Below are 54,944 nucleotides of genomic sequence, written 5' to 3'. Positions count from 1 at the left end.
TCTGCAGCAGCTAGTTACTGATTAGTCATTTGCCTGCTTTCTTCCCAATGAAGTTCATTCTCTCTGACACTCGTTTTGTTGCTGTTTTTTGGTTAATTAGGCAGGGAGAGGTAAAAAAAGAAGTCTTGAAGGTTTTCTGAAAGCATCATAAGCACCAGAGCTCTGGAGAGCTGCTACTCGAGTAAGAAGAGGATGTGCTAATAGCAACCCGAAAAGAGCAGATTTCTCAGAGCCAGCTGGGATTCTAGCAGGGGAAAAAAAAAAAATACAACTAAACGGTCACCAGATCCCATGACTAACGCTTATCATAAAGCGGGAGAAAGGTCAAGGCTTTGGTCTTGCCAGGAAGCAGTAAGAAGAGCCAAGGCCATGGCGCTCTCCTCCAGGAGGCATCGCAGAGAAGAGTCTTCTGGAGTTAGAGAGGAAGGTTGTGGGAAATTGGTGCAACTCAAAGGCAGTCTCTGTGAGAAGGGGAGGGGATAACTGTTTTACAAACTCCCCAGGCTGGTTTTTACCCACTCACCCTCCCTCTCTCATGGCTTTCTTTAGTCACAGTCTGATAACCTGAGCACAGACAAGCCGTGAGACATGAGCATCCCAAGAAGTCTGGGCAGGACCACTTGTGTGTGACCCGGGGGATGAGAGGTGCTGGCTTTTCTGTGCTCCCAGCAGCTCTTTAGTTCTTGGCTGACAACAACAGACTAGGTTTGGAGCAGATCTTTTAGGTCTCTTAGGAGTCAGCAGCTATTACGGTGTGGTTCTTCCCTGCAGCCGCTTGTCGTGCTGCGCTAACAGGAAGAGTAGCGGCGTACGTGATGTGATGCAGCCTTGCTGCCATCCTCTTGTTGCTGGAGGGGGTTTTCCACTGAGTGGTGAGTTACGTGGGCTGTAGCCGTAGCAGAGCAGAGGCTTTCTAGAGTGGATGGAAATAGCGTGGACCTCAACTGGATCAGCAGTGTCCTTAGGGATGGATGCAGGCCTTTTTTTTTTTTTTTACTAACCCTAGTTCTGCTGGTTTTTTTCTGATGTTTATGCACAGATGTTCTCATTCCTATGAATCTTAGCATTAACAAATCTCCTCAGAATGGGATGACATTTTCTACTTGGCAAGTACCTCAAGCCGTTGTGCAAAACGGGCGGCGGCAAAGAGAGCTGCTTCAAACGGAGCTTGTTTTTGCTGACTGGTAATGAAAGTGGTTCCTGGCCTGTGTACAGGGCAACTTGAAAGGTAACCTGTAAGCAGCAGGCTTAACCTTGCCACCCTCTTGACTTTTCTCTTTACCCTGTTTCTGGATATGGTATGAATTGTAAAGAAAATTTGTAATTTTATATTCAGGTCTAGCCTTTCAGGCTTGTAATTTGAACACTCAAGTGCTTGAGCTGCTGGAATGTGAGCCTTTAATCCAATCACAGTGGGAAAGCTTTAGGATATATTAACAAAGATGTCTTTCCCTGGTTACTTAAAATTTTTGACAGTTGGGTCATTAGAACCAGGAAATATATTAAAGTGTAAAGTAAGACGAGCTGAATTCTTGCAGCACCCGTGTGACTAATCCTCCATTAGGAGGGGTCTGAATTGCCTTGCCCCAGGTCATTTTTTATGTCTATCCTGTAGGTTCTGTGTACTGGAATAAAAATTATGCTGAATTGATTGGGGCAGCTCCTCGACTGTGTGTATGCTTAAACAGGAATGTATTTGGTGTGCTGAATGTAAGCTGTGCTTGGGTCGTGGTTTAACCCCAGCCAGCAGCTAAGCAGCACACAGCTGCTTGCACACCCCTCCTCTGGTGGGATGGGGGAGAGAATCAGAAGGGTAAAAGTGAGAAAACTTGTGGTTTCAGATAAAGACAGTTTAATCAGGAAAGCAAAAGCTGTGCACGCAAGCAAAGCAAAATCAGGAATTCATCCACCACTCCCCCTCGCAGGCAGGTGCTCGGCCATCCCCAGGACAGCAGGGCTCCGTCACACATAGCGGTGACTTGGGAGGACAAACGCCATCACTCCCAACATCCCCCCCTTCCTCCACCTTCCCCCAGCTTTACGTGCTGAGCACAATGTCCTGTGGTCTGGGATGTCCCTGGGGTCAGTTGGGGTCAGCTGTCCCGGCTGTGTCCCCTCCCAGCTCCTTGTGCCCCCCCAGCCACTCGCTGGCGGGTGCTGTGAGGAGCAGAAAAGGCCTTGGCTCTGTGTAAGCGCTGCCCAGCGATAACCAAAACATCCCCGTGTTACCAACGCTGTTCCCAGCACAAATCCAAAATATAGTCCCATACAATCTAATATGGAAAAAAATTAACTGCATCCCAGTCAAAACCAGCAGAACTTGAGAAGCTGTATTACAGTCTTAGAGTCTGTGATGGGTGCGGTATCAGAACGCTGAATGGAGAGTGATTAGGAGAAATAAACCCAAATGTTATTAAAAAGATCTGAATAGGTTGCCAAGGGAAGCACCTCAGCTTGTGAGATGACAGTCTTTGTGGCCATCCTGGGGGCGGGGAGAAGCCTGCAAGCAACTAGAGGTGCCGTGCCCTTTTGCTGTAGACGCCCACATGAATAAATTAAGCATTTTGAAATAGGCATTGTTTTTTTTCATTTTGTTGCCCGAGTTATTTAAGAGGGCAGTCGCAAAGGCAACCATGAGCCTGGGTGCTGTAGCTGCTGCAGCTTAACTCCACCATTAAGTAAACTGCACATCTGCCTCATGAACTCTTCTCACTCTCCAGCAGCTAGCCAGGAGATGTAGCACCTCAGTCAGTGTTACGTAGCTTCTTAAGAAACCACGGCAGCCTGATTGTGGTTTGCATTTCAGCTTTATCAAATGCCCATGTTCTTCCTTTTTGTAAGGCTTGTGTACAAGCCTGTGGTCCAAATTCTTTGTTGGCTTAACTCCAGCGACTTGGTGGATTTGCTCTGCCAGGCTGTTTGGCCTGCAAGTTACTTAAGGTATTGATTTCACTTATAAAAAACCCAGGGTTTTATTTTACCATGTCTCTCATGTGGTGTGTCTGCAGCAGAGGGACTAAGCCCAAAGATGAGTTGTAATGAATTAAGAATGGGTCTCTCATTATGAGACGCGTAACCCATCAGGATCTTCTGTATACGCTTTGTAAGTTTTGCTTCTTTATTCCCACTGCTAACCCCAACTAATCGAGTCTTCAGAGGTACCTACAACTGCACAAAGGGTTTGTGTGTCTGCTGACATTGTCCTTCCAGCCTTTTTTTTTTTTTAAAAAAAATTACAGTTGATGAAAATATCAGAACACCATCAGTTTGAAAATCTGTTGGCACAGTTTGGAAAGCGAGTGTAAAATGAACGGGTTTGTATTTGTTTGTCTTGCAGGCCTGGCGGGATGCTGGACTTGTCCTGTCCACGACTAGCAATGAAGCCTGTAAACTATTTGACGCTGTGCTGACCCAGGTATGAGCGAAAAGCGTAAGAAAACGTGATTTGAAGGAACTCACGCGTGAAACAGTCTTTGCTGTAGTTGGTGTTTAAATTTCTTACCAGCTGGGAGAGCCTCACAATCAGGGGTTCAGCCGTTAGCGGCAGCAGAAAACCCTGGTAGCAGAGGGTGATGCCGGATGCTGCAGCGGTGGGGAAAACCTCAGGCGGTGTGCTCATCCTACTTGACACTGGAAAATCAACCAATTGACATAAACCACATAGAAATCCATGGTTATTAGTTCTGCTGGTGGCCAAACTACCTTAAAGAAAACAGTTTTTCTGTTTTCCTACTACGCTAACTCTCTCTGCATGTAAAGTTTGTGTTTTAGCCGTTTGCCTTGCTTACTTTTTGAGTTTTAAACGCCTGGGAGCATGAAGAGAAGCCCAATGTCATCAGGGATTCTCAATCCTCTGTCTCTCTTACAGTATGCACCCTGGGCCAATGATGAGAGCCTTGGAGGCATTGAGGGAAGTCTCTCCAAGTTAAAAGCAGCGGATCCAAATTTTAGTGAGTATAACCTTTAATTCTTAGCATGGAAAGTGCTGGACAGTACCTGGTGTTTAACTCACTTAAGGGGAAGGTGGTGGCTTACACAATTCTGTAGAACTTCTCCAGAACCTAGAGCAGGCTGCGATGGTTTTGTGGGGGGTTTTTCTTTTCATTTCTTTTTAAATGGCTGTCGTGAAAAGCCTCTAAGCACTTTTGGCTTATGAGAGTCCTGGACCGCTGTGACTACAAGTTGGTCTTGTTTAAAATAAACAACCCCTCCTCGTGTTTATGTAGAGAGGGATGTCGTGCTGTACAGCTGAGCTTGTAACATGCTGTTTTCCGTAGCAGTGGGACACGTCATTGCTAATGGTTTGGAGCTGATTGGCACTGGAAGTTCAGTGCGGCTCAACAAGGAGCTGGATGGTGCGATGAGGACGATGATGACGCTTTCAAAAGCTCAGCCACTGACTGAGCGGGAGAAGCTTCACGTAGCAGCGTTGGACACGTTCGCCAGGGGGTAAGTCCACTGTCATCCCATTTAAAGGAGTGTGAAGAGGTTTAGCTACCACAGGTGGAAGTGACAGTTGGCAGTAGTGTTGGCTGACATTGCAGAATCACAGAATCATCTTGGTTGGAAAAGACCTTGAAGATCATCCAGTCCAACCATTAACCAGCATCCTGGCTTGTATCAGCACTAGCGTGGCCAGCAGGGACAGGGAAGGGATCTTACCCCTGGACTTGGCACTGGTGAGGCCGCACCTCGATGACTGGGTCCAGTTTTGGGCCCCTCACTCCAAAAAGGCCATTGAATGACTCGAGCGTGTCCAGAGAAGGGCAATGGAGCTGGTGCAGGGTCTGGAGCACAGGTGTGATGGGGAGCGGCTGAGGGAACTGGGGGGGTTTAGTCTGGAGAAGAGGAGGCTGAGGGGAGACCTCGTGGCCCTCTACAACTCCCTGAAAGGAGGGTGCAGAGAGGGGGGATGAGTCTCTTGAGCAAAGGAACAAGCGCCAGGACAAGAGGGAATGGCCTCAAGCTGCGCCAAGGCAGGCTTAGACTGGAGAATAGTCTGGAGAAAATCTGAGCACAATCGCTACTAAGGGGTTGAATGTTAAAAAAGTCTTAGAGGTAAATAATTTATTTATTTGCAATTTATTTGCAATTTATTTGAAAAGTATTACAGAGTAAAGGTGGTCTTGAACACAAAAATCTTTCCTTGCTCATATGACAAGATGAACCTTTTTTCTTCCATTTATTTTGCTGGTTTTGAGCCCTAAATGTGCTGATGTCTTTTCTCAGGCTGCCCTTAAAGTACACTGTAAAATAGATCAGTCTCACTGGGTTTGGTTGTTTTACAGATCAGAAGGTAAAAAAGGCTCCTTCTGAGCCTTTGCAATACAAAAGTAGCCACTTGCGCTTCTTCAGATGGTTGTTCATATACGGGTTGTTTCACCTCTCCATAGGTAGACATAATAACAGCTTGGAAGAGCTCGATCAAGACACAGATCATCACAAACATGAAAGAAGCCAGGAACAGGCCACCCAACAACCTGTCGGATGGAAATGCGGTATCTCTGAACGCTGAGACACAGTAAGAAAATATGGTCTGAGCTGAGTGAATCATGTTATTGTAATTCCATTCATGCTGCCCGAACACGAGGTAGCCAAAAGCTGTAAATGCAAAAAAGTACACCGCCGCCACGAGGGCCATTGAGGAGAGCCTGGGAAGGGCTGCCAGGATGGATCTGTGTGCCAGGCGCACATCATAAAAGAACTGAGCGTATTTCAGAGTTTTCAAAACTACAAGAAATGCTAAAAAGCCTGTCGTATTCCTTAAAATCTGATCTAAATGAGAAATTGCATGAAAATTAATGAAAGTATTTGGGTGAAGTAAGTAAAACTTCACTATATCGTCTCCCACCTTAAACTTTATGATCTGTAAAAAAACAGAGAGGAGGAATGCTGATTTTAAGCCAAAGTTGATTATGTTGGAAAATTTTTTGATGTAATCTTTTTTTTCTCGGCCTATGGTGAGAAGCTCATCTGCAATGTAAACGAACAGGAAGGCAAGAACAATTCCAGCCACAAACATCTGAGCTTTAGTTTGCTGATGAAAGATGGGGAGTGCAAAGGAGTGCACAGACAAACTTGGCTTTATCATCCCAAAAGGAGACATTTCAAATATGACTGAGAGGGTGCAAAAGAGGCCTGCATCTGAGTTAAATGTAGTCAGTTCAATGATCACAGCCCACGTGTTCTCATCAAGCCAGTTGCTCTGTTGGAGAGTGTCCAGCCTTGTCGTAGAATTAGGTCTTCCTTCTTCAGGGAAAAAGTAAAACACGTATCCTTCTGGGCCATATGTGTGCAAATCTCCATGTAAATAATATGTCCACGGAGTTCTGTTTTGGTGGTAGGTGAACCCTCCGTAACTGCTGGCCTCCTTGGAAAGAGACTGGTTGGCAACCTTTGTCCAGGTGCCAGCATAGTCACCTTTCTCTGGGATGTCCCTGCCGTATTTGTGAAGACAGTGGCTTTTACTGATCACAAAGTTATTGACGAAGCTGTGAGGATGGAAACATTTTTTCTCAGTGTTTTTAGCCCGCACTTGCCTCATCCTAGGCAAACCAATGATTTTGGAGCGGCTCTCGGGAAGGAAGGCTGGCTGCATTTCGTTGTGGACCAAAGGCAAGAATAAGTCTTTCACCCACACGTAGATATGTTCCGGCTTAAGTACCCCGGAGAGTCGTGGAGAGAATTGGTTGTGGATGAATCGGTTGTAGTGGAAACTGTTGGCGTTCTCAGTGGAATAGGCAAAATTTAATAGCAGTATCAAAAAGACAAGGTGGCTGATGAAACCTTTTGTGAAAGTAAATGCCTTGGCTTTAATTTTTGCCCTTTTCAAGATGTTTGCAATTTCATCAGCTTCTAAAGGCTTATACTGCTTGCTGCCCCTGACTTCAGCAAGTTTTGAGCGCACCTCTCTTATTTCATCTTCGCTCATCATTTCTTTATCCAACTTAGTCTCAGAATACTCTTCCAGAGTTAACCATGGGATGTTTTCACAGGTTTTTGGATGAATTGTACGCATAGCTGAGAACAAAATGGCTTTTAGAATTGAAAAGAGAAACACTTTCTCAATAAAGGAGGTTGCAGATGCTAAAAGCCACTCTCTTGAAGTCTGATAGCCATAAGACAAACCATATGACACAATGAAAAATGATGATAGCCCCGTGACAGCTGGAACTAGTGCCCATGCGATATAGAAGCACCACCTCCGAAAAACTACGTGCAGTCTCTTGGGAAAGGGCGCGGAGCCAATGCTTAGTGGTTTCCTTTTTTCCTGAAAGTTGCCCCTTTCTTCTGCGTAATTATTACGGATATTGGCATTTGATTGCAGCCTTCTCTGGCAGGCCTTAGCCACTGGAGGGGAATTCACGGCTGTCGTCTGCGCCTCTGTTCCTATTACATTCGCATCGCTTTCAGAAATGGCGCAATTACTCCAGTTTTGGGGAGCTCCCTTGCTCGTTGTCTTTCTGGAACATGGCGGGCTCTGTGAGCTGCTGGGACCAGGAAGGTTCTCCAAGGGAGTAATATTCCTTGGTTGCGCTGAAGTTTCTGAAAGGTACAATTTTTGCAGACGTTCCTTCAAGTTCTTAAGATTTCCAGCCTGGAGAGGTGCATTTACCTTTGGGTCTGTCTGAGCCACGTCACGAGGAGAAGGCTTCTTCTGGGAGTACTTAAATAAGGCAGTTAGAATTATTTCCACAGGCATGGTAATCAAAGCACATTCAATTCCTAGTGCTATTGATCTCAGATACCTCAAGTGTACTGGAGATTCTTCATCCTTGTCAGTGTTAAAGAACATAATGTTAACAAGCAAGTCTATTAATAATACTGCTAAATACAGAGACAACCTTTGGAGCCTGCTGGAAGTGCCAGTGAGAACGTGAGCATAAATTGAGAACCACGGATGGCTCTCTGTCAGGCTGTTGGCAAGTTTAATCAAAAAACAGTCGATTGTGGGCAGAGGTGTCTTGGGGTTTGTGACGGAAAATGTCCTTTCTAGTAGGTGATCGCCCTTGTCGAGAGAAAGCCATTTCCTGCAGATGAAGAACCAGGTCGTCCTGGTGGTCACGTTCTCAACTTTGGCTCTGCTTAAGAACCAGCTTGGAGATGGGCCCTTGTTATTGTGCCAGACCCTGAAGGAACAAATGTCTCCCAAGTCCTTCTTAGTAGTTAACAGAAAGCAATTGACGCTTCCTTGCTGGAAAGGTGAAAAATGCGGGTGCCGTAAACAATGGACGTCACTCGTGCCGTTCTGGCCGATGAGCTGAAGAAAGACATCTGCTTTGGTCCCAGCTCCCCAGCGACTGCCTGTGTGTAAAGTGACCAAAAAGCTCACTTTATCAAAGGGGTCGTTGTCTGGCAGAACTATAATGTTTTTCCTGCTTCTGTCAGCCCTGTCTTTTCTCACGGCCCAGAAGGACAAAAGAAAGTAGGCGGCAAAAATAAAGAGCACTGTTAAGAGGGTCACTGGGTTTCTAGGTATTTCTGCTATCAGGGTTTCTCCCAGGTCTAATGTGTTGGGGGGAACTAGTACTTTGGCTGCCAGGAACTTGATGTTGAACGTGGACGCACTTGACGCGGCGTGGACGGACAGACGCCTGCGACTCCGCTTCACATTGCAGACACAGTGGACCCTCTGCCAGTTGGTCAAGGAGCCAAGCCTGCACGTGTCTTCTCTCCACAGGCTTCGAATCCCATCCAGAAATAAGCACTGATCGCTAAAAATGTGTATTCTCACGAGTCTCTGGGTTTGGTACCTTACGACGTAGGGCGTCAGCAAGACAACGGAGATGTTGTGAGTGTCTGTGCCACTTCCTTGAGCTGTGGCTGTCAGCAGTGACTCTGGGAGACAGATAATATAGGGGCCCTCAATGTTACAGTCAGCGCTAGCTGTCTCATTTTTGCTTGCAGCTGTTGGCATGTTGTGAAAAGCAGAAAATGAGGCTATGGGAGGAGCATGCGTGACATTGGCGCCTGTGAATACTAGCACCTTGAAAGTAGCTTTTAATTTTGTCAGGATCTGGATGTAGATGCTCCTGCTGTTTCTGTTGACTTCAAAACTAAATCCTCCAGTTGTGTAAGCTTGCGTTTTATCGGGTCCCATTGCTAGCTGAAAAGTTGAAGATTCCTTATCTTTCCTAGCAACAGTAATCTCTGCTCCTTCAGGCACGATCCCTAGTAGATGTCCGTTAGCCTTGGTCTCTGCCATTTTGAACCCCAAGACCGTTGTTGCAATTTCTGATGCGTAACCTAACCAAGGGAAGGGGTTCTCCTCAAACTCAAAAACGGCAGTGGAAATCACAGCATCCTGGGGCAATCCAGGATAATTTCGTTTTTTCAGTGAGGGATAAAAGCAATTTCTGCAGGTGTTTCTGGTAGAGAAAGCATTTGCAATGTTCCAGGCTTCATCTTTCGTCAGAGTGATATTCCAGTGTTTTGTTTCCATTAGAGTTTCTGTTTCGCCAGGGACTTTGCCCTGGAAAACGATCTCCATTAAATTTTCCATGATGGAGAAGACTTGTTGAACTCCGTTGACGTTGACATTCCTGTGGCGCAGAAGAGCAGCTCTCAGGATGTTGGACAAGCCTCTTAGTATTCCACTGCTTTGAATTTCTGCTTCCTCAGACCAGTGGCTCTCATTCCTCTGTACCTTCAGCGTTCCCGTTACTTCTGACAGTTTCCTAATGGCGAGGTCTTGCGATCTGACGGTCACTTCGTCAGCTTCCTCTGTGACTTGAGAAAGAGAAGCGACTACTTGGTTGATGTCCATTGTGCTCTCAACTGAAATATTCAGGACTGTTTCAATGAGGCTTTCCCGAAACTGAGCCTTCGGGAGCTGGAGAGTTGGTGTGACTTTAATATGGTTTAAGACTGAGGCCGCCACATAAGCCAAATAACCCGCGCTAAAATAATTTCCGGTCTGGATATAAGATGTCATCGGCGCGCTTAAGCCGCTCACTGAGGCCAGCAGTTCGTGAAACACAACAGCTGGTGGCCGGCTGTTAACTGGGTTCTGCACGCGGGCGTATAAATTCACTTGGGTAAACGCCCCAAGGGAATTATGGACTTGGACGTAAAGCTTCAAGGTGTACTTCTGAGAGGGCACTCCGACTGGGAGAAAAGACGGAGGAGTTCTGGGCTCATAACCAAAGTACAGAATCGTGCCAAACGTGTTTTCCTCCACAGAAGTTATTTTGGTCGTTTGGGGTACGTTGGAAGCTACGATCACTTTATACGTCAGAGGTAAATTGCTGTCAGAAAATCCACTGCAGTGAACAACAAATTTTGTCAGAAAGGCTGTACCCCAGCGTGGGTTGATGGCACACTTGCCAGCCCTAGGAGGAGAATTCACCTTAAACGCGTGTCTGTAGACCGAGGACCTCCCGTCCCAGGTAGTTACTTTTAACAGGAGAACGTAGGATCGATGTTCAGTCTTTGTAAATGTCAGAGCATTTATAGACAGGTAAGCCCCAGACCTCCCCGTTGAGGTTCTGGAAGACCAGTCAAAGCTAACTTCTGTAGAGTTTTCTGAAAAAAGAGACCAGTAGTAGACTGGCTGGCTGGTTGTTCTACAGTTTAGGCACTTTCCAGACAAGATAAATCTCTCTGTTGGAATTAGAGTGCTACCACAGTTTTCAAGGCATACCACGTTCAGGAGGAGTGGGGAGCCAGGCCGCACATCTACAGTTTGGTCAGCGTAGCTCCTCCTTGTATCCTTTTGAATCTCTAGACGAAAGTAGTATACGCTGTTTCCTGGGAGGGATTCTGGTGGCATTGCTTGAACTGGACCGGAGGGTGTTAGCCATTTCAAATCCCTCTGGGCCGGATGGCATCTCTTTCCCGGGCTGACTTGCATGTTTTCATAGTCTGACACCTCTTTAGTACAGTACCAAGTAAATGTGATTCCTTTTAGTCCTTCCTGTGAGTCAGGATCGTAGGACGCGGAGCCATCAAGAGTCAAATTATCAGAAAAACCCACTGTGCGGAACGTGCCTCCCACAATATTTGCCACTAGGTCGTTTCTCTCGATCTGAACGTAAATTTTATCTGTGCCCCTGAGGACTATTGAGGTCCTAATCGGGGTTATCGCAACAGTGAAATTAAACAGATACAGCCCGTAATCTAAAGTAAAACTGGGAACGGTTAAGTGTATCATATCTACACCATACATCCCAGAAGAGTTGATTGGGTTTGTCCAGTCCGGAATAGTTTCTGTGTCCTTAACAGAATAGATTCGCCACAAGGGTTTGATAGATATACCAACGTTGCAGCATTGTCGCACGTCGGCAAAGAGGAAAAAAGATGCCCCCTTTTTCCGGCGCAGGACGGAGGTATGAAGAGCAGGCCTCCGAATGCGCACACTGTGTATGTAACAGGCTTCCTTCCGGCAAGCCACCTGTGCTTCTATGTTTTTTGCGGTGTAGTTGTTAACTGTGACTCTTAAAAGAGCCGGTGTACGTGCACTTCTGCTACAGTTCACTTTTGCCACAAAGCCCGTGTATTTCTCTGGATCAAAGGGTAAAGCAGAGCGACGGACAAAACGCGTGGCGTTTCTTACGTGGTCGTTGTATGTGTACGTGCTGTTCTGGAGAAGGCGGTCTTTTTGCGGTCCAAAAAGCTGCAGGTGGAAGGTCCACGCGCACTGTAGCATCGGATGTTGTGCAGGGATAAACCACACTAAGTAGGTGAAGCCTTGCAGAAAGGAAGGACGGCTGCCGGTGAAGACGTGGACTTCAAGGTCTCTTTTTGCTGGAGTCCTCTTCTGATTGATGTAAAGGTACATATTGAACTTGTACCACTGGAAGGCCACAAACTCTATGGAGAGTAAGTAGGAGAGCTCCTTGTGTCGGTAGAACACAGTGCGCGTGTGAGGGCCATCTGTGGAAATGGAGGTTTCGTTTTCTTCGGTTGTGTAAAGCGTTCCGTGGTTGTACTTGAAAGTGTAAGTGCTGCTGTTGGTGTTCCCTGGGTGAAGGTTGACGTGGATGGGAGGTTCTCTGCCTGCCGTTAGGGTCAGGGTACCGTTGAGTAGATGTAGTTCTCCCGTCGATTCCTTGACCCTCTTTCCATCAACGTGGAAGTAGATGCTGGCCACCACCATCTCACCCAGGCTCTGAGGCGTGAGAACGGCACAGAAGTTGCTCTGCAGCGTAAAGGAACCGTAGGAACGGAGCCAACCTCCTATGGCCTGCGTGTCCACCAGTCTGTAGGCCAGTGTCCTCGGGGAGAGGGGCTGAAGCCTCCAGGAGAGGCCGAGGGGCTGCTGAGGAACGCTAAGGAGCTTGGAGCCGATGCTGAGGACATGCAGCAAGTCACGCTCTACCTTGAGAGAGAGGTTGAGGCTGATCTGAGGCATCTGCTCGATGCTGACCGAGGCAACGTGGAGCCCGTGGTGCCTGTAGCGCACGGTCAAGCGGTAGCTGTAGTAGGTGGCGCAGGCCTGTCGCAGCTCGGCTGTTGGGTAGACGGTCGGTGGCAGCGGGTCTTGGTGCTCGCTGCTGGGAAGGAGGAGGGTAGAGGGGCTGCCTCCCTGGCTGCTGAAGCGGTACTTCCAGCTGGCGCTCTTGAGGCGCGCACACCAGCCCAGCTCCACCGGCTGCCGCGCGGGGATCAGGCGCGTCTGCGGCCAAAGCACGAACAGCCTCATCTCCTGCCCGCACATCTCCACGGTGATGTCGTGGTGGAAGCACTCGGGTGCAGCGCAGGAAGCTGACGAGCATCGCACGGTGAGGAGGATGGAGGCCCCGGGTGGAGGAGCGCTTCCTGGCAGGAGGCCTGTCTGCAGCGTCACCTGGCCCGACCAGCGCGAGGTGTTTGTCACCTGAGTCGAGTTCAAGGACCAGAAGCAGCGAGGTGGGGGTGGCAGCCGACCGTCTTTCCCCTCTGGCTCTGCTCTCATGCCCGGGGCGGGCTGGTAACGCAGGTTCATGGTGCTGTTCCACAGGCACGAGACCCAGCGCTCGCTGTCCCGCTGTTGAGAGACTTGCCCGTGAGGGCCCGAGCAGGTGACTAGCAGGGGTGGTGGCCAGAGACGGGGCAAGGGGGCCGCCGAGCCCCAGGACCAGATGCCCAGCAGCAGAAGGACGAGAAGACGGAGCAGTGTCATTGCGGTATGAGGTGAAGGAGGGAGAGCAGCTACCGGGGTGCAGCCTGTTGGTGGTGTAAAAGGAACAAGCTTTAGAAAACTCTTTTCTCTTAGGATAGTATTATTAGCAGGAATAATTAATAAATAGATACTGGTTTATAGGTTTAATTAATAGAGCACAGGTGCTCTAGGAACAATATTGACAGTTTAAGCAACTTAGAAAAGCTAGGTAATGCAAAGCTAGGCAAGATTATTGATTATTGGTATATTTGGTATAATAGAGGTCAACAAAGAAAGAAAACCTCTTTGATAAAAGCTAAAGGGAGTTTACTTCCTTCAGCTCCTGAAGCTGAAGAAACCGAATTCCCTTTTAGAAGTACTGGCATGTATCCAATGCGTTTGGATTCCAGCCCAAACCCTAGAGCGGGCCCTGGTGCAGGCACCGACGTCTCTCCGGTAACAGGAGTGATGGGACATGAACCTTGGAAGCAAGGGGATTTAGTAGCTTGGCAGGCAAAAACGCCTCGCTGACGAGCTGATGCTGCAAAATGCGCTCAGCTGTTGTTGGGAATTGTCACTGTTTACACCCCTGATTGGAATGATATGAAAACTTTATTAGGAGAACTATTTCAGGCAGAGACAAGGGAAAAGATTTTCCAAAAAGGTAAGAGAGTAACTAATTGGACAAAAGCTTTGGAATGCAGACAAAGATCCGACGAGCACGCGGGTGATTACTAGGGCCGACTGAAGGCCACTTTAATGATGGGGGTATGACCCGTGACAATTTCCAAGAGCCACTAGCTATTAGTGTTTTTGTAGAAACTCATGCCAGGCTGGCAAGGTAAAACATTAGGTAAAGTCTTGAGCATTGCTGCTTTTGCTTTTGACGGGAGAGATGAAAGCAAAAGCAGCAAGAAGAAAAGTTAAAACTTGAGAAAAAGCGAGAGCAAAAAGAGAGAGAAAGAGAAATGGGGTTGTTGGCTGTAGCAAGGAGGATCTCCACCTGCCAGACCTCCTCGGCCTCACTCCCAGTGAAAGAAGTGATACTCGTCTTCTCTGGGAACTGAAAGAACAAGGGGACCCGTTGGACTCCAGGTAGAGGAGCACGCTCAGATTTCTGCAAAGGTGAACGGTATCATTTTGGATAAGAAATTGGTTTGGGGTCAATTTGTGATCTCTCCCAATTCCCCTACTTGCCTTTTGGGCCTGTACTGAATTTTGAAGTTCCCCAGATTTCGAATGATAGTACGGGCAGTAGTAGGGGAAGAGAGAAGATATTTATCTACCCCTTTGACGAGACCTTTTGCAGGAATTTGGTACGTTTATCTCCTTGGCTCCAACGGGGATTCAGTTGATTTTAATGGGCTCAAAAAGAATTGAATTGGGAGGTCAAAACCAAAATGATTTGAATGATACACAGTTTGAATTGGCTGCAATTCCCAGAGCGCTTTGAAGCACATCGGGAGATGAAGTGGGATGGTTAAAATCGGCTGAGCCAAGTGTGATAAAAACAAAAGGAGGGACTCCTCCTCCAATTTGGCAATATCCAATTATAAATGAGGCCATTCCCAGTATAAAAAACCAAATTGTACATTTTTTAGGAAAAAGAATTTTGCAGGAATGTCATAGTCCTTATAATACTCCAGTTTTACCGGTTAGTAAACATAAAGTAGATAAAGATGGAGATCCTGAATATAGATCTGTGCAAGATTCAGGAGCTGTAAATGAACATGTAATTGCTTCACATCCTGTGGTCCCAGATCCTGGTCTGATTTTAGCACAGCTTGCAGTCTGGGCACAGTATTTCACGGTGCTTGATGTTACAGGAGCTTTCTTTAGCATTCCAGTTGCGGAAGAAAGCCAATCAATGTTTGCCTTCACGTGGCAAGGGAAGCAGTTAACTTGGACCCGGTTACCACAAGGATTCACTAGTTCTCCAACAATATTTTCTCAAATGTTGAAAAATTATTTACAAGATTTGTTTTTTCCAAAGAAGTCTGTTTTGATACACTATGTTGCTATATATCCTCTATAGAGAGGGCGCTTTTTGTCAGCTGTGGCCACTCACAGAGGTGGTGGCCCAACTCGGAGCTGTTAGTAAAGCGAGCCTAGAGATACCCAGTGTGGTGAACTCCTGTAAGAGGCGGGCGGCAGCTGGGGTGTCTCCCAGCCAAGGACTTGTCATCCTCCGCCCCATCACGGGTGGAAGCAAGGCACTTACCCTCAGAAGCAGGGCAGGTGGGGATGTACCTAAAGACACAAGAAACAACGTCTTTGGAGCAAATAATCTGCGTAAAACGTGTCTGCGTCGGGGCTGCGCTCGCCTCGGTGGCAGAGTGATGTGGAGTAATGCGGGGTAACGCGGTGTAACTCGGGGTAACGCGGGGCAACGTGAGGTAACAGTGGTAACGAGGGGCAACGCGGGGTAACACAGGGTAACGCGGGGCAACGCGTGGGTGAGCTCGGCGCCCATCCGGCCCCACCCACTGCGGCCCTGACCATGCCCACAGCCAATCTGACCACGCCCACCGTCACTCCGGCGCCACCCACCGCCCCCTGCCCGTCGTCTCCCCGGCCACGCCCACTCCGGGCTCGGCCATGCCCACCGCGGGAGGGGGCGTGTCCCCGCCCCCGGTTCCTCCCCCTGCAGCGGCGGTCGGTGTGGAGCCGCCGGCCGAGGGCAGCGGGGCGGCTGTGGGGGATCATGGCGCCGCTGAGGGACTGCAAGGTGAGGGCTGGTCTGAGACGGAGCGGACGGGGAGGGTGAGGCGCCCCGCTTCTGTCCGGCGCTCAGGGAGCCCCGGGTCCGCCCGAAAGCCGGGCTGGGAGGGGGCTGCTGAGGGGAGCCGAGCCGGGGCGGGGCAGGGCGGGTGAAGCTGCCGGAAGGGCGCGGAGAGCCGGCCCCGGTGTGGTGAGGAGTCTGTTGGGGCTCATCCCCCTTTGCCCCCTGTCCCGGGCTGAGCGAGTGGCGGGGCTTTTTGGTAGCAGGGGAGGGGGCTACAGCGGTGCCCCCCTGTGAAGAGCTTCTCGAAGCTCCCCTGGCTCCAGGTCGAGCCCGACTTTGCACCAAGGCCGGGCCGATTAGCTGCGCCTCTGCTGTAACTTATTTAAGGGGAAGCTGAGAGGGGAGGTGGGAGCTGTGGGGAGGAGTTGTGAGGAGAATGTCTGTGTGAACACCGAGGTCAGTGGAAGGAAGGAGGAGAAGGGGGGTGGAGGTTCATCGGAGCAGAGACTCCCCTGTACCCCGTGGAGAGACAGTAAGGCCATCCCCCCCGCCACCCATGGGGGTCTGCGGAGGCAGGGACCGATCTGTGGCCCACACTGAGACAGGTGACTGTGGCCGAAGAAGGCCGGGACCCCGTGGGAAGAAGCCCCCGCTGTTGTAGTGCAGTGCTGGGAGGACTGCAACGCATGGGGGGTGACCCACATGCCCGTGGGAGGGACCCGTGTTGGAGTTGGCTTGTGGGGACTGTCTCCTGTGAGAGGGGCCCCGCGCTGGGACAGGAGAGGGACACCAGAAGTTTCCCCCTCCCTGAGGTGGAAGAAGCGATGGGGCTGACCGCATCCCCCATTCCCTGCCCCTGCACCCCTGCGGGAGGAGGTCGCAATATCAGGAGCAAAGCTGAGCCCGGGAAGAAGGAAGGGGTGGGGGGGAGGTGTTTTCAAGGTGTGGTAATGCTTCTCATGGCCCTACTCTGTCTGTTAACTGTTGTTGCTAGTGTCTGTATTAAGTTTCTGCTTTTTTTTTCTTCCCCTAACAAGTCTGGGTTTTGCCTGCGCCTGCAAGGATGACGTCATCCCTCCCTGTCCTTATCTCAAATTCCGGGGTCTTTTGCTTCCCCCCTTCTCAGCGCTGGGGCTCAAGGCAGCGGGGGGTGAGCAGCATCTTTGCTTATTTTCCCCTTCTCAGCGCTGCGGGGAAGGGGGAGTGAGCGGTGCATGGTGCTCAGTTGCCCTCTGAGCTCAAACCACGACTCCCCCCAGTAGCCTTACACTGGGGGTGGGTTTCAGGTGGGCTAAGGATCTGAAAATGGGGATGAGTCGCTGCACCCTTCCCTGCAACTGGGGCAGAAAACCCATCTCTGAACGTTGCTGTGTCTCAGTCATAGCGCAGGCTGGTCCCACAGGCCCTCGCTTACCCTTGCTGTGGGCCTCAAAAGCAGGTCAGGCCTTCTTTTAACTCTAAACCAGCCCCAAGTCCAAGGGCTCAAAATCTGTCTGCAGCAGCTAGTTACTGATTAGTCATTTGCCTGCTTTCTTCCCAATGAAGTTCATTCTCTCTGACACTCGTTTTGTTGCTGTTTTTTGGTTAATTAGGCAGGGAGAGGTAAAAAAAGAAGTCTTGAAGGTTTTCTGAAAGCGTCATAAGCACCAGAGCTCTGGAGAGCTGCTACTCGAGTAAGAAGAGGATGTGCTAATAGCAACCCGAAAAGAGCAGATTTCTCAGAGCCAGCTGGGATTCTAGCAGGGGAAAAAAAAAAAATACAACTAAACGGTCACCAGATCCCATGACTAACGCTTATCATAAAGCGGGAGAAAGGTCAAGGCTTTGGTCTTGCCAGGAAGCAGTAAGAAGAGCCAAGGCCATGGCGCTCTCCTCCAGGAGGCATCGCAGAGAAGAGTCTTCTGGAGTTAGAGAGGAAGGTTGTGGGAAATTGGTGCAACTCAAAGGCAGTCTCTGTGAGAAGGGGAGGGGATAACTGTTTTACAAACTCCCCAGGCTGGTTTTTACCCACTCACCCTCCCTCTCTCATGGCTTTCTTTAGTCACAGTCTGATAACCTGAGCACAGACAAGCCGTGAGACATGAGCATCCCAAGAAGTCTGGGCAGGACCACTTGTGTGTGACCCGGGGGATGAGAGGTGCTGGCTTTTCTGTGCTCCCAGCAGCTCTTTGGTTCTTGGCTGACAACAACAGACTAGGTTTGGAGCAGATCTTTTAGGTCTCTTAGGAGTCAGCAGCTATTACGGTGTGGTTCTTCCCTGCAGCCGCTTGTCGTGCTGCGCTAACAGGAAGAGTAGCGGCGTACGTGATGTGATGCAGCCTTGCTGCCATCCTCTTGTTGCTGGAGGGGGAGTTTTCCACTGAGTGGTGAGTTACGTGGGCTGTAGCCGTAGCAGAGCAGAGGCTTTCTAGAGTGGATGGAAATAGCGTGGACCTCAACTGGATCAGCAGTGTCCTTAGGGATGGATGCAGGCCTTTTTTTTTTTTTTTTACTAACCCTAGTTCTGCTGGTTTTTTTCTGATGTTTATGCACAGATGTTCTCATTCCTATGAATCTTAGCATTAACAAATCTCCTCAGAATGGGATGACATTTTCTACTTGGCAAGTACCTCAAGCCGTTGTGCAAAACGGGCGGCGGCAAAGAGAGCTGCTTCAAACGGAGCTTGTTTTTGCTGACTGGTAATGAAAGTGGTTCCTGGCCTGTGTACAGGGCAGCTTGAAAGGTAACCTGTAAGCAGCAGGCTTAACCTTGCCACCCTCTTGACTTTTCTCTTTACCCTGTTTCTGGATATGGTATGAATTGTAAAGAAAATTTGTAATTTTATATTCAGGTCTAGCCTTTCAGGCTTGTAATTTGAACACTCAAGTGCTTGAGCTGCTGGAATGTGAGCCTTTAATCCAATCACAGTGGGAAAGCTTTAGGATATATTAACAAAGATGTCTTTCCCTGGTTACTTAAAATTTTTGACAGTTGGGTCATTAGAACCAGGAAATATATTAAAGTGTAAAGTAAGACGAGCTGAATTCTTGCAGCACCCGTGTGACTAATCCTCCATTAGGAGGGGTCTGAATTGCCTTGCCCCAGGTCATTTTTTATGTCTATCCTGTAGGTTCTGTGTACTGGAATAAAAATTATGCTGAATTGATTGGGGCAGCTCCTCGACTGTGTGTATGCTTAAACAGGAATGTATTTGGTGTGCTGAATGTAAGCTGTGCTTGGGTCGTGGTTTAACCCCAGCCAGCAGCTAAGCAGCGCACAGCTGCTTGCTCACCCCTCCTCTGGTGGGATGGGGGAGAGAATCAGAAGGGTAAAAGTGAGAAAACTTGTGGTTTCAGATAAAGACAGTTTAATCAGGAAAGCAAAAGCTGTGCACGCAAGCAAAGCAAAATCAGGAATTCATCCACCACTCCCCCTCGCAGGCAGGTGCTCGGCCATCCCCAGGACAGCAGGGCTCCGTCACACATAGCGGTGACTTGGGAGGACAAACGCCATCACTCCCAACATCCCCCCCTTCCTCCACCTTCCCCCAGCTTTACGTGCTGAGCACAATGTCCTGTGATCTGGGATGTCCCTGGGGTCAGTTGGGGTCAGCTGTCCCGGCTGTGTCCCCTCCCAGCTCCTTGTGCCCCCCCAGCCACTTGCTGCGGGTGCTGTGAGGAGCAGAAAAGGCCTTGGCTCTGTGTAAGCGCTGCCCAGCGATAACCAAAACATCCCCGTGTTACCAACGCTGTTCCCAGCACAAATCCAAAATATAGTCCCATACAATCTAATATGGAAAAAAATTAACTGCATCCCAGTCAAAACCAGCAGAACTTGAGAAGCTGTATTACAGTCTTAGAGTCTGTGATGGGTGCGGTATCAGAACGCTGAATGGAGAGTGATTAGGAGAAATAAACCCAAATGTTATTAAAAAGATCTGAATAGGTTGCCAAGGGAAGCACCTCAGCTTGTGAGATGACAGTCTTTGTGGCCATCCTGGGGGCGGGGAGAAGCCTGCAAGCAACTAGAGGTGCCGTGCCCTTTTGCTGTAGACGCCCACATGAATAAATTAAGCATTTTGGAATAGGCATTGTTTTTTTCATTTTGTTGCCCGAGTTATTTAAGAGAGCAGTCGCAAAGGCAACCATGAGCCTGGGTGCTGTAGCTGCTGCAGCTTAACTCCACCATTAAGTAAACTGCACATCTGCCTCATGAACTCTCCTCAGTCTCCAGCAGTTAGGCAGGAGGTGGAGTTTCGGGGAGGGCAGGTGGTCTGCCGGCAACTTGATTGGAGAAGAGCTCGACCTTGACAAGATTCCGGTGTGCCCTTGAGAAGACGAGACAGGTAGATGAATGAATGTTGCAAACAAGTCTGAGGCAGTAAGGGGAACACAAGTGTTGGCAACTAACCACCAATCACATTTGTGAAAAACAACTGTATAGCCAATAGGCTTTTGCCATGGTAGCATGGAGATATTATGAAAAGGCAGATAGTAATGGGTGTGGGGTGTTTTTGGCCTTGCATGCTAACTTCAACCAAATTGGTCTCTTATCATTTTTTCTCAGTTACTACAATGACAATGTAGGACCTCAGTGTTACATAGCTTCTTAAGAAACCACGGCAGCCTGATTGTGGTTTGCATTTCAGCTTTATCAAATGCCCATGTTCTTCCTTTTTGTAAGGCTTGTGTACAAGCCTGTGGTCCAAATTCTTTGTTGGCTTAACTCCAGCGACTTGGTGGATTTGCTCTGCCAGGCTGTTTGGCCTGCAAGTTACTTAAGGTATTGATTTCACTTATAAAAAACCCAGGGTTTTATTTTACCATGTCTCTCATGTGGTGTGTCTGCAGCAGAGGGACTAAGCCCAAAGTTGAGTTGTAATGAATTAAGAATGGGTCTCTCATTATGAGACGCATAACCCATCAAGATCTTCTGTATACGCTTTATAAGTTTTGCTTCGTTATTCCCACTGCTAACCCCAACTAATCGAGTCTTCAGAGGTACCTACAACTGCACAAAGGGTTTGTGTGTCTGCTGACATTGTCCTTCCAGCCTTTTTTTTTTTTTTAAAAAAAAATCACAGTTGATGAAAATATCAGAACACCATCAGTTTGAAAATCTGTTGGCACAGTTTGGAAAGCGAGTGTAAAATGAACGGGTTTGTATTTGTTTGTCTTGCAGGCCTGGCGGGATGCTGGACTTGTCCTGTCCACGACTAGCAATGAAGCCTGTAAACTATTTGACGCTGTGCTGACCCAGGTATGAGCGAAAAGCGTAAGAAAACGTGATTTGAAGGAACTCGCGCATGAAACAGTCTTTGCTGTAGTTGGTGTTTAAATTTCTTACCAGCTGGGAGAGCCTCACAATCAGGGGTTCAGCCGTTAGCGGCAGCAGAAAACCCTGGTAGCAGAGGGTGATGCCGGATGCTGCAGCAGTGGGGAAAACCTCAGGCGGTGTGCTCATCCTACTTGACACTGGAAAATCAACCAATTGACATAAACCACATAGAAATCCATGGTTATTACTTCTGCTGGTGGCCAAACTACCTTAAAGAAAACAGTTTTTCTGTTTTCCTACTACGCTAACTCTCTCTGCATGTAAAGTTTGTGTTTTAGCCGTTTGCCTTGCTTACTTTTTGAGTTTTAAACGCCTGGGAGCATGAAGAGAAGCCCAGTGTCATCAGGGATTCTCAATCCTCTGTCTCTCTTACAGTATGCAACCTGGGCCAATGATGAGTGCCTTGGAGGCATTGAGGGAAGTCTCTCCAAGTTAAAAGCAGCGGATCCAAATTTTAGTGAGTATAACCTTTAATTCTTAGCATGGAAAGTGCTGGACAGTACCTGGTGTTTAACTCACTTAAGGGGAAGGTGGTGGCTTACACAATTCTGTAGAACTTCTCCAGAACCTAGAGCAGGCTGCGATGGTTTTGTGGGGGGTTTTTCTTTTCATTTCTTTTTAAATGGCTGTCGTGAAAAGCCTCTAAGCACTTTTGGCTTATGAGAGTCCTGGACCGCTGTGACTACAAGTTGGTCTTGTTTAAAATAAACAACCCCTCCTCGTGTTTATGTAGAGAGGGATGTCGTGCTGTACAGCTGAGCTTGTAACATGCTGTTTTCCGTAGCAGTGGGACACGTCATTGCTAATGGTTTGGAGCTGATTGGCACTGGAAGTTCAGTGCGGCTCAACAAGGAGCTGGATGGTGCGATGAGGACGATGATGACGCTTTCAAAAGCTCAGCCACTGACTGAGCGGGAGAAGCTTCACGTAGCAGCGTTGGACACGTTCGCCAGGGGGTAAGTCCACTGTCATCCCATTTAAAGGAGTGTGAAGAGGTTTAGCTACCACAGGTGGAAGTGACAGTTGGCAGTAGTGTTGGCTGACATTGCAGAATCACAGAATCATCTTGGTTGGAAAAGACCTTGAAGATCATCCAGTCCAACCATTAACCAGCATCCTGGCTTGTATCAGCACTAGCGTGGCCAGCAGGGACAGGGAAGGGATCTTACCCCTGGACTTGGCACTGGTGAGGCCGCACCTCGATGACTGGGTCCAGTTTTGGGCCCCTCACTCCAAAAAGGCCATTGAATGACTCGAGCGTGTCCAGAGAAGGGCAATGGAGCTGGTGCAGGGTCTGGAGCACAGGTGTGATGGGGAGCGGCTGAGGGAACTGGGGGGGTTTAGTCTGGAGAAGAGGAGGCTGAGGGGAGACCTCGTGGCCCTCTACAACTCCCTGAAAGGAGGGTGCAGAGAGGGGGGATGAGTCTCTTGAGCAAAGGAACAAGCGCCAGGACAAGAGGGAATGGCCTCAAGCTGCGCCAAGGCAGGCTTAGACTGGAGAATAGTCTGGAGAAAATCTGAGCACAATCGCTACTAAGGGGTTGAATGTTAAAAAAGTCTTAGAGGTAAATAATTTATTTATTTGCAATTTATTTGCAATTTATTTGAAAAGTATTACAGAGTAAAGGTGGTCTTGAACACAAAAATCTTTCCTTGCTCATATGACAAGATGAACCTTTTTTCTTCCATTTATTTTGCTGGTTTTGAGCCCTAAATGTGCTGATGTCTTTTCTCAGGCTGCCCTTAAAGTACACTGTAAAATAGATCAGTCTCACTGGGTTTGGTTGTTTTACAGATCAGAAGGTAAAAAAGGCTCCTTCTGAGCCTTTGCAATACAAAAGTAGCCACTTGCGCTTCTTCAGATGGTTGTTCATATACGGGTTGTTTCACCTCTCCATAGGTAGACATAATAACAGCTTGGAAGAGCTCGATCAAGACACAGATCATCACAAACATGAAAGAAGCCAGGAACAGGCCACCCAACAACCTGTCGGATGGAAATGCGGTATCTCTGAACGCTGAGACACAGTAAGAAAATATGGTCTGAGCTGAGTGAATCATGTTATTGTAATTCCATTCATGCTGCCCGAACACGAGGTAGCCAAAAGCTGTAAATGCAAAAAAGTACACCGCCGCCACGAGGGCCATTGAGGAGAGCCTGGGAAGGGCTGCCAGGATGGATCTGTGTGCCAGGCGCACATCATAAAAGAACTGAGCGTATTTCAGAGTTTTCAAAACTACAAGAAATGCTAAAAAGCCTGTCGTATTCCTTAAAATCTGATCTAAATGAGAAATTGCATGAAAATTAATGAAAGTATTTGGGTGAAGTAAGTAAAACTTCACTATATCGTCTCCCACCTTAAACTTTATGATCTGTAAAAAAACAGAGAGGAGGAATGCTGATTTTAAGCCAAAGTTGATTATGTTGGAAAATTTTTTGATGTAATCTTTTTTTTCTCGGCCTATGGTGAGAAGCTCATCTGCAATGTAAACGAACAGGAAGGCAAGAACAATTCCAGCCACAAACATCTGAGCTTTAGTTTGCTGATGAAAGATGGGGAGTGCAAAGGAGTGCACAGACAAACTTGGCTTTATCATCCCAAAAGGAGACATTTCAAATATGACTGAGAGGGTGCAAAAGAGGCCTGCATCTGAGTTAAATGTAGTCAGTTCAATGATCACAGCCCACGTGTTCTCATCAAGCCAGTTGCTCTGTTGGAGAGTGTCCAGCCTTGTCGTAGAATTAGGTCTTCCTTCTTCAGGGAAAAAGTAAAACACGTATCCTTCTGGGCCATATGTGTGCAAATCTCCATGTAAATAATATGTCCACGGAGTTCTGTTTTGGTGGTAGGTGAACCCTCCGTAACTGCTGGCCTCCTTGGAAAGAGACTGGTTGGCAACCTTTGTCCAGGTGCCAGCATAGTCACCTTTCTCTGGGATGTCCCTGCCGTATTTGTGAAGACAGTGGCTTTTACTGATCACAAAGTTATTGACGAAGCTGTGAGGATGGAAACATTTTTTCTCAGTGTTTTTAGCCCGCACTTGCCTCATCCTAGGCAAACCAATGATTTTGGAGCGGCTCTCGGGAAGGAAGGCTGGCTGCATTTCGTTGTGGACCAAAGGCAAGAATAAGTCTTTCACCCACACGTAGATATGTTCCGGCTTAAGTACCCCGGAGAGTCGTGGAGAGAATTGGTTGTGGATGAATCGGTTGTAGTGGAAACTGTTGGCGTTCTCAGTGGAATAGGCAAAATTTAATAGCAGTATCAAAAAGACAAGGTGGCTGATGAAACCTTTTGTGAAAGTAAATGCCTTGGCTTTAATTTTTGCCCTTTTCAAGATGTTTGCAATTTCATCAGCTTCTAAAGGCTTATACTGCTTGCTGCCCCTGACTTCAGCAAGTTTTGAGCGCACCTCTCTTATTTCATCTTCGCTCATCATTTCTTTATCCAACTTAGTCTCAGAATACTCTTCCAGAGTTAACCATGGGATGTTTTCACAGGTTTTTGGATGAATTGTACGCATAGCTGAGAACAAAATGGCTTTTAGAATTGAAAAGAGAAACACTTTCTCAATAAAGGAGGTTGCAGATGCTAAAAGCCACTCTCTTGAAGTCTGATAGCCATAAGACAAACCATATGACACAATGAAAAATGATGATAGCCCCGTGACAGCTGGAACTAGTGCCCATGCGATATAGAAGCACCACCTCCGAAAAACTACGTGCAGTCTCTTGGGAAAGGGCGCGGAGCCAATGCTTAGTGGTTTCCTTTTTTCCTGAAAGTTGCCCCTTTCTTCTGCGTAATTATTACGGATATTGGCATTTGATTGCAGCCTTCTCTGGCAGGCCTTAGCCACTGGAGGGGAATTCACGGCTGTCGTCTGCGCCTCTGTTCCTATTACATTCGCATCGCTTTCAGAAATGGCGCAATTACTCCAGTTTTGGGGAGCTCCCTTGCTCGTTGTCTTTCTGGAACATGGCGGGCTCTGTGAGCTGCTGGGACCAGGAAGGTTCTCCAAGGGAGTAATATTCCTTGGTTGCGCTGAAGTTTCTGAAAGGTACAATTTTTGCAGACATTCCTTCAAGTTCTTAAGATTTCCAGCCTGGAGAGGTGCATTTACCTTTGGGTCTGTCTGAGCCACGTCACGAGGAGAAGGCTTCTTCTGGGAGTACTTAAATAAGGCAGTTAGAATTATTTCCACAGGCATGGTAATCAAAGCACATTCAATTCCTAGTGCTATTGATCTCAGATACCTCAAGTGTACTGGAGATTCTTCATCCTTGTCAGTGTTAAAGAACATAATGTTAACAAGCAAGTCTATTAATAATACTGCTAAATACAGAGACAACCTTTGGAGCCTGCTGGAAGTGCCAGTGAGAACGTGAGCATAAATTGAGAACCACGGATGGCTCTCTGTCAGGCTGTTGGCAAGTTTAATCAAAAAACAGTCGATTGTGGGCAGAGGTGTCTCGGGGTTTGTGACGGAAAATGTCCTTTCTAGTAGGTGATCGCCCTTGTCGAGAGAAAGCCATTTCCTGCAGATGAAGAACCAGGTCGTCCTGGTGGTCACGTTCTCAACTTTGGCTCTGCTTAAGAACCAGCTTGGAGGTGGGCCCTTGTTATTGTGCCAGACCCTGAAGGAACAAATGTCTCCCAAGTCCTTCTTAGTAGTTAACAGAAAGCAATTGACGCTTCCTTGCTGGAAAGGTGAAAAATGCGGGTGCCGTAAACAATGGACGTCACTCGTGCCGTTCTGGCCGATGAGCTGAAGAAAGACATCTGCTTTGGTCCCAGCTCCCCAGCGACTGCCTGTGTGTAAAGTGACCAGAAAGCTCACTTTATCAAAGGGGTCGTTGTCTGGCAGAACTATAATGTTTTTCCTGCTTCTGTCAGCCCTGTCTTTTCTCACGGCCCAGAAGGACAAAAGAAAGTAGGCGGCAAAAATAAAGAGCACTGTTAAGAGGGTCACTGGGTTTTTAGGTATTTCTGCTATCAGGGTTTCTCCCAGGTCTAATGTGTTGGGCGGAACTAGTACTTTGGCTGCCAGGAACTTGATGTTGAACGTGGACGCACTTGACGCGGCGTGGACGGACAGACGCCTGCGACTCCGCTTCATATTGCAGACACAGTGGACCCTCTGCCAGTTGGTCAAGGAGCCAAGCCTGCACGTGTCTTCTCTCCACAGGCTTCGAATCCCATCCAGAAATAAGCACTGATCGCTAAAAATGTGTATTCTCACGAGTCTCTGGGTTTGGTACCTTACGACGTAGGGCGTCAGCAAGACAACGGAGATGTTGTGAGTGTCTGTGCCACTTCCTTGAGCTGTGGCTGTCAGCAGTGACTCTGGGAGACAGATAATATAGGGGCCCTCAATGTTACAGTCAGCGCTAGCTGTCTCATTTTTGCTTGCAGCTGTTGGCATGTTGTGAAAAGCAGAAAATGAGGCTATGGGAGGAGCATGCGTGACATTGGCGCCTGTAAATACTAGCACCTTGAAAGTAGCTTTTAATTTTGTCAGGATCTGGATGTAGATGCTCCTGCTGTTTCTGTTGACTTCAAAACTAAATCCTCCAGTTGTGTAAGCTTGCGTTTTATCAGGTCCCATTGCTAGCTGAAAAGTTGAAGATTCCTTATCTTTCCTAGCAACAGTAATTTCTGCTCCTTCAGGCACGATCCCTAGTAGATGCCCGTTAGCCTTGGTCTCTGCCATTTTGAACCCCAAGACCGTTGTTGCAATTTCTGATGCGTAACCTAACCAAGGGAAGGGGTTCTCCTCAAACTCAAAAACGGCAGTGGAAATCACAGCATCCTGGGGCAATCCAGGATAATTTCGTTTTTTCAGTGAGGGATAAAAGCAATTTCTGCAGGTGTTTCTGGTAGAGAAAGCATTTGCAATGTTCCAGGCTTCATCTTTCGTCAGAGTGATATTCCAGTGTTTTGTTTCCATTAGAGTTTCTGTTTCGCCAGGGACTTTGCCCTGGAAAACGATCTCCATTAAATTTTCCATGATGGAGAAGACTTGTTGAACTCCGTTGACGTTGACATTCCTGTGGCGCAGAAGAGCAGCTCTCAGGATGTTGGACAAGCCTCTTAGTATTCCACTGCTTTGAATTTCTGCTTCCTCAGACCAGTGGCTCTCATTCCTCTGTACCTTCAGCGTTCCCATTACTTCTGACAGTTTCCTAATGGCGAGGTCTTGCGATCTGACGGTCACTTCGTCAGCTTCCTCTGTGACTTGAGAAAGAGAAGCGACTACTTGGTTGATGTCCATTGTGCTCTCAACTGAAATATTCAGGACTGTTTCAATGAGGCTTTCCCGAAACTGAGCCTTCGGGAGTTGGAGAGTTGGTGTGACTTTAATATGGTTTAAGACTGAGGCCGCCACATAAGCCAAATAACCCGCACTAAAATAATTTCCGGTCTGGAGATAAGATGTCATCGGCGCGCTTAAGCCGCTCACTGAGGCCAGCAGTTCGTGAAACACAACAGCTGGTGGCCGGCTGTTAACTGGGTTCTGCACGCGGGCATATAAATTCACTTGGGTAAACGCCCCAAGGGAATTATGGACTTGGACGTAAAGCTTCAAGGTGTACTTCTGAGAGGGCACTCCGACTGGGAGAAAAGACGGAGGAGTTCTGGGCTCATAACCAAAGTACAGAATCGTGCCAAACGTGTTTTCCTCCACAGAAGTTATTTTGGTCGTTTGGGGTACGTTGGAAGCTACGATCACTTTATACGTCAGAGGTAAATTGCTGTCAGAAAATCCACTGCAGTGAACAACAAATTTTGTCAGAAAGGCTGTACCCCAGCGTGGGTTGATGGCACACTTGCCAGCCCTAGGAGGAGAATTCACCTTAAACGCGTGTCTGTAGACCGAGGACCTCCCGTCCCAGGTAGTTACTTTTAACAGGAGAACGTAGGATCGATGTTCAGTCTTTGTAAATGTCAGAGCATTTATAGACAGGTAAGCCCCAGACCTCCCCGTTGAGGTTCTGGAAGACCAGTCAAAGCTAACTTCTGTAGAGTTTTCTGAAAAAAGAGACCAGTAGTAGACTGGCTGGCTGGTTGTTCTACAGTTTAGGCACTTTCCAGACAAGATAAATCTCTCTGTTGGAATTAGAGTGCTACCACAGTTTTCAAGGCATACCACGTTCAGGAGGAGTGGGGAGCCAGGCCGCACATCTACAGTTTGGTCAGCGTAGCTCCTCCTTGTATCCTTTTGAATCTCTAGACGAAAGTAGTATACGCTGTTTCCTGGGAGGGATTCTGGTGGCATTGCTTGAACTGGACCGGAGGGTGTTAGCCATTTCAAATCCCTCTGGGCCGGATGGCATCTCTTTCCCGGGCTGACTTGCATGTTTTCATAGTCTGACACCTCTTTAGTACAGTACCAAGTAAATGTGATTCCTTTTAGTCCTTCCTGTGAGTCAGGATCGTAGGACGCGGAGCCATCAAGAGTCCAATTATCAGAAAAACCCACTGTGCGGAACATGCCTCCCACAATATTTGCCACTAGGTCGTTTCTCTCGATCTGAACGTAAATTTTATCTGTGCCCCTGAGGACTATTGAGGTCCTAATCGGGGTTATCGCAACAGTGAAATTAAACAGATACAGCCCGTAATCTAAAGTAAAACTGGGAACGGTTAAGTGTATCATATCTACACCATACATCCCAGAAGAGTTGATTGGGTTTGTCCAGTCCGGAATAGTTTCTGTGTCCTTAACAGAATAGATTCGCCACAAGGGTTTGATAGATATACCAACGTTGCAGCATTGTCGCACGTCGGCAAAGAGGAAAAAAGATGCCCCCTTTTTCCGGCGCAGGACGGAGGTATGAAGAGCAGGCCTCCGAATGCGCACACTGTGTATGTAACAGGCTTCCTTCCGGCAAGCCACCTGTGCTTCTATGTTTTTTGCGGTGTAGTTGTTAACTGTGACTCTTAAAAGAGCCGGTGTACGTGCACTTCTGCTACAGTTCACTTTTGCCACAAAGCCCGTGTATTTCTCTGGATCAAAGGGTAAAGCAGAGCGACGGACAAAACGCGTGGCGTTTCTTACGTGGTCGTTGTATGTGTACGTGCTGTTCTGGAGGAGGCGGTCTTTTTGCGGTCCAAAAAGCTGCAGGTGGAAGGTCCACGCGCACTGTAGCATCGGATGTTGTGCAGGGATAAACCACACTAAGTAGGTGAAGCCTTGCAGAAAGGAAGGACGGCTGCCGGTGAAGACGTGGACTTCAAGGTCTCTTTTTGCTGGAGTCCTCTTCTGATTGATGTAAAGGTACATATTGAACTTGTACCACTGGAAGGCCACAAACTCTACGGAGAGTAAGTAGGAGAGCTCCTTGTGTCGGTAGAACACAGTGCGCGTGTGAGGGCCATCTGTGGAAATGGAGGTTTCGTTTTCTTCGGTTGTGTAAAGCGTTCCGTGGTTGTACTTGAAAGTGTAAGTGCTGCTGTTGGTGTTCCCTGGGTGAAGGTTGACGTGGATGGGAGGTTCTCTGCCTGCCGTTAGGGTCAGGGTACCGTTGAGTAGATGTAGTTCTCCCGTCGATTCCTTGACCCTCTTTCCATCAACGTGGAAGTAGATGCTGGCCACCACCATCTCACCCAGGCTCTGAGGCGTGAGAACGGCACAGAAGTTGCTCTGCAGCGTAAAGGAACCATAGGAACGGAGCCAACCTCCTATGGCCTGCGTGTCCACCAGTCTGTAGGCCAGTGTCCTCGGGGAGAGGGGCTGAAGCCTCCAGGAGAGGCCGAGGGGCTGCTGAGGAACGCTAAGGAGCTTGGAGCCGATGCTGAGGACATGCAGCAAGTCACGCTCTACCTTGAGAGAGAGGTTGAGGCTGATCTGAGGCATCTGCTCGATGCTGACCGAGGCAACGTGGAGCCCGTGGTGCCTGTAGCGCACGGTCAAGCGGTAGCTGTAGTAGGTGGCGCAGGCCTGTCGCAGCTCGGCTGTTGGGTAGACGGTCGGTGGCAGCGGGTCTTGGTGCTCGCTGCTGGGAAGGAGGAGGGTAGAGGGGCTGCCTCCCTGGCTGCTGAAGCGGTACTTCCTGCAGCCTCATCTCCTGCCCGCACATCTCCACGGTGACGTCGTGGTGGAAGCACTCGGGTGCAGCGCAGGAAGCTGACGAGCATCGCACGGTGAGGAGGATGGAGGCCCCGGGTGGAGGAGCGCTTCCTGGCAGGAGGCCTGTCTGCAGGATCAGCCACATCCTGATGGTCGTGACCATGGACGATGTAGTTAATGTACTGAAAGTCCTATCAAAGCAGTATAAGATTTCCGTGAAATTGGATTCGATTAGGAAGTGCTTAGAGTATCTAATGAAAGTGGGGCTGCTTAAAGATGCAGCCAGTATTTTCAGACCAGATACGTGGTCGGATCTTAAGACTGGGCTGACTGAGGTCGCGCTTAAAGGAAAGCCAGAGAATTTACTTACCCTGGGGAGGTTGCTCGTGCTGCTGTCGCAAGCTCAGGGGGATCAGCCTCCATGGCATGTTGCTAAGAAGGGCCTCCAGGGGACACAGACTACAGAGAGTGGGATACAGACTGAGGAGTTATCAGGGGAGTCAGAAGGCGAGGAGGTTTTTCCAGTGAACACACCTCCGGGAAAGGGGGGGGAGCCTGCGCCACTGTCTGCCCCTCCTGCTAAGCCCCCGACCCTGTACCCCCCGTTTACCTCTGGGGAGAAATGCAACAGACAGAACAAGCAGCCGCGGAACAGCTGAGGCAGCAGATGGAGCTGGAGAGAAGGGCTCTGAGAGAGGAAAAGGAGCGATTTGAGAGAGAAGGGAGAAATTGCTAGATTGGGCGCTGGCAGCGCCCGACGAGGCTTGGGTGAACTATGCTTATAGGGAGACAAGATGGCGCCATGAGGGAGTGAAGGAGTCTGATGACTCAGAGGTTGAGGACAACGAAGGCGCAGAATCCTCCCAAATAAGGGCAAAAGGGGAGGCAAGAGACCGGATAGGCTGTCCGGTGCTGAGACCGCCGGCCTTTGACTATAAAAGGAAAGAGGAGCAGGCCCCGAGGGGCACACCAAATAAGGCAAAACGGGAGGGCCCACAGTCGGAACCATATAAGGCAGCACAAAAGCTAACACGTACATTAGCAGAGGTAACTCAGGCCCTACAAGATTTAATCGCTGCCAACGCCTTGCAAGTCGGGGAGCCAGCAAAGGCAACTGACTGGAGACTAATAGCGAAAAACTGCACCCTAGAAGGAGTAAAATTGCAACACATGCCTGAAATATGCCCCATGCGTACATTGCCAGGGGGCGCTCTAGACTGGATGCCCCTTGACCCAAAGTTGGTACAAGCACTCTACAAGGCGGTGAAGGATCATGGAGTGGGCCACCCAGAAACGTTGATATTATTGAACAGTATTATGGCTGGGCCCCTCACCCCAAGTGATGTGAGGCAATTAGCGAGGGCTGTCCTGGAGCCACCCTTATACATCTTATGGAAGGAGGCTTGGCATACACGGTGCAGGGGCGTAGTGAATGCCGCGCAGCAGCAGGGGCACCCGCTGCAAGGCACGACATTTGAGCGGCTTACAGGGACAGGCAACTTTACTACTAATGCCAGTCAAATTCAACAATTGAGGGGAAGAGAACATCAGGCAGCCACTGACGCAGGGAAGGCCGCCTTTGCAGGTATCGCTAGGCTTGATAAGAGACAGCAACCGTGGCTGAGCATAAAACAGAGACTAGATGAACCTTTTTTACAATTCTGTGCCAAATTGCAAACAGCCATTGGAGAGTCCGATTTGCCAGACACAGCAAAGGATGCGGTGCTAATAGAATGTATCCACCAGCAGGGCAATACTGTTACCTTGGACATCTGAAAGAGTGTCCCAAAAAACACCCCTTTAGCCACATTGATAAGAACCGTATTGCAGCAAGAGCAGTCGCGGTCAAAGCCAGCCCAAGTAGATGTGGCCGAGGAGCCATGCCTTCGTCGTGCAGGGCCTAGACATAAGCCTACTGGGTATTTTCAACAACAAAAAGGGCCAAAAGGACCTTTCTGGGTTTGTGGGAAGCCTGGACACTTTGCCAAAGATTGCTGGCACAAGAAGCAGGGAAACTTCAGCGGGAGGACTGGTGGCAGAGCCCGTGGGCCAGCTCCTCCCCCTGTTCAGTTCAGACCACGGGTCGTGAGATACGCTGCCCCGGCCCCTCCGTCGATGCCGGCCGGCCCTCAAGGAGACTCCCAGTACCCCAAAGTGGGGGAGGATTCAGAGATAATGTGGCCTTGGTATTAGATTGCTCTGGAAAACCAGTGGTAACCGCCTGGCTACAACTGCTAACCGATGGAAAGAATAATATGATAATTACGGTGCATGCTTTAATAGATTCAGGTGTGGACGTCACCGTAATATCACAAAAGGTTTGGCCGCCCTCCTGGGAAACATGTAGTGGCAGGTTTGTGACTGGAATTGGGGGAGAGCAAGCCATCTTACGTAGTGTCTCATCCGTGAAAATTACAATAATGGACAGGGAAAAGGGACCTCTCATAGCCATCCTAAGACCTGTTGTTTCTCCTCAGTTTGGGGAAGTTTTGTTAGGCAGGGACGCCATGAGCCAGATGAGGCTGGGGATTACAAATTTATAGGAGGGGCCACTGCTCCGGCATCGAGGAATAGAAAGTTAACTTGGTTAACAGATGAACCGGTGTGGGTAGAGCAGTGGCCCTTAACATTAGAAAAACTAAAGGCGGTCGAAGATATAGTAGCGACAGAGGTACAGGCCGGTCACTTAGAGCCATCCACAAGTCCTTGGAATAAGCCCGTTTTTGTTATTCAGAAAAAGGATCAGAGTAAATGGAGACTATTACATGATTTACGGGCGGTCAACGCGCAGATGGCCAGTATGGGCTCATTACAACCGGGACTACCATTGGTGACAGCAATTCCAGATACATGGAAAATCATAGCCATTGATATTAAGGACTGCTTTTTCAGTATCCCCCTCTGTGAGGAGGACAAGGAGAGGTTTGCCTTCACAGTCCCGAGCATCAGAGGTTTGCCTTCACAGTCCCGAGCATCAATAGAGAAGAACCTGCGAAGCAGTGGCAGTGGACTGTCTTACCTCAAGGGATGAAGAATTCTCTGGTTATTTGTCAAAATTATGTCACTGAATCGCTTGTACCCTTATGGGAAGGCACCACCCCTAGGAGAATTATTCATTATATGGATGATGTCTTACTGGCAGCGCCATCAGCGGAAGAGGTGGAGAGACTTTTTCAAGAAGCCGTACATCTTCTTAGTGACAGGAAGTTGTACATAGCGGAGGCAAAGATTCAATGCGGAACCACAGTTACATTCCTTGGTTCTAGAATTGAGGGAAAGAAGGTGCTACCTCAAGTCCTCACGCTCAAACCGGAGGTAAGGACGCTGCATGATGTTCAAAAACTTGTTGGAGCACTGCAGTGGCTTAGGACCTTTATATGCATCACCCCTGAGATGATGCAACCTTTCTATCAGCTCCTCAAGGGAAAAGAGCTGTGGGAGCCCCGGGAGCTGGATGAGACCTGTATAGCAATCTTGCGCCAGATAGAAAAGCTTATGAGGACAGGCGCCTTATGCAGATGGAGCTTCGACCAAGACATAATAGCGGTGTGGACGTATACGCCGCAAGGCATCGTAGGAATGTTAGGTTTTGGACAGATGGAACAGCCTAAACCACTATTATGGGCTTATCAAGGACTTCCCACAGATGCCTTCACGTCTCTAATCAAGACCGCTGCGAGCATATGTCAACGGCTCCGTAACTCATGTGTACAACACTTCGGCCAAGAACCAGACAGGCTGGGAATGCCCTGGAATCAAAGACAGTGGAGCTGGCTGTACCAACAAGAGCAAGAGCTCCAATTGGCCCTGTATAACTATAATGGACAGATACTTACAGGCAAAAGGATGCGACGGCAGGAGCATATTCAAACTTTGCAGCCATGATTGCAACTACCCGTGGTAGAGACACCAGTGCAGGGACCTACATATTTCACAGATGCCTCATCTCAAACCAATACAGCAGTTGTTTGGCACACCTCAGGTGGATGGGAAAAATTAAGTCATACTGAGGCAGGAAAGAGTGTTCAATGGCTTGAAGCGAAAGCCGTAGAGATGGCATTGAGGCTCACTGCGTCAACAGCCAGTCAATATCTGCACAGACTCTGTGTTCATATATAAACTGGCAAGAGCGATGCGGTTCAATGGGGTAACAACGACACATATTGCAGGCATGCTGTTAACGGCCTTACAAGAAAGAGAGGCGGTGTGTTGTATTGTCCATACTGTGAGTCACCAACAAGGGCCTGGGCCTATGATAGAGGGAAATCAGAAGGCAGATACAGCGGCTGCTGGGGTATGGATGTTAAGCAACCCATTAGAAAGAGCGCGCCAAGTACACGCCTTTCTACACGTAGGGGCGCGGGCGTTAGCTAAGGAGTGTAATATATCACTTCAAGATGCAAGACATATTTTAGCGATGTGCCCATACTGTCAAAAATCAACTCTTTGGGAAGCAGGGGTGAACCCTCGAGGTTTGACTAGGAATGCTGTATGGCAGACAGACATTACAGACTGTGACCTCATGCGACCTACAAAACATCTTATTGTCACAATAGATACATTTAGCCATATAATTGCGGCTACTGCATCGAAGAAGCAGACATCACAAAAAATTGTCCAACATTGGGAAACAGCTATCGCCTGGATCGGGAAACCAAAAATTATAAAAACCGATAATGGTCCTGGCTTTATCGCAAAATCAACACAACAGTGGTGTAACAAATGGGATATTGAACTAAAGCATGGACTCCCATACAGTAGCCAAGGTCAGGCCATAGTAGAACGCGCACATCAAACTCTTAAAGAAAAAATCAGGCAGCTTGGGGAGGGGGAAGGTTATACAGGGGTGATTCCAATAGCGGCACAAGCGGCCATTTTGAACCGTGCTTTGTATGTATTAAAGCATTTTATAAGGGGAAATATGCAAAGAGCGCCCGTACAACGCCATTTTCAATTAGAACAGCAACCTGCGCAATATCCCATGGTAAAAATAAAACCACCAGGAACGTATGAATGGGAGGGGGGTTGGAAGCTTAGGGCTCTTGGACGGGGATATGCGGCGGTTGAGAAGGAAGAAAAGGTACAGTGGGTACCAGTGAGATGCATAAGACCTGACAGCACACCTACAACTAACTTCTGATTGAGTCTTTTCCAGGTTGTTATAACCCGACCTGCAGGAGGATCCCTACAAGACTGGACATACCGTGGTGTGTCCCATCTCGCTGGGTTCGGCCTTGGAACACACATCAAGTCCGCGATCCTAAGCCTCGTGCTGGTTTTAACAATGAGTGGCGCGCACCCTGCAAGAGTAGTGTCTCCACGGCCAAACATATGGGTAACTATAGCTAACGAGACGGGTGAAGAGTCCTTTTGCCTTTCCATGGCGACCCCTTCGGATCCATTTAGAACATGTCTTTTAGGAGTTCCATATTTTAACCCACAAGAGTTTGTTAAGTTCGTGTTAAATGATAGTTGGGCAAAGATGAACATTTCACAGGTCACTGCTACCAACCCAAGTGTCGGAAACACTACAGCCTATTGGCAGGGCCAACTTATTATGAGTCTTAACAAAACCATGCCTGAACCGCAGGAACTGGATTTGTTAGGCTCCATGCCACCCAGTTTTGGTGCGGTAATGTTTAAAAGGGATGAGAAAACTGCGGCCGCACTGATTAGTTCTACTGTACCTTTAGCTGCCGTCCAGACGGTGTCCCCAAGTAACCCCGTGTATGCTGGGCACCAGACATATGATTACTGCCCCCCAGAGTGTCGGTATTCCGATGTATGGGGCAACAATACAGTAGGGTTGCGCTTACCCAACCACACCTTTTTGATTTGTGGGGACAGGGCGTGGCCCGGATTTCCCTCTAAGCCGGTCGGAGGACTGTGTTACATAGGGAAGTTAACGATGTTTAAACCAACTATGATTGATCTATTTAATAGAACGTTGTTTAATTATACCAAGCAGCAACAGACTGAGCGCCAGGTGTACCAACTAGGACCTGAATGTAATGATCGAGTACAATTCTGGAGCAACCCTTCAAATATCATTGCTTCCCGATTGTCTCCAATTGAGATGAAAAAGGCATTGCAATTGGTTACTCGTCTTGCATGTTGGACTGCTAAGCAGATGAATCTGACGTTGGATATAATAGGTGATTTGACCACTGATGTTGATAGCCTTAGGCACGCCTTGCTTCAGGACAGGGCTGCTATTGACTTTTTACTTCTAGCGCAAGGGCATGGGTGTGAAGATTTTGAAGGGATGTGCTGCATGAATCTGTCCAATCATTCAGTGTCTATTCATAAGAAACTAAGGCAACTGAAGGATAACATGAAGAAGTTAACAGTAGTCACATCACCCTGGTCAGACTGGCTCACTTCGTTAGGCATTACCGGGTGGTCGAAGGAGTTGTTACAAGGGGGGATCGTTATAATTGTTGTGATTGTTATAGTTGTAATACTCTTACCATGTTTAGTTTCCTGTGTTAGACATTCAGTACAAAAGAGCTTGCAACAAATTTGGCTTGTACAGCAGCAGAAGGAGGTGTATCTAGGGATCCTGAAAGATCAATATGACCTCATAAAGTAGTAACTGTTTAACCCTGTTATACATAATGTTAATACAGGCTACCTATGGCGTTTACAGTTTTACAAGGTGTTTAGCCATGTTACAAATAACGTTAATGCGCGTACCACGTGATGTTTGTAGCTTATGAAGTACCTAAAATGTTGTAGTTTAAGTAACATGGGGAGGGGGAAGTGTAGGGTTTGGCGTTCGGAAAATCTCGTGATGTACGGAAAGACAGGAGAAGAACCTCCCCATGAATAGGGCAAGAATCGCCCACGAAGGTGGGCCCCGCCCACGAAGGCGGGCCCTATGCTAGTATATAAGGTGTTGTCATCAATAAAGTTTCGCCATTTGTACATCCCCCATATTGAGTGCTGTGTACTTATTGGCCCGGGATAGGAGTTCCCCGTACCCCCCATCAGGACACGAACACCGACTCCGCGATCAGAGTGTGGACACGACGTCCGAAAGGCTGGTAGAAAAAGGCGGAGCACAGCACACGGTGATGTCGTGGTGGAAGCACTCGGGTGCAGCGCAGGAAGCTGACGAGCATCGCACGGTGAGGAGGATGGAGGCCCCGGGTGGAGGAGCCCTTCCTGGCAGGAGGCCTGTCTGCAGCGTCACCTGGCCCGACTCCAGCGACTTGGTGGATTTGCTCTGCCAGGCTGTTTGGCCTGCAAGTTACTTAAGGTATTGATTTCACTTATAAAAAACCCAGGGTTTTATTTTCCATGTCTCTCATGTGGTGTGTCTGCAGCAGAGGGACTAAGCCCAAAGATGAGTTGTAATGAATTAAGAATGGGTCTCTCATTATGAGACGCGTAACCCATCAGGATCTTCTGTATACGCTTTGTAAGTTTTGCTTCTTTATTCCCACTGCTAACCCCAACTAATCGAGTCTTCAGAGGTACCTACAACTGCACAAAGGGTTTGTGTGTCTGCTGACATTGTCCTTCCAGCCTTTTTTTTTTTTAAAAAAAAATCACAGTTGATGAAAATATCAGAACACCATCAGTTTGAAAATCTGTTGGCACAGTTTGGAAAGCGAGTGTAAAATGAACGGGTTTGGATTTGTTTGTCTTGCAGGCCTGGCGGGATGCTGGACTTGTCCTGTCCACGACTAGCAATGAAGCCTGTAAACTATTTGACGCTGTGCTGACCCAGGTATGAGCGAAAAGCGTAAGAAAACGTGATGTGAAGGAACTCGCGCATGAAACAGTCTTTGCTGTAGTTGGTGTTTAAATTTCTTACCAGCTGGGAGAGCCTCACAATCAGGGGTTCAGCCGTTAGCGGCAGCAGAAAACCCTGGTAGCAGAGGGTGATGCCGGATGCTGCAGCAGTGGGGAAAACCTCAGGCGGTGTGCTCATCCTACTTGACACTGGAAAATCACCCAATTGACATAAACCGCATAGAAATCCATGGTTATTAGTTCTGCTGGTGGCCAAACTACCTTAAAGAAAACAGTTTTTCTGTTTTCCTACTACGCTAACTCTCTCTGCATGTAAAGTTTGTGTTTTAGCCATTTGCCTTGCTTACTTTTTGAGTTTTAAACGCCTGGGAGCATGAAGAGAAGCCCAATGTCATCAGGGATTCTCAATCCTCTGTCTCTCTTACAGTATGCACCCTGGGCCAATGATGAGAGCCTTGGAGGCATTGAGGGAAGTCTCTCCAAGTTAAAAGCAGCGGATCCAAATTTTAGTGAGTATAACCTTTAATTCTTAGCATGGAAAGTGCTGGACAGTACCTGGTGTTTAACTCACTTAAGGGGAAGGTGGTGGCTTACACAATTCTGTAGAACTTCTCCAGAACCTAGAGCAGGCTGCGATGGTTTTGTGGGGGGTTTTTCTTTTCATTTCTTTTTAAATGGCTGTCGTGAAAAGCCTCTAAGCACTTTTGGCTTATGAGAGTCCTGGACCGCTGTGACTACAAGTTGGTCTTGTTTAAAATAAACAACCCCTCCTCGTGTTTATGTAGAGAGGGATGTCGTGCTGTACAGCTGAGCTTGTAACATGCTGTTTTCCGTAGCAGTGGGACACGTCATTGCTAATGGTTTGGAGCTGATTGGCACTGGAAGTTCAGTGCGGCTCAACAAGGAGCTGGATGGTGCGATGAGGACGATGATGACGCTTTCAAAAGCTCAGCCACTGACTGAGCGGGAGAAGCTTCACGTAGCAGCGTTGGACACGTTCGCCAGGGGGTAAGTCCACTGTCATCCCATTTAAAGGAGTGTGAAGAGGTTTAGCTACCACAGGTGGAAGTGACAGTTGGCAGTAGTGTTGGCTGACATTGCAGAATCACAGAATCATCTTGGTTGGAAAAGACCTTGAAGATCATCCAGTCCAACCATTAACCAGCATCCTGGCTTGTATCAGCACTAGCGTGGCCAGCAGGGACAGGGAAGGGATCTTACCCCTGGACTTGGCACTGGTGAGGCCGCACCTCGATGACTGGGTCCAGTTTTGGGCCCCTCACTCCAAAAAGGCCATTGAATGACTCGAGCGTGTCCAGAGAAGGGCAATGGAGCTGGTGCAGGGTCTGGAGCACAGGTGTGATGGGGAGCGGCTGAGGGAACTGGGGGGGTTTAGTCTGGAGAAGAGGAGGCTGAGGGGAGACCTCGTGGCCCTCTACAACTCCCTGAAAGGAGGGTGCAGAGAGGGGGGATGAGTCTCTTGAGCAAAGGAACAAGCGCCAGGACAAGAGGGAATGGCCTCAAGCTGCGCCAAGGCAGGCTTAGACTGGAGAATAGTCTGGAGAAAATCTGAGCACAATCGCTACTAAGGGGTTGAATGTTAAAAAAGTCTTAGAGGTAAATAATTTATTTATTTGCAATTTATTTGCAATTTATTTGAAAAGTATTACAGAGTAAAGGTGGTCTTGAACACAAAAATCTTTCCTTGCTCATATGACAAGATGAACCTTTTTTCTTCCATTTATTTTGCTGGTTTTGAGCCCTAAATGTGCTGATGTCTTTTCTCAGGCTGCCCTTAAAGTACACTGTAAAATAGATCAGTCTCACTGGGTTTGGTTGTTTTACAGATCAGAAGGTAAAAAAGGCTCCTTCTGAGCCTTTGCAATACAAAAGTAGCCACTTGCGCTTCTTCAGATGGTTGTTCATATACGGGTTGTTTCACCTCTCCATAGGTAGACATAATAACAGCTTGGAAGAGCTTGATCAAGACACAGATCATCACAAACATGAAAGAAGCCAGGAACAGGCCACCCAACAACCTGTCGGATGGAAATGCGGTATCTCTGAACGCTGAGACACAGTAAGAAAATATGGTCTGAGCTGAGTGAATCATGTTATTGTAATTCCATTCATGCTGCCCGAACACGAGGTAGCCAAAAGCTGTAAATGCAAAAAAGTACACCGCCGCCACGAGGGCCATTGAGGAGAGCCTGGGAAGGGCTGCCAGGATGGATCTGTGTGCCAGGCGCACATCATAAAAGAACTGAGCGTATTTCAGAGTTTTCAAAACTACAAGAAATGCTAAAAAGCCTGTCGTATTCCTTAAAATCTGATCTAAATGAGAAATTGCATGAAAATTAATGAAAGTATTTGGGTGAAGTAAGTAAAACTTCACTATATCGTCTCCCACCTTAAACTTTATGATCTGTAAAAAAACAGAGAGGAGGAATGCTGATTTTAAGCCAAAGTTGATTATGTTGGAAAATTTTTTGATGTAATCTTTTTTTTCTCGGCCTATGGTGAGAAGCTCATCTGCGATGTAAACGAACAGGAAGGCAAGAACAATTCCAGCCACAAACATCTGAGCTTTAGTTTGCTGATGAAAGATGGGGAGTGCAAAGGAGTGCACAGACAAACTTGGCTTTATCATCCCAAAAGGAGACATTTCAAATATGACTGAGAGGGTGCAAAAGAGGCCTGCATCTGAGTTAAATGTAGTCAGTTCAATGATCACAGCCCACGTGTTCTCATCAAGCCAGTTGCTCTGTTGGAGAGTGTCCAGCCTTGTCGTAGAATTAGGTCTTCCTTCTTCAGGGAAAAAGTAAAACACGTATCCTTCTGGGCCATATGTGTGCAAATCTCCATGTAAATAATATGTCCACGGAGTTCTGTTTTGGTGGTAGGTGAACCCTCCGTAACTGCTGGCCTCCTTGGAAAGAGACTGGTTGGCAACCTTTGTCCAGGTGCCAGCATAGTCACCTTTCTCTGGGATGTCCCTGCCGTATTTGTGAAGACAGTGGCTTTTACTGATCACAAAGTTATTGACGAAGCTGTGAGGATGGAAACATTTTTTCTCAGTGTTTTTAGCCCGCACTTGCCTCATCCTAGGCAAACCAATGATTTTGGAGCGGCTCTCGGGAAGGAAGGCTGGCTGCATTTCGTTGTGGACCAAAGGCAAGAATAAGTCTTTCACCCACACGTAGATATGTTCCGGCTTAAGTACCCCGGAGAGTCGTGGAGAGAATTGGTTGTGGATGAATCGGTTGTAGTGGAAACTGTTGGCGTTCTCAGTGGAATAGGCAAAATTTAATAGCAGTATCAAAAAGACAAGGTGGCTGATGAAACCTTTTGTGAAAGTAAATGCCTTGGCTTTAATTTTTGCCCTTTTCAAGATGTTTGCAATTTCATCAGCTTCTAAAGGCTTATACTGCTTGCTGCCCCTGACTTCAGCAAGTTTTGAGCGCACCTCTCTTATTTCATCTTCGCTCATCATTTCTTTATCCAACTTAGTCTCAGAATACTCTTCCAGAGTTAACCATGGGATGTTTTCACAGGTTTTTGGATGAATTGTACGCATAGCTGAGAACAAAATGGCTTTTAGAATTGAAAAGAGAAACACTTTCTCAATAAAGGAGGTTGCAGATGCTAAAAGCCACTCTCTTGAAGTCTGATAGCCATAAGACAAACCATATGACACAATGAAAAATGATGATAGCCCCGTGACAGCTGGAACTAGTGCCCATGCGATATAGAAGCACCACCTCCGAAAAACTACGTGCAGTCTCTTGGGAAAGGGCGCGGAGCCAATGCTTAGTGGTTTCCTTTTTTCCTGAAAGTTGCCCCTTTCTTCTGCGTAATTATTACGGATATTGGCATTTGATTGCAGCCTTCTCTGGCAGGCCTTAGCCACTGGAGGGGAATTCACGGCTGTCGTCTGCGCCTCTGTTCCTATTACATTCGCATCGCTTTCAGAAATGGCGCAATTACTCCAGTTTTGGGGAGCTCCCTTGCTCGTTGTCTTTCTGGAACATGGCGGGCTCTGTGAGCTGCTGGGACCAGGAAGGTTCTCCAAGGGAGTAATATTCCTTGGTTGCGCTGAAGTTTCTGAAAGGTACAATTTTTGCAGACGTTCCTTCAAGTTCTTAAGATTTCCAGCCTGGAGAGGTGCATTTACCTTTGGGTCTGTCTGAGCCACGTCACGAGGAGAAGGCTTCTTCTGGGAGTACTTAAATAAGGCAGTTAGAATTATTTCCACAGGCATGGTAATCAAAGCACATTCAATTCCTAGTGCTATTGATCTCAGATACCTCAAGTGTACTGGAGATTCTTCATCCTTGTCAGTGTTAAAGAACATAATGTTAACAAGCAAGTCTATTAATAATACTGCTAAATACAGAGACAACCTTTGGAGCCTGCTGGAAGTGCCAGTGAGAACGTGAGCATAAATTGAGAACCACGGATGGCTCTCTGTCAGGCTGTTGGCAAGTTTAATCAAAAAACAGTCGATTGTGGGCAGAGGTGTCTTGGGGTTTGTGACGGAAAATGTCCTTTCTAGTAGGTGATCGCCCTTGTCGAGAGAAAGCCATTTCCTGCAGATGAAGAACCAGGTCGTCCTGGTGGTCACGTTCTCAACTTTGGCTCTGCTTAAGAACCAGCTTGGAGATGGGCCCTTGTTATTGTGCCAGACCCTGAAGGAACAAATGTCTCCCAAGTCCTTCTTAGTAGTTAACAGAAAGCAATTGACGCTTCCTTGCTGGAAAGGTGAAAAATGCGGGTGCCGTAAACAATGGACGTCACTCGTGCCGTTCTGGCCGATGAGCTGAAGAAAGACATCTGCTTTGGTCCCAGCTCCCCAGCGACTGCCTGTGTGTAAAGTGACCAAAAAGCTCACTTTATCAAAGGGGTCGTTGTCTGGCAGAACTATAATGTTTTTCCTGCTTCTGTCAGCCCTGTCTTTTCTCACGGCCCAGAAGGACAAAAGAAAGTAGGCGGCAAAAATAAAGAGCACTGTTAAGAGGGTCACTGGGTTTCTAGGTATTTCTGCTATCAGGGTTTCTCCCAGGTCTAATGTGTTGGGGGGAACTAGTACTTTGGCTGCCAGGAACTTGATGTTGAACGTGGACGCACTTGACGCGGCGTGGACGGACAGACGCCTGCGACTCCGCTTCATATTGCAGACACAGTGGACCCTCTGCCAGTTGGTCAAGGAGCCAAGCCTGCACGTGTCTTCTCTCCACAGGCTTCGAATCCCATCCAGAAATAAGCACTGATCGCTAAAAATGTGTATTCTCACGAGTCTCTGGGTTTGGTACCTTACGACGTAGGGCGTCACCAAGACAATGGAGATGTTGTGAGTGTCTGTGCCACTTCCTTGAGCTGTGGCTGTCAGCAGTGACTCTGGGAGACAGATAATATAGGGGCCCTCAATGTTACAGTCAGCGCTAGCTGTCTCATTTTTGCTTGCAGCTGTTGGCATGTTGTGAAAAGCAGAAAATGAGGCTATGGGAGGAGCATGCGTGACATTGGCGCCTGTAAATACTAGCACCTTGAAAGTAGCTTTTAATTTTGTCAGGATCTGGATGTAGATGCTCCTGCTGTTTCTGTTGACTTCAAAACTAAATCCTCCAGTTGTGTAAGCTTGCGTTTTATCAGGTCCCATTGCTAGCTGAAAAGTTGAAGATTCCTTATCTTTCCTAGCAACAGTAATTTCTGCTCCTTCAGGCACGATCCCTAGTAGATGCCCGTTAGCCTTGGTCTCTGCCATTTTGAACCCCAAGACCGTTGTTGCAATTTCTGATGCGTAACCTAACCAAGGGAAGGGGTTCTCCTCAAACTCAAAAACGGCAGTGGAAATCACAGCATCCTGGGGCAATCCAGGATAATTTCGTTTTTTCAGTGAGGGATAAAAGCAATTTCTGCAGGTGTTTCTGGTAGAGAAAGCATTTGCAATGTTCCAGGCTTCATCTTTCGTCAGAGTGATATTCCAGTGTTTTGTTTCCATTAGAGTTTCTGTTTCGCCAGGGACTTTGCCCTGGAAAACGATCTCCATTAAATTTTCCATGATGGAGAAGACTTGTTGAACTCCGTTGACGTTGACATTCCTGTGGCGCAGAAGAGCAGCTCTCAGGATGTTGGACAAGCCTCTTAGTATTCCACTGCTTTGAATTTCTGCTTCCTCAGACCAGTGGCTCTCATTCCTCTGTACCTTCAGCGTTCCCGTTACTTCTGACAGTTTCCTAATGGCGAGGTCTTGCGATCTGACGGTCACTTCGTCAGCTTCCTCTGTGACTTGAGAAAGAGAAGCGACTACTTGGTTGATGTCCATTGTGCTCTCAACTGAAATATTCAGGACTGTTTCAATGAGGCTTTCCCGAAACTGAGCCTTCGGGAGTTGGAGAGTTGGTGTGACTTTAATATGGTTTAAGACTGAGGCCGCCACATAAGCCAAATAACCCGCACTAAAATAATTTCCGGTCTGGAGATAAGATGTCATCGGCGCGCTTAAGCCGCTCACTGAGGCCAGCAGTTCGTGAAACACAACAGCTGGTGGCCGGCTGTTAACTGGGTTCTGCACGCGGGCATATAAATTCACTTGGGTAAACGCCCCAAGGGAATTATGGACTTGGACGTAAAGCTTCAAGGTGTACTTCTGAGAGGGCACTCCGACTGGGAGAAAAGACGGAGGAGTTCTGGGCTCATAACCAAAGTACAGAATCGTGCCAAACGTGTTTTCCTCCACAGAAGTTATTTTGGTCGTTTGGGGTACGTTGGAAGCTACGATCACTTTATACGTCAGAGGTAAATTGCTGTCAGAAAATCCACTGCAGTGAACAACAAATTTTGTCAGAAAGGCTGTACCCCAGCGTGGGTTGATGGCACACTTGCCAGCCCTAGGAGGAGAATTCACCTTAAACGCGTGTCTGTAGACCGAGGACCTCCCGTCCCAGGTAGTTACTTTTAACAGGAGAACGTAGGATCGATGTTCAGTCTTTGTAAATGTCAGAGCATTTATAGACAGGTAAGCCCCAGACCTCCCCGTTGAGGTTCTGGAAGACCAGTCAAAGCTAACTTCTGTAGAGTTTTCTGAAAAAAGAGACCAGTAGTAGACTGGCTGGCTGGTTGTTCTACAGTTTAGGCACTTTCCAGACAAGATAAATCTCTCTGTTGGAATTAGAGTGCTACCACAGTTTTCAAGGCATACCACGTTCAGGAGGAGTGGGGAGCCAGGCCGCACATCTACAGTTTGGTCAGCGTAGCTCCTCCTTGTATCCTTTTGAATCTCTAGACGAAAGTAGTATACGCTGTTTCCTGGGAGGGATTCTGGTGGCATTGCTTGAACTGGACCGGAGGGTGTTAGCCATTTCAAATCCCTCTGGGCCGGATGGCATCTCTTTCCCGGGCTGACTTGCATGTTTTCATAGTCTGACACCTCTTTAGTACAGTACCAAGTAAATGTGATTCCCTTTAGTCCTTCCTGTGAGTCAGGATCGTAGGACGCGGAGCCATCAAGAGTCCAATTATCAGAAAAACCCACTGTGCGGAACGTGCCTCCCACAATATTTGCCACTAGGTCGTTTCTCTCGATCTGAACGTAAATTTTATCTGTGCCCCTGAGGACTATTGAGGTCCTAATCGGGGTTATCGCAACAGTGAAATTAAACAGATACAGCCCGTAATCTAAAGTAAAACTGGGAACGGTTAAGTGTATCATATCTACACCATACATCCCAGAAGAGTTGATTGGGTTTGTCCAGTCCGGAATAGTTTCTGTGTCCTTAACAGAATAGATTCGCCACAAGGGTTTGATAGATATACCAACGTTGCAGCATTGTCGCACGTCGGCAAAGAGGAAAAAAGATGCCCCCTTTTTCCGGCGCAGGACGGAGGTATGAAGAGCAGGCCTCCGAATGCGCACACTGTGTATGTAACAGGCTTCCTTCCGGCAAGCCACCTGTGCTTCTATGTTTTTTGCGGTGTAGTTGTTAACTGTGACTCTTAAAAGAGCCGGTGTACGTGCACTTCTGCTACAGTTCACTTTTGCCACAAAGCCCGTGTATTTCTCTGGATCAAAGGGTAAAGCAGAGCGACGGACAAAACGCGTGGCGTTTCTTACGTGGTCGTTGTATGTGTACGTGCTGTTCTGGAGGAGGCGGTCTTTTTGCGGTCCAAAAAGCTGCAGGTGGAAGGTCCACGCGCACTGTAGCATCGGATGTTGTGCAGGGATAAACCACACTAAGTAGGTGAAGCCTTGCAGAAAGGAAGGACGGCTGCCGGTGAAGACGTGGACTTCAAGGTCTCTTTTTGCTGGAGTCCTCTTCTGATTGATGTAAAGGTACATATTGAACTTGTACCACTGGAAGGCCACAAACTCTACGGAGAGTAAGTAGGAGAGCTCCTTGTGTCGGTAGAACACAGTGCGCGTGTGAGGGCCATCTGTGGAAATGGAGGTTTCGTTTTCTTCGGTTGTGTAAAGCGTTCCGTGGTTGTACTTGAAAGTGTAAGTGCTGCTGTTGGTGTTCCCTGGGTGAAGGTTGACGTGGATGGGAGGTTCTCTGCCTGCCGTTAGGGTCAGGGTACCGTTGAGTAGATGTAGTTCTCCCGTCGATTCCTTGACCCTCTTTCCATCAACGTGGAAGTAGATGCTGGCCACCACCATCTCACCCAGGCTCTGAGGCGTGAGAACGGCACAGAAGTTGCTCTGCAGCGTAAAGGAACCATAGGAACGGAGCCAACCTCCTATGGCCTGCGTGTCCACCAGTCTGTAGGCCAGTGTCCTCGGGGAGAGGGGCTGAAGCCTCCAGGAGAGGCCGAGGGGCTGCTGAGGAACGCTAAGGAGCTTGGAGCCGATGCTGAGGACATGCAGCAAGTCACGCTCTACCTTGAGAGAGAGGTTGAGGCTGATCTGAGGCATCTGCTCGATGCTGACCGAGGCAACGTGGAGCCCGTGGTGCCTGTAGCGCACGGTCAAGCGGTAGCTGTAGTAGGTGGCGCAGGCCTGTCGCAGCTCGGCTGTTGGGTAGACGGTCGGTGGCAGCGGGTCTTGGTGCTCGCTGCTGGGAAGGAGGAGGGTAGAGGGGCTGCCTCCCTGGCTGCTGAAGCGGTACTTCCTGCAGCCTCATCTCCTGCCCGCACATCTCCACGGTGATGTCGTGGTGGAAGCACTCGGGTGCAGCGCAGGAAGCTGACGAGCATCGCACGGTGAGGAGGATGGAGGCCCCGGGTGGAGGAGCGCTTCCTGGCAGGAGGCCTGTCTGCAGGATCAGCCACATCCTGATGGTCGTGACCATGGACGATGTAGTTAATGTACTGAAAGTCCTATCAAAGCAGTATAAGATTTCCGTGAAATTGGATTCGATTAGGAAGTGCTTAGAGTATCTAATGAAAGTGGGGCTGCTTAAAGATGCAGCCAGTATTTTCAGACCAGATACGTGGTCGGATCTTAAGACTGGGCTGACTGAGGTCGCGCTTAAAGGAAAGCCAGAGAATTTACTTACCCTGGGGAGGTTGCTCGTGCTGCTGTCGCAAGCTCAGGGGGATCAGCCTCCATGGCATGTTGCTAAGAAGGGCCTCCAGGGGACACAGACTACAGAGAGTGGGATACAGACTGAGGAGTTATCAGGGGAGTCAGAAGGCGAGGAGGTTTTTCCAGTGAACACACCTCCGGGAAAGGGGGGGGAGCCTGCGCCACTGTCTGCCCCTCCTGCTAAGCCCCCGACCCTGTACCCCCCGTTTACCTCTGGGGAGAAATGCAACAGACAGAACAAGCAGCCGCGGAACAGCTGAGGCAGCAGATGGAGCTGGAGAGAAGGGCTCTGAGAGAGGAAAAGGAGCGATTTGAGAGAGAAGGGAGAAATTGCTAGATTGGGCGCTGGCAGCGCCCGACGAGGCTTGGGTGAACTATGCTTATAGGGAGACAAGATGGCGCCATGAGGGAGTGAAGGAGTCTGATGACTCAGAGGTTGAGGACAACGAAGGCGCAGAATCCTCCCAAATAAGGGCAAAAGGGGAGGCAAGAGACCGGATAGGCTGTCCGGTGCTGAGACCGCCGGCCTTTGACTATAAAAGGAAAGAGGAGCAGGCCCCGAGGGGCACACCAAATAAGGCAAAACGGGAGGGCCCACAGTCGGAACCATATAAGGCAGCACAAAAGCTAACACGTACATTAGCAGAGGTAACTCAGGCCCTACAAGATTTAATCGCTGCCAACGCCTTGCAAGTCGGGGAGCCAGCAAAGGCAACTGACTGGAGACTAATAGCGAAAAACTGCACCCTAGAAGGAGTAAAATTGCAACACATGCCTGAAATATGCCCCATGCGTACATTGCCAGGGGGCGCTCTAGACTGGATGCCCCTTGACCCAAAGTTGGTACAAGCACTCTACAAGGCGGTGAAGGATCATGGAGTGGGCCACCCAGAAACGTTGATATTATTGAACAGTATTATGGCTGGGCCCCTCACCCCAAGTGATGTGAGGCAATTAGCGAGGGCTGTCCTGGAGCCACCCTTATACATCTTATGGAAGGAGGCTTGGCATACACGGTGCAGGGGCGTAGTGAATGCCGCGCAGCAGCAGGGGCACCCGCTGCAAGGCACGACATTTGAGCGGCTTACAGGGACAGGCAACTTTACTACTAATGCCAGTCAAATTCAACAATTGAGGGGAAGAGAACATCAGGCAGCCACTGACGCAGGGAAGGCCGCCTTTGCAGGTATCGCTAGGCTTGATAAGAGACAGCAACCGTGGCTGAGCATAAAACAGAGACTAGATGAACCTTTTTTACAATTCTGTGCCAAATTGCAAACAGCCATTGGAGAGTCCGATTTGCCAGACACAGCAAAGGATGCGGTGCTAATAGAATGTATCCACCAGCAGGGCAATACTGTTACCTTGGACATCTGAAAGAGTGTCCCAAAAAACACCCCTTTAGCCACATTGATAAGAACCGTATTGCAGCAAGAGCAGTCGCGGTCAAAGCCAGCCCAAGTAGATGTGGCCGAGGAGCCATGCCTTCGTCGTGCAGGGCCTAGACATAAGCCTACTGGGTATTTTCAACAACAAAAAGGGCCAAAAGGACCTTTCTGGGTTTGTGGGAAGCCTGGACACTTTGCCAAAGATTGCTGGCACAAGAAGCAGGGAAACTTCAGCGGGAGGACTGGTGGCAGAGCCCGTGGGCCAGCTCCTCCCCCTGTTCAGTTCAGACCACGGGTCGTGAGATACGCTGCCCCGGCCCCTCCGTCGATGCCGGCCGGCCCTCAAGGAGACTCCCAGTACCCCAAAGTGGGGGAGGATTCAGAGATAATGTGGCCTTGGTATTAGATTGCTCTGGAAAACCAGTGGTAACCGCCTGGCTACAACTGCTAACCGATGGAAAGAATAATATGATAATTACGGTGCATGCTTTAATAGATTCAGGTGTGGACGTCACCGTAATATCACAAAAGGTTTGGCCGCCCTCCTGGGAAACATGTAGTGGCAGGTTTGTGACTGGAATTGGGGGAGAGCAAGCCATCTTACGTAGTGTCTCATCCGTGAAAATTACAATAATGGACAGGGAAAAGGGACCTCTCATAGCCATCCTAAGACCTGTTGTTTCTCCTCAGTTTGGGGAAGTTTTGTTAGGCAGGGACGCCATGAGCCAGATGAGGCTGGGGATTACAAATTTATAGGAGGGGCCACTGCTCCGGCATCGAGGAATAGAAAGTTAACTTGGTTAACAGATGAACCGGTGTGGGTAGAGCAGTGGCCCTTAACATTAGAAAAACTAAAGGCGGTCGAAGATATAGTAGCGACAGAGGTACAGGCCGGTCACTTAGAGCCATCCACAAGTCCTTGGAATAAGCCCGTTTTTGTTATTCAGAAAAAGGATCAGAGTAAATGGAGACTATTACATGATTTACGGGCGGTCAACGCGCAGATGGCCAGTATGGGCTCATTACAACCGGGACTACCATTGGTGACAGCAATTCCAGATACATGGAAAATCATAGCCATTGATATTAAGGACTGCTTTTTCAGTATCCCCCTCTGTGAGGAGGACAAGGAGAGGTTTGCCTTCACAGTCCCGAGCATCAGAGGTTTGCCTTCACAGTCCCGAGCATCAATAGAGAAGAACCTGCGAAGCAGTGGCAGTGGACTGTCTTACCTCAAGGGATGAAGAATTCTCTGGTTATTTGTCAAAATTATGTCACTGAATCGCTTGTACCCTTATGGGAAGGCACCACCCCTAGGAGAATTATTCATTATATGGATGATGTCTTACTGGCAGCGCCATCAGCGGAAGAGGTGGAGAGACTTTTTCAAGAAGCCGTACATCTTCTTAGTGACAGGAAGTTGTACATAGCGGAGGCAAAGATTCAATGCGGAACCACAGTTACATTCCTTGGTTCTAGAATTGAGGGAAAGAAGGTGCTACCTCAAGTCCTCACGCTCAAACCGGAGGTAAGGACGCTGCATGATGTTCAAAAACTTGTTGGAGCACTGCAGTGGCTTAGGACCTTTATATGCATCACCCCTGAGATGATGCAACCTTTCTATCAGCTCCTCAAGGGAAAAGAGCTGTGGGAGCCCCGGGAGCTGGATGAGACCTGTATAGCAATCTTGCGCCAGATAGAAAAGCTTATGAGGACAGGCGCCTTATGCAGATGGAGCTTCGACCAAGACATAATAGCGGTGTGGACGTATACGCCGCAAGGCATCGTAGGAATGTTAGGTTTTGGACAGATGGAACAGCCTAAACCACTATTATGGGCTTATCAAGGACTTCCCACAGATGCCTTCACGTCTCTAATCAAGACCGCTGCGAGCATATGTCAACGGCTCCGTAACTCATGTGTACAACACTTCGGCCAAGAACCAGACAGGCTGGGAATGCCCTGGAATCAAAGACAGTGGAGCTGGCTGTACCAACAAGAGCAAGAGCTCCAATTGGCCCTGTATAACTATAATGGACAGATACTTACAGGCAAAAGGATGCGACGGCAGGAGCATATTCAAACTTTGCAGCCATGATTGCAACTACCCGTGGTAGAGACACCAGTGCAGGGACCTACATATTTCACAGATGCCTCATCTCAAACCAATACAGCAGTTGTTTGGCACACCTCAGGTGGATGGGAAAAATTAAGTCATACTGAGGCAGGAAAGAGTGTTCAATGGCTTGAAGCGAAAGCCGTAGAGATGGCATTGAGGCTCACTGCGTCAACAGCCAGTCAATATCTGCACAGACTCTGTGTTCATATATAAACTGGCAAGAGCGATGCGGTTCAATGGGGTAACAACGACACATATTGCAGGCATGCTGTTAACGGCCTTACAAGAAAGAGAGGCGGTGTGTTGTATTGTCCATACTGTGAGTCACCAACAAGGGCCTGGGCCTATGATAGAGGGAAATCAGAAGGCAGATACAGCGGCTGCTGGGGTATGGATGTTAAGCAACCCATTAGAAAGAGCGCGCCAAGTACACGCCTTTCTACACGTAGGGGCGCGGGCGTTAGCTAAGGAGTGTAATATATCACTTCAAGATGCAAGACATATTTTAGCGATGTGCCCATACTGTCAAAAATCAACTCTTTGGGAAGCAGGGGTGAACCCTCGAGGTTTGACTAGGAATGCTGTATGGCAGACAGACATTACAGACTGTGACCTCATGCGACCTACAAAACATCTTATTGTCACAATAGATACATTTAGCCATATAATTGCGGCTACTGCATCGAAGAAGCAGACATCACAAAAAATTGTCCAACATTGGGAAACAGCTATCGCCTGGATCGGGAAACCAAAAATTATAAAAACCGATAATGGTCCTGGCTTTATCGCAAAATCAACACAACAGTGGTGTAACAAATGGGATATTGAACTAAAGCATGGACTCCCATACAGTAGCCAAGGTCAGGCCATAGTAGAACGCGCACATCAAACTCTTAAAGAAAAAATCAGGCAGCTTGGGGAGGGGGAAGGTTATACAGGGGTGATTCCAATAGCGGCACAAGCGGCCATTTTGAACCGTGCTTTGTATGTATTAAAGCATTTTATAAGGGGAAATATGCAAAGAGCGCCCGTACAACGCCATTTTCAATTAGAACAGCAACCTGCGCAATATCCCATGGTAAAAATAAAACCACCAGGAACGTATGAATGGGAGGGGGGTTGGAAGCTTAGGGCTCTTGGACGGGGATATGCGGCGGTTGAGAAGGAAGAAAAGGTACAGTGGGTACCAGTGAGATGCATAAGACCTGACAGCACACCTACAACTAACTTCTGATTGAGTCTTTTCCAGGTTGTTATAACCCGACCTGCAGGAGGATCCCTACAAGACTGGACATACCGTGGTGTGTCCCATCTCGCTGGGTTCGGCCTTGGAACACACATCAAGTCCGCGATCCTAAGCCTCGTGCTGGTTTTAACAATGAGTGGCGCGCACCCTGCAAGAGTAGTGTCTCCACGGCCGAACATATGGGTAACTATAGCTAACGAGACGGGTGAAGAGTCCTTTTGCCTTTCCATGGCGACCCCTTCGGATCCATTTAGAACATGTCTTTTAGGAGTTCCATATTTTAACCCACAAGAGTTTGTTAAGTTCGTGTTAAATGATAGTTGGGCAAAGATGAACATTTCACAGGTCACTGCTACCAACCCAAGTGTCGGAAACACTACAGCCTATTGGCAGGGCCAACTTATTATGAGTCTTAACAAAACCATGCCTGAACCGCAGGAACTGGATTTGTTAGGCTCCATGCCACCCAGTTTTGGTGCGGTAATGTTTAAAAGGGATGAGAAAACTGCGGCCGCACTGATTAGTTCTACTGTACCTTTAGCTGCCGTCCAGACGGTGTCCCCAAGTAACCCCGTGTATGCTGGGCACCAGACATATGATTACTGCCCCCCAGAGTGTCGGTATTCCGATGTATGGGGCAACAATACAGTAGGGTTGCGCTTACCCAACCACACCTTTTTGATTTGTGGGGACAGGGCGTGGCCCGGATTTCCCTCTAAGCCGGTCGGAGGACTGTGTTACATAGGGAAGTTAACGATGTTTAAACCAACTATGATTGATCTATTTAATAGAACGTTGTTTAATTATACCAAGCAGCAACAGACTGAGCGCCAGGTGTACCAACTAGGACCTGAATGTAATGATCGAGTACAATTCTGGAGCAACCCTTCAAATATCATTGCTTCCCGATTGTCTCCAATTGAGATGAAAAAGGCATTGCAATTGGTTACTCGTCTTGCATGTTGGACTGCTAAGCAGATGAATCTGACGTTGGATATAATAGGTGATTTGACCACTGATGTTGATAGCCTTAGGCACGCCTTGCTTCAGGACAGGGCTGCTATTGACTTTTTACTTCTAGCGCAAGGGCATGGGTGTGAAGATTTTGAAGGGATGTGCTGCATGAATCTGTCCAATCATTCAGTGTCTATTCATAAGAAACTAAGGCAACTGAAGGATAACATGAAGAAGTTAACAGTAGTCACATCACCCTGGTCAGACTGGCTCACTTCGTTAGGCATTACCGGGTGGTCGAAGGAGTTGTTACAAGGGGGGATCGTTATAATTGTTGTGATTGTTATAGTTGTAATACTCTTACCATGTTTAGTTTCCTGTGTTAGACATTCAGTACAAAAGAGCTTGCAACAAATTTGGCTTGTACAGCAGCAGAAGGAGGTGTATCTAGGGATCCTGAAAGATCAATATGACCTCATAAAGTAGTAACTGTTTAACCCTGTTATACATAATGTTAATACAGGCTACCTATGGCGTTTACAGTTTTACAAGGTGTTTAGCCATGTTACAAATAACGTTAATGCGCGTACCACGTGATGTTTGTAGCTTATGAAGTACCTAAAATGTTGTAGTTTAAGTAACATGGGGAGGGGGAAGTGTAGGGTTTGGCGTTCGGAAAATCTCGTGATGTACGGAAAGACAGGAGAAGAACCTCCCCATGAATAGGGCAAGAATCGCCCACGAAGGTGGGCCCCGCCCACGAAGGCGGGCCCTATGCTAGTATATAAGGTGTTGTCATCAATAAAGTTTCGCCATTTGTACATCCCCCATATTGAGTGCTGTGTACTTATTGGCCCGGGATAGGAGTTCCCCGTACCCCCCATCAGGACACGAACACCGACTCCGCGATCAGAGTGTGGACACGACGTCCGAAAGGCTGGTAGAAAAAGGCGGAGCACAGCACACGGTGATGTCGTGGTGGAAGCACTCGGGTGCAGCGCAGGAAGCTGACGAGCATCGCACGGTGAGGAGGATGGAGGCCCCGGGTGGAGGAGCCCTTCCTGGCAGGAGGCCTGTCTGCAGCGTCACCTGGCCCGACTCCAGCGACTTGGTGGATTTGCTCTGCCAGGCTGTTTGGCCTGCAAGTTACTTAAGGTATTGATTTCACTTATAAAAAACCCAGGGTTTTATTTTCCATGTCTCTCATGTGGTGTGTCTGCAGCAGAGGGACTAAGCCCAAAGATGAGTTGTAATGAATTAAGAATGGGTCTCTCATTATGAGACGCGTAACCCATCAGGATCTTCTGTATACGCTTTGTAAGTTTTGCTTCTTTATTCCCACTGCTAACCCCAACTAATCGAGTCTTCAGAGGTACCTACAACTGCACAAAGGGTTTGTGTGTCTGCTGACATTGTCCTTCCAGCCTTTTTTTTTTTTAAAAAAAAATCACAGTTGATGAAAATATCAGAACACCATCAGTTTGAAAATCTGTTGGCACAGTTTGGAAAGCGAGTGTAAAATGAACGGGTTTGGATTTGTTTGTCTTGCAGGCCTGGCGGGATGCTGGACTTGTCCTGTCCACGACTAGCAATGAAGCCTGTAAACTATTTGACGCTGTGCTGACCCAGGTATGAGCGAAAAGCGTAAGAAAACGTGATGTGAAGGAACTCGCGCATGAAACAGTCTTTGCTGTAGTTGGTGTTTAAATTTCTTACCAGCTGGGAGAGCCTCACAATCAGGGGTTCAGCCGTTAGCGG

The 54,944-nt window shown here is 48.2% G+C and overlaps 3 pseudogenes; all 3 read right to left on the bottom strand.

Annotated features, from left to right (window-relative positions):
* Positions 1-5,150: 5,150 nt before the first annotated feature.
* Positions 5,151-13,120, bottom strand: LOC141944848 (polycystin family receptor for egg jelly-like; annotated as a pseudogene).
* A 9,660-nt stretch (positions 13,121-22,780) lies between these two features.
* Positions 22,781-30,511, bottom strand: LOC141944852 (polycystin family receptor for egg jelly-like; annotated as a pseudogene).
* Positions 30,512-39,665: 9,154 nt separating this feature from the next.
* Positions 39,666-47,396, bottom strand: LOC141944850 (polycystin family receptor for egg jelly-like; annotated as a pseudogene).
* Between the last annotated feature and the right edge of the window lie 7,548 nt (positions 47,397-54,944).

Source organism: Strix uralensis, chromosome 5 (assembly GCF_047716275.1).
Source record: "Strix uralensis isolate ZFMK-TIS-50842 chromosome 5, bStrUra1, whole genome shotgun sequence".
NCBI classification, from domain to species: domain Eukaryota; kingdom Metazoa; phylum Chordata; class Aves; order Strigiformes; family Strigidae; genus Strix; species Strix uralensis.
The sequence above is the reverse complement of the archived record's forward strand: the minus strand, read 5'-3'. Positions and strand labels throughout refer to the sequence as shown.